A 72,089-nucleotide genomic window follows, 5' to 3' on the forward strand; every position below is an offset into this window, starting at 1 on the left:
TATTCCAGTCAAGGGCACATACCTCGGTTGCAGGCTCCTCCATGGCCTGGTTCCTGATCAGGGTGCATGCAGGAGGCAACCAATCCATATGTTTCTCTCACATCGATACTTCTCTCTGTCCTTTCCTCTCTCTTTCACTCTCTGAAAATCAATGGAAAAATATCCTTGGGTGAGGATTTAAAAAAAAAAAAAAACAACACTTCATTTTTATGATAAAAAGAAATAGAATGGATCACCGGCCATTTCAAAATGATATATTGTTGTGTAAAGTCACCAAGGGTGCACTCAGATAAAACAACACTAGATCAAAAGTTACACTAAGGAGCAGGTCCTTGGATGGCAGAGTCATACCTAGTTATTAAGAGATCATTTGGGAGACATCATCAGCCTTTCAAGATAATGTCAGGGTAATCCAAGCCCGGGTAATCCAAGCCCTTCCTGCCCTTTATAACTGTACTGCATTGGACAGTTAGTGTCTGAAGTTGCTCCTTTAAGAGACATTTTATAGACTGTCCAAAAATTACCATTTAGCAGACATTAATAGATATGCCATGAAAAAGAGGTTCTCTAGCCCTAGCCAATTTGTTTCAGGGTATACAGCAGTGGTTCTCAACCTTCCTAATGCCGTGACCCTTTAATACAGTTCCTCATGTTGTGGTGACCCCAACCACAAAATTATTTTCGTTGCTACTTCATAACTGTAATTTTCCTACTATAATGAATCGTAATGTAAATATCTGATATGCAGGATATATTTTCATTGTTACAAATTGAACATAATAAAAGCATAGTGATTAATCACAAAAGCAATATGTAATTATGTATGTGTTTTCCGATGGTCTTAGGTAACCCCTGTGAAAGGGTCGTTCAACCCCAAAGGGGTCGTGACCCACAGGTTGAGAACTGCTGGTATAGAGCATTGACCTGTGGATTCAAGGGCCCAGGGTTCGATTCTGGTCAAGGGCACATGCCTGGGTTGTGAGCTCAGTCCCCAGTAGGGGGCGTGCAGGAGGCAGCCAATCAATGATTCCCTCTTATCATTGATGTTTCTATCTCTCTCTTCCTCTCCTTTCCTCTCTGAAATCAATAAAAATATTTTTTAAAAAGAGGTTCTCTAGTCAAATAAGTATGGAAAATGCTGGGCTATATACAATTAAGCTGTATGCTTTTGAAACCTTTAATCTAGTAAATGGATACTATAATTATCCAAGAAAGAGATAAAGTTTGCAGTTTTCCCAGTCATTTAACCTGGAATAGCTAACTAGTGTTCCACAGACCACCATTTGGGAAACATTTTTCTAAGGCGTTATCTCTGTAAAGCCATTGTTATAATGCAAATAAAATACATGGTGAAAAGTAACATATTAATACCCACTTTTATATTTGATGGCTACATGTTCCTGGAAGGATAGAGTATCAGAAATATGCATTGCTCTTAGAGAACTCACAGTCTATTGGTGAAAGACATGAAAAAATGAAATATACAATAAGTATTATGGTAAGAAATTACATATGCTATAAGTGGTGTCTTGGACAAGAGTGGTGGCAGTGAAAATGCAAAGAAATGGACAGATTTTTCATATATTTTAGAAGTAAGTCCAAAAGGACTTAATAGTGGATTAGAAGATGTAGGATGAAGGAAATGAGAAAGTTAAAAATGACCCTAAGGTATCTGATTTCGCAACTACATGGATAGTAATGTCACTCATAGACAATGGAAAAAGGGAGTCTGTTGAGGGAAGACAATGACTTTAATCTATGGGATTTCTAAAGAGTTATTCTCAGATCATCCTACATGGTTGGTATTGGTCTCTCTGCTCTGTTACATGGTGAAATAAAGAACCAGTTCTCATGGGAGATGTCACATTAAAGATTCTGTCTAAATCATTTATGTGCTCACTTATTCCTATGGTAGCTTTATTGATTAACTGAAATACCAGACATAGCCTACAGCAGTTAAGACTTCACAGACAGAACAGAGCTATGCACAGAATAAGGTTGTTTCTCATCAAATAAGGAGATAACTACATTAATAGATTAAGATTATTAAGATCAATATGATTTTAATATTAAAGGTGTGAAAATATAGCAATTTATGTGTAGTCTAATTTTTTTTTATTTACTCAATCAACCAATATTTGTTGTGTCCAGTAACTGCCAGGTTCCATATTGAATTATACAAAGATAAACCTGTCAAAGTTCTTTATCCTGAGCTGTTCAGAGTCTTGGGGTAGGTGGATGTCACAGAAATGTAAAATTAAGTGAAATAACATTTTAAAAGTTTTATGATAGAAGGCCATAATTGGACTTAGTAAGGGAACAATGGTAGAAGTATTCCATTCTAGTGGAGGATGGGCAAAGAACTTGATACTTGAGCTTATTCTTACAAAATGGAAAAGATGTTTTCCAACTGCACAAAAGGGTGTGGTAGAATACAAAAAAGACATTTCAGAAAAATACATCTTTGCAAAAGCTTAGATGTTTGAAAAATATATTGCAGGTAATAAGATGCAATTTAAGGCTTTTAAGCAGATAAGTAATGTCAGATTTGTGATTTATAAGGATAATACTGGCAGTTACATGGAGGACAAATTAGTTAGAGCAACACTCTTTCTGAGGGCAATAAAGCCAGTCAAAATCTCTGAAAGAGTTCCAATAGAATATAATGAAGTAGTATCGATGGGGATGGAGAGGAGATAGATGTCAAAAAGATAGAATGTAATAACTTTCTGCATGTGCTATGGACATCAGAACAGAGTTAGGCTCTTACTTTTTTTCTACATCAACAACTTATTTGATGGTACTTCTTTCTGTAAAAGGGAAAGGTAAAGGGACGTTTGGGGTGGAAGATAATCATTTTAACTTAAACATGAATGTGAAGTATTTGAGAGATGTGAAGATCCTCAGTAGAAAATTAAATATATGAGCCTGGATCCAGGTAAAAGGTCTGGGCTGGAAATATATTTAGGAGTTGGTAATGTGTAGATGGTATTTCATTACAAAGAGTGGAGGGACTTCTGCTTCCTAGTGGGATTGACAAGCACTCCAGCCAAAAACACTGCAGAAAAAAATGGATAAAATACTAACATACACATTTGAATGAGTAAGGACAAAGAAAATAAGATCACCATAATGAAAGAGCATGACCTTATTTTCATACATATAACACTCCAACCAAAAATAGCAACATTCATTTTTTTAAATGTTTATAGAAAGTACTTAAAAAATTTGATCACACTCTTGGCAACACAGAAAGCCCCAACACATTTATAAATATTGAAATCATTCAGATCATTTTTTTTTACCGTAGTTGAAGTAACCTGGAAACCAACCACATAATAAATAGTCTACATTATACAACATATTACTACATAATCAGTGTATCAAAGATGAAATCATAAGTAAAAATAGTTCAAAAGGAAATATAATAAATACAATAAATATATCAATATTTGTGGTATACAGCTTTAACAGATATTAGTGTATATATTTATCACTATATATATATATATGTATATATATATATATATATATATATATATATCCTATCTAATAAAAGAGAAACATAGTAATTAGCATGCGTCCGCTACCCTTCCCATTGGCTAATCAGGGTTATATGCAAATTAACTGCCAGCCAAGATGGCAGCCGGCAGCCAGGCAGCTTGAAGCGAACATGAGGCTTGTTTGCTTCAGTGACGGAGGACTCCAACGTTCCCCACCTGCCTTGCCGGCCTCTGAGCTGGCAGTTTGAAACATTGTAACAAATATAGAAGCTAAACAAAGCCCCAGAAACCTGCTTTCAGCCAGCCAAGATCTCAGAGCTGGAGTTGATACAGTGTTTCGATTGTAGAGCCCAAACAAACCAGATACCTGTTTTCAGCAGCAGAGGCCTCAGAGCTGGAGCCAGAGCTAAAGCTGGCTCAGAATAAAAAAAGAAAAAAGAACAAAAGGAGCAGTTGGGAGCTTCAGTCACCTGCCAGCCTGAAAACAGCCCTCAGCCCCACACCCAGACTGGCCAGGCACCCCAGTGGGGACCCCCACCCTGAAGGGTGTGTGACCAGCTGCAAACAGCCATTATCCCCTCATCCAGGCTGGCCAGGCACCCCAATGGGGACCCCACCCTGATCCAGGACACCCTTCAGGGCAAACCAGCCGGCCCCCACCCATGAACCAGGCCTCTATCCAATATAGTAAAAGGGTAATATGCCTCCCAGCACCAGGATCAGTGGAGCCACGAGGCCTCCTGGCACCGGGATCAGCGTGACAGGGGGCAGAGCCACAACCCGCTGATCAGCCCTGGTCTGTGCCTGATAGGGGGGAGCTCCCCAACCCCCTGATCGCTCTGCGGCTCTGTGTGTTACAGGGGGTAGGGCAACAACCTCCCTATCCACCCTGCTCTGTTCGTGACAGGGGAAGGCGCCCCAACCCTCTGATCAGCCCTGCTCTGTGCCTGATAGGGGGGAGCTCCCCAACCCCCTGATCGCCCTGCGGCTCTGTGTGTGACAGCGTGCGGCGCCCCAATCCCCTGATCGGGCCTGCTCTGTGTGTGACAGGGTGAGGCACCCCAACCCCCACCCCACGGGCCCTGCTTTGTGTGTGACGGGGTAGAGCCATAACCTCCCCATCAGCCCTGCCCTGAGTGTGACAGTGGTGGCGCTCCAACCCCCTGATCCGCCCTGCTCTGTGTGTGACAGGGGGCAGTGCCCCAACTCCCCTATCGGCCCTACTCTGTGAGTGATGGGGGGAGCTCCCCATCCCCCTGATTGGCCCTGCTCTGTATGTGACACGGTACAGAGCCCCAATCCCCCTGATGGGCCCTGCTCCGTGCGTGACAGGGGGTGGCACCGCAACCTCCCCATTGACCCTGCCTTGAGTGTAACGGGGCGGTGCCCCAACCCCCCAATCGGCCCTACCCTGAGTGTGACTGAGGGTGGCATAGCAACCTCCTGATCCGCCATGCTCTGTGCATGACAGGGGACGGCGCCCCAACTCCCCAATCGGCCCTGCTCTGAACCCGACGAGGGGCTGCACCTAGGGATTGGGCCTGCCCTCTGCCACCCGGGAGCAGGCCTAAGCCAGCAGGTCGTTATCTCCTGAGGGGTCCCAGACTGCGAGAGGGCACAGGCCAGGCTGAGGGACCCTCCATCCCCCCCTAGTGCACAAATTTTTGTGCACCGGGCCTCTACTATATATATAATCACATTGGAATTGAGGAAGCACTGAAAATAATTTTTAAGTTTGCATATCAAGAAATTAGAAAAACAATAAATTTAACCTTAGAATTTTATAAGGAAGGAAATAACAAAAATTATAAATCAATTTAATAAAAAATAAATATAAAATAGAGAAAAACAAAAGGGGCAAAATTTGTTCTTTGAAAAGCTGAATAATATTAATACATATCTAGTAAGATTGATTAAGAAAAAAAGGAAGCAGGAATTGTTATCAGAAATAAAAAGGGGCATCATAAGTGATCCTTAAATTTTCTAAAAATAATGAGGTTATTATGAACATACTAGAGGCCTGGTGCATGAAATTCATGCACAGGTAGGGTCCCTAGGCCTGGCCAGCGATCAGGGCCGATCGGGGCCTTCTGGCTGCTGGCCAGGGCCTCCCTTCCCTGGCTGCTGGCTGCCAGCCGGGACCTTCCTTCATTCTGCACCACCCACTGGTGGTCAGTGCACATCATAGAGAGCCATTAAACTCCCAGTCTCCCAATGAAACTCCCAAGGGGACACTTTGCATATTAGCCTTTTATATACATAGATTTATGCAATTAAATTTAAAATTCAGACTAAAACATCAAATTTCTTGAAAAATATAATTTACCAAAGCTGAAATAATAATATATAGGTAATTTGAATAGTGTAATATATATAAAGAAATTTACTCCATTGTTTAAAACCTTCCCATGAAGAAATGCCAGACCAGTTTTTAAGAACATTAATATTACAAAATTCATACACAGACCTAAATAAGAAGAAAGATATCCCAACTTGCAGGAAGCCATCCATTGTCAACATTATCATGAAAGTGCAACAAGAAACTCGGTAGGCTGATGAACCTTGAGCTTTAGCAGGCTAAAGCTATGCACCGATTGTTCTGTGTTGAGATAACAATGGCTCAAAGCAATTCCCTGACCTAATAGCCTCAAAGTACATCTTTACTGATCTTTTACTGACCTTTGAGATAGTCTGTCTGCTATCAGTTTGCCATGCTTAACTGAGAGCAAAGATGTATATCTAAAATTGAATAAAACCTGACAGATCCAGGGTTTTGGAGAGCTTCTCCACTAGAGAGAGGTTTTTCATCTGGTCCCCCATGCCTTCTAAATTCATATTTCTTGTCTAGTGTTTTCATTTGTGCACGGTCCCTTCTTCAGATCCTGAACCCTTGCTGCAAATGGATGCGGAACCAACTCTTTTTAAGAAGCCAGCATAATTTTCCTTCAAAAGAAATCTGACAGGGATATTGAAAGAAAAAAAAATCTCTCTTGTTAATATAGATACAAAAAAAATCTTACTAAAAATGATATGGGGAAGCATGAAACTTGGTTGGAAAATTTGTAAGGAGGAGACATGAGCTTTAAAATGTATGGATTGTTGCTGAGACAAGCAACTTGCAGATAACCCATCACAAGGTAATAAGACATATAAACTAATCCCAAGGATGTTGCTAAGACAAAATTGTTTAAAAAGACCAATAGGAGCTAGCAAGGCTGTATCCACCCCCTAAATTAAAAACTGTGTGTGAACTTCCTCTCACTCTCTCTCTCTCTCTCTTCCCCTGGCACGCTAGATTCTTGGGTTGATGGCAGGTGACATGCTCCCCTGAGCCTACGTGGCTTATGGCCATGTGTGGATAATTTGTTTGGATGCTGAACTACACCCAGCTGCAACATGGAACCCCAGCTGCACTTTTTCCAGGACAGGCTTCTCTCAATAAACTTTGCCTGCATTAACCATTTTTGTTTGTGAATCAATTCTTCAGTTTTGTGAGGCAGTGAACTTGGATTCAAACCCCACATTCTGGTTCCAATATTACCAAAGTTAAAAAGAGAAAACTTAGGACCATCTTAAAAAAAGAAGAAATGTATTTGACAAAATTCTAAATCTGGTCATGATGAACACTTATAGTAAAATAAGAATGAAGAAAACTTATTCACTCTGAGACAATACATTCCCCCAAAACTTTAACAAAATCATATTTAATGGTTAAAATTAAATATTTTACCATGATTAGTAAAACAAAACCAAAAAAAAAATGAAAAACAAGGATGACCTCTGTTATCGTTTTTAATCAAATTTGAACGATGGGCCCAAATCAGCACAATAAAATAAGAAAAATAAATTAAAAGCATAAGGACTAGAAAGGTTGAAATAAAATTTTCATTACTTGCACACAAGATTGAATACCCTAAGAGCCCAGGGAACTTATGACAAAACTATTAAAATTAAGAAGTGAATTTAGCAAGTCAATATACAAGAATCAATTTTATTTATTTCAGCAACAATCATTTAAATTGAAAAAGAAATTTAATGATATTGACTGCAGTTCTGTGTCCACTTTGCTACATGCTAGTCTACATATTGCTGTGAATATATTTTGTAGATGTAATAAACATCTATAATCAGTTGACTTGAAGTAAAGGAGAGTCCCTTGAGAGGTCATAAGGGCAGAACTAAGGTATCTATGAAGAAGATGTTCCGCCTGTGGTTTGCAACTTGAGCGAGTGCTGAAGAATTACAGTCTGCCTGTCAGCAGCCTACCTATAGATTTTAGACTTGCCTAGTTCCCACATTCACATAAACTGTTCTCTACCTCTTCCTTTCCCTCTCCCTCCCCCCACTCTCTATATATTTTTTACTTGTTCCATTTTTCTATGAAACTCAACTGTTTACAATAACATAAGCAACCAAAGGACTTGTATGCATGCATATAAGCCTAACCAATGGACACAGACAACAAGGGGGTGAGGGCATGAGTTGGGGGTTAGGGGGTAATGGGGTGATAAGGACACATATGTAATACCTTAATCAATAAAGAAATTTTTAAAAAAGAAATCAAATGCTTAGAAATATATCTGGTGACAGATGTGAAAGACATTTATACTGAAAATTAAATTCTATTTTGAAAAAAAATTAAAACAAAAATTTAGAGATACACTATATTATTTATCAGGAGACAGAATATTGCTAAAAAACAAAATCTCCCCTAATTAACATTTAGATTCAACACAATCCCAATGAAAATTCCAGTATGTTTTTGCAGAATTTACTAGGTAATTCTAAAATTCATAAGGAAATGCAAAGGGCCAAGAATAATGGGGATTATGTAAAAGAGGTGCAAAGAGGAGGAATTCACCACCATTAAGAAGGCCTGGGAAGGGGGCAGGAGCTCAGAGGAGGGAGTCAATGGGGGGAAAGGGGACCCAAACAAATTCAATAAAAAAGAGGGTACAGTACAAGCAAAAGGATAGCCAAACTAATTAATGGAAGAAAATGTAGAGTCCAGAATCAGACACATACCTATATGCTGACCTGATTTATCATAATATACTATAGTACTTTGCAGAAAGAATAGTCTGTTTAATAAATTCCTCTGAATCAAGTGAATATCTATAGGGAAAAAATCAGTTTTGGATAGATTCCAGAATGGTAGTTTTTGAGAACAGTAGACTTTATCTATAGCACAACAACCATTTAACTATTGGAAATAGTTATTTTAAAATACATTTAGAGATTCTGGAAATGTTCTCAGGGCCCAAAGCAAATGATGAAATATTTAACAAAACAATCACCTAAAAGTCAGTGAGAACAATGAGAGTTAGTGGCATTGAGCCTTGAAATGTTTAACTCACCACCACTATCAGCTCTGTGATGGAAACTACTCCAGGCATCTGCAGTCAAGAAGATGGACTCCCTCCCCACCTAGCTCCTAGTCTAGGACCACAGTTTTAACCTGAGAAGCAATGACCACCAGCATCACTTATCATCCTAAGTTCCATATTCAGAAATTCTATTCTGGGCAGTCACAGTGACCCAGTATTTCTTCATCTACCCAGTCCCATAGGATGAATGCTCTCATTGTGGAGAACAGTATGGAATTTCCTCAAAAAACTAAAACATGGCAGGTAAAAAAAGGTTTTACTCTGAAATACAGCTGACCCAACTTTCCAGAAGGACAGAGATGTCACTCTATGAGAAGCATGCTGCTGTTCCTTGTATTGGTACATACATTCTTCCCAGGGAAAAAAGTAGACATGAGAAGAAAAAGCTCCATAGATCACACTAAGAAAACTGACTTATTTTTGAAAAGAGTGTGGGTTTGTAATACAGCTGTATTACAAAGCCACTGTTCTCAAAACTCTCTGGTACTGGCATAAGAACAGACATATAGACCAATGGAATAGAATAGAAAACCCAGAAATAAACCCAAACCACTATGCTCAATTAATATTTGACAAAGGAGGCAAGAGCATACAATGGAGTCAAGGCAGTCTCTTCAATAAATGGTGTTAGGAAAATTGGACAGATACATGCAAAAAAATGAAACTAGACCCCCAACTTATACCATACACAAAAATAAACTCAAAATGGATAAAGGACTTCAACATAAGACAGGAAACCATAAAAATACTAGAGGAATCCACAGCCAGCAAAATATCAGACATATGCCGAAGCAGTTTCTTCACCGATACAGCTTCTAGGGCAGCCGTGGGCAAACTACGGCCTGCTGGCCGGATCCGGCCCATTTGAAATGAATAAAACTAAAAAAAAAAAAAAAAAAAAAAAAGACCATACCCTTTTATGTAATGATGTTTACTTTGAATTTATATTAGATCACACAAACACTCCATCCATGCTTTTGTTCCAACCCTCCGGTCCAGTTTAAGAACCCATTGTGGCCAAAACCGGTTTGGCTCAGTGGATAGAGCGTCGGCCTGCGGACTGAAGGGTCCCAGGTTCGATTCCCGGTCAAGGGCATGTACCTGGGTTGCGGGCACTTCCCCAGTGGGGGATGTGCAGGAGGCAGCTGATCGATGTTTCTCTCTCATCGATGTTTCTAACTCTCTATCTCTCTCCCTTCCTCTCTGTAAAAAATCAATAAAATATATTAAAAAAAAAAAAAAAAAAAAAGAACCCATTGTGGCCCCCGAGTCAAAAAGTTTGCCCACCCCTGTTCTAGGGCAATGGAAACTAAAGAGAAAATAAACAAATGGGACTACATCAAAATAAAAAGCTTCTGTCAGCAAAAGAAACCATCAACAAAACAACAAGAAAGCCCACTGCATGGGAGAACATATTTGCCAAAGTTATCACTGATAAGGGTTTAATCTCCAACATTTACAGGGAACTCATACAACTTAACAAAAGAAAGATAAACAACCCAATCAAAAAAAATGGATACTTTTCAAAAGAGGACATAAGGAAGGACAAGAGATATATGAAAACATGCTCAAAGTCACTAATCATCTGAGAGATGCAAATCAAAATGACAATGCATTACCATCTCACACCTGTCAGAATGGCTATTATCAACAAATCAGCAAATGACAAGTGCTGGTGAGGATGCAGAGAAAAAGGAACCCTCATGCACTGCTAGTGGGAGTGCAGCCACTGTGGAGAACAGTATGGAGTTTCCTCAAAAAACTAAAAATGGAACTCCCATTTGACCCAGTGATCCCACTTCTAGGAATATATCCCAAGAAACTAGAAACACCAATCAGAAAGGCTATATGCATCCCTATGTTCATAGTGGCACAATTTACCATAGCTAAGATTTGGAAACAGCCTAAGTGCCCATCAGCAGATGAGTGGATTAAAAAACTGTGGTACATCTACACAATGGAATACTATGCTGCAGTAAAAAAGAAGGAATTCTTACCATTTGCAACAGCATGGATGGAACTGGAGAGCATAATGCTAAGTGAAATAAGCCAGTCAGAGAAAGATAAATATCACATGATCTCACTCATTTATGGAATATAATGAACAACATAAACTGATGAACAAAAACAGATCCAGAGACAGAGAAGCATCCGTCAGACCGTCAAACCTCAGGGAGAAGGTAGAGCAAGGTGGGGGTAAGGGGAAGAGATCAACCAAAGGACTTGTATGCATGCATATAAGCATAACCAATGGACACAGACACCAGGGAGGTGAGGGCATGAGTGGGGGCATGGGGAGGCAATGGGGGAATAAGGACACATATGTAATACCTTAATCAATAAAGAAAAAAAAAAGAAAGAAAAGAGTGTGGGGAAGTTTAAAGGCAAGGGCATTGTTGAAAACAATTTGATTTTTCAAATTAAGAGAAAACTTGTAGCTCCATGATACTTATAACAACAAACTAAAGGGTAGATCAACTAGAAATGTATTAAAGAGAGCCAAGGAAAAATACCCATAAGAAAAGTCCTCCTTAAGTTCTATGGCAAATGAGGTTAGCTGTGGGTTTTAATAAATGTTTTTTATCAGATTGAGGAATGTCCCTTTTATTCTTTGTTAAGTGTTTTTTTATGAACAGGTGTTGAATTTTGTCAGATGCAACTATCAATATGGTCATGTGGGTTTTTTTTTATTCAATGCATATGCTATATTAAATTGATTGATTTTCATATATTAAACAAACTTAGAATTCCTGGAATAAATCCCACTTGGTCATGATGTATAATCCTTTTTATATGTTACTGGATTCAGTTTGCTAGTATTTTGTTGTGGATTTTTTTATCTATATTCATAAAGAATATGGTCTGTAATTTTATTTTCTTACATTATCTTACTCTAGTTTTGATATCAAAGTAATATTGTCTTCAACAAATTACTTGGGAGTGTTTTCTATTTTTGAAAGAGTTTATAAAAAAATAATATTCAAAATGTACAGGTCTTGACAAAAAATTACAAGGCAGAAAAAGAAAAAATACTGTGGCCCATTCACAAGAGGAAAAAAGAAAGAACGATCCTCTAATGCCAGAGTTCTTGGTCCAGCATCTAGAAGGGCTTAGGAATCTGGAGAAGGCACTGTGTGTTCATCAATAAAGAGTCCAGAGACAAAACATAATTTTGAAAGGCATTATAGGGAGTCAGAGAAGACTTAGATAAAGGAACTAAGTTCTCCTTGTCTCAGGACCCCTTGCTATTTATTAACACAATTTGTCCTAAGGCAAGGTGGAGATATACACATCAAAGGGTAGGGTTTTGTATACACAGTCCATTGTCAGATTGGGGAATTGCCTACGGGCTGTTTAGGTGTTTGGCCAATAGGAGGCAATAACATGTAGATTGAAATGCCCTGAGCTGTCTGGCAGCAAGCAATCATTTAATGCATCCTTTCAGGTCTGGAAAGTGCCCTCAGCCATCTCCAGATGATTCAGCCCTGCTGACATGCTGGAATTGGCTTCCAGCAATCCTCGACATGGAACTTTCTAGAAACAGATTTTAAATCAAATGTCTTAAATATGCCACTTTCTTTTTTTTTCTGTGTAGTTGGGTTTTTTTTGCTTAATCCCTTAACTTTTTTCACCCAGCCACAACCCCCCTCACCTCTGACAGCTGTCAGTCTGTTCTCAGTATCTATGAGTCTGTTTGTACTTTGTTTTTTAGTTTATTTTGTTCATTAATTTCACATATAAGTGAAACCACATGGTATTTGTCTTTCTCTAACATTTGGTTGTTTTAAAATTTCCATTCTTACGTCATGATGTGTGCTGAGTCTCCCCGGGGATGACATTGGGAGTGGGCCTGCCATATTGTGGAGCACATGAAATTTCAACATTTTGTGGCAGGCTACATGATGCACAACTTCAATTTTATTCTCCAAAATGGTCGAAGCAGCATATCTTCCATCAATGGTATGTGCAATTATTATTTCTTCTCAGCCTTGCCAACACTTGGTGTTATGAATCTCAAATTTTTTCAATCTGATGTATGTGAAATGTTATCTCCTCATTGTTTCACTCTGAATCTTCTTGATTTCTAGCAGGTTTGAGAAGCTTTAATATTTCTAATGATCATTCAGGTTTTCACTTATGGGACTGGCTTTTTAATATCCTTTTCTTTGGACCAATCAGAGGGCCTCTTTCAGGTGCCATGGCCTTAGGTGGAGGAATACAGCCAACCTGCTCTAAACCCCTTAGCTCATTCTCCTCATGCCTCCCATTTTCCTGCCTCTATCTCCCTTGGCCAAACCCAACTGGGAATCAGAGGGTGTCCATTAACATGGACTATAGAGATCAGGGTGTAAGAATATCCATTGGCACAGCCCATAAAGGTTGTTCATATTTCAAAACATGTTGGGTAGAGCCTGGCAGGTGTGACTCAGTGGTTGAGCATTAATCTATGAATCAGGCCATGGTTCAATTCCTAGTTAGAGCAAGTGCTCCAGTTGAGGGCTTGATCCCCAGTAGGGAGCGTGCAGTAAGCAGCCGATCCATGATTTTCTCTCTCATCATTAAAATTTCTCTCTCTCTCTCCCTCTCCATTCCTCTCTGAAATCAATAAAAATATATATTTAAAAAGTGTTCAGTAGAGACAAGGAGTGTAGAACTGAAGAGACAAGAGGAGAAAATCCAGCCTAGGGGCAAGGGTTGATACAGCAAGATTAATATGAGTCTATTATGAGTTTATTGGAATAGATAAGATGAGAGATGATGTTGGTTAGGATGGTGAAAGTGCTCAGTTCTGGACATCTGTGAAAGGGTTGATCAGAATTTGCTGAAGGATTGGCCATGAAGTATGAGAGGAGGAAAGTCAAGGATGACTTTAAGGTTTGTAGGGTTTATAAGCAATTCACTCTCTTGATTTTCTCTTATGCTCTCATTCTGTATATCAAGTACTCGTCATTCAACAGACTTCCATCACCTGGCTCACATTCAGTTATCATTCGAGATTCCTCACTGTCTCTGCTTTTGCATGGGCTCTTTTTCTGTTTCATAGAGCTATGAGAGGTTTGAGTTTATCTGTTTTCGTTATTTTTTGAGCTTCAGAAAAGAGGGAAGAGTAAGTATATAGGCACCTTGAAAAAGAAATTTTAAAATTTTATATAATTTTAGTTATTGACCTGATTCATTTAATGTAGAAAATTTGGAAATTTTAAAAAATATTAAGTAGCTTAAAACTATAAGTATCCTTATGCAGGGGCCCATAGAGTTCCTCATGGGTTTGCGCAGGAGCTGGGTTTGCAAGGCTGGCTGGGAAAGAGCACACTGCCCACCCAGCTTTCATGTGGTGCTGCTGGGTGGTCCAGAGGCCCATGCTGCTCCCTGACCTGCAGCATCCTGCCGTGCTCAATGCATCTCCACATGTGGACTCCAGTGCCATGACTCAGGTGGAGGGGGCCAAATGGGGGTCAGGGGGCCCAGGTGCTGCCCAGGGCTCAGAGGTCAGCTGGGACCTGCCCTTCCACAATAGATGCTCACACTTCAATCTCCAGCCAGGCCTAGGGACCGCACCCATGCATGAATTTCATACACCAGGCCTCTAGTAACTATATAATCAGAAATGAAACTGGGATATTACTAATTATATTACAAAAATAAAATATTATAAGAGAATATTATGAACAAGTATAAACCAACAAATTAGATAACCTAGATTAAAAAGAAAGATTTCTACAAATACACAAACTACCAAAAATGACTTAAGAAGCAATAGAAATCTGAACAGACTTTTAAAAGGTAAAGAGCTTGAGTCAATAATCAAATCTCCCCTGCCCCCCCCAAAAAAGAAAACCCAAGACCAGGTAGTGTCATTGATAAATTCTACTAAACTTGTAAAGAATAATCAATACCAATCCTTATCAAACTTTTTCACAAAACAGAAGAGTAGGACACACTTCCAAACTTATTATTTGAGGCCAGCATTAGCTTGTTATCAAACCCAATCAAAGGCATCACTAGAAAATAAAGCTACACACCAATGCCCTTAATGAGTACAAATGCAAAACGCTTCAACAAAATACTAGTAAATCAATTCAGCCTCATATTAAAAGGATTATACACCATGCCAAGTGAGATTTATCTGTAATGCAAGGGTGGTTCAACATAGGAACAACAGTCAATGTATACACATTATTAGAATGAAGGAAGAACAAAACAGCACCTCAATTGATGCAGAAAGCATTTGACAAAATCCATCACCAGTTCATCATAAAACACTCAGCAGATCCTACATCTCAGATTGGAATGTATAAAATAACAAAAGACCATCATGTCCACCCTATGAATGAAAATGAGCTCAATTATATACAAAAGTATGATGTTTTTCCAATAGCATCAGAAACTTAAAGTGCTGCAAAGTAACAAAAATGAACTATTTTCCAGAAAATATTCAGCCAATCCTGGGAGACCCATGGTCATTTTATGCATAGAAGAGTGCCATGGATGGGGGTAAGGAGAAAGTTGCCAAACTTCTTCAAGAAGCAGTAAATGTCCCATGTTAACTGGTGTGACATTTTAGATTCCCAAGGAGTCTCATTTAATGAATTAATTTGTACCCATCAACCAAAGCCTTCATTAAGTGCGTGGGGTACTACACTAAAATCTGGTGACAAGGTAAAAGCTGACAGGGATAACTCACCCTAAATTGTGTGTGCAAAAGAACTGATAGAATCCAATATAAGTCACTGCAGGTCTTCTATGAGTACAAGGGAGCGGCTGATGAAAGTTAAGGGTGGGTCAGGATTATTGAAAGACATTTCTCCAGAATACTCTAAACATTTAACTAGTACAAGATAGCAGCCAAAGTAGTCCTCTAAAGACTAATGGCAGAGCATCAGTGTAAAGTGACATATCCTGAAGCACAGAAAAAAAAAAAGAAAAAGAAAGAAAGAAAAACAGAGGCAGGACTGGAGAGCTAAGAGAACTAATCGGAGAACCAAAAAGCTGACATCCAAGTTCTGAAGTGGAGAGAAATTTTACATAGTTCTTGAAGTGATCAGCAGTCTGTAGAACACAAAGAAATCTTCACGCTCCTATTTGTGCTCAGAACCTAATCTCTGTCACAGGGAAAACCTGCACACAAATGTTTATGGCAGCTTTTTTTCATAATTGCCAAAATGTGGAAGCAACCAAGATGCCCTTCAGTAGGAGAATGGATAAACAAACTGTTGCCCTAGCTGATTTGGCTCAATGGATAGAGCCTCAGCCTGTGGACTGAAGGGTCCCGGGTTTGATTCCGGCCAAGGGCGCATGACATTATTACTGCCAATCTCTCCATTAAAATAAAAAAGATTTTTAATATACTGATATGCTCCTATATTGGGTGCATATATGTTTACAAGGGTTATATTTTTTGTTGGATCAATCCTATTTGTATTATGCCATGACATTACTTGTCTCTTGTTATAGCCTTTGTTTTGAAGTCAATTTTTGTTAGATATGAGTATTGCTACCCCAGATTTTTTCTTTTCATTTTAATTTGCATGGAATATTTTGTTCCATCCCTTCACTTTCAGTCTATGTGAATCTTTTGTTCTGAGATGGGTCTCTTGTGGAGAGCATATATATAGGTCATGTTTTCTTAGCCCTTCAGCTACCCTTTGTCTTTTGATTTGAACTTTTAATCCACTTACATTTAAGTTTTATAATTGATAGGTGTTTATTTATTGACAATTTTTTTATTTTCTTTATACCTATGTTCCTCTCTCTATCTCTATTTCTTCTCCTTCTGACAGCCATCCCTTTAATATTTCCTGCAATGATAATTTTGTGGTAATGCAATCTTTTAACCATTTTTATGTCTGGGAACCTCTTTATTTTGCCTTCCATTTAAAATGATAGCCTTGCTGGATAGAGTAGTCTTGGATTTAGGTCCTTGCTTTTTTTTACTTTGAATCCCTCATGCCAATCCCTTCTGGCTCAAAGTACTTCAGTTGAGAAATCAGCTGGCAGTCTAATGGGAACTCCTTTGTAATTAACTTTCTTTTGCTACCTTTAAGATTCTTTCTTTGTCTTTAATGTTTGTCATTTTAATTATGGAGAGTCTTGATTTGGGTCCCTTTGGGTTCATCTTGATTGGGACTCTCTGTGCTTCCTGAAACTGTGGGACCTTTTCCTTCACCAGTCTAGGCAATTTCTTCTTACTACTTATTTAAACAAGTTATTTATTCCTTGCTTTCTTTCTTTTCCTTCTGGTTCCCTTATGATGTGGATGTTGTTACATTTCATGTTCTCCCAAAATTTCCTTAAAATATCCTGCTGCTTTTTAATTCTTTTTCTTTTTGCTCTTGTAATTGGATTTTTTTTTCTACCTTGTCTTCCAAATCACTTATTCTATACTCTGCTTTGTTCAATGCACTTTCAGTTCCCTCCAGTGTATTCTTAATGTCAGATATGCTATTCTTGATTTCCAACTTGTTCTTATTCATGGTTTTTATTTATTGTTCATGCCATTTTAGTTTCCACTAAGTTCCTTGTAATTCTCACTAAGTTCTTAGAGCATCCTTATAAGCATTACATTAATAAAAAGGAAGATAGAAATCATATGATGTTGACTATTGTATAGGGTGAATATACCATTTTGCATTAGTATTTTTTTATTTCTCTAGATAAATAACCAGAAGTGGAATTGCTTAGTTGTATGGTGGTTCTATTTTTAATTTTTTGAGAAATTTTGATACCATTTTCTAAGTAGCTGTACCAATTTATAATCCTACTAATAGTGCATGAAGCTTTCCTTTTATTCACATACCTGCCAACATATTATTGACTTTTGTTATTATAGACATCTGACAGAGGTAAGGTGGTATCTCATTGTGGTTTTGTATGTGTTTCCCTGCTCAAGAAAGAGCATCTTTTCATGTCTGTTAACCATCGCTGTGTATTCTTTGGAAAAATGTCTATTCAGGTCCTCTGCTCATATTTTTTGATCCTCACTCAAGAAAGAGGGAGGGAGAGAGAGAGAGAGAGAGAGAGAGAGAGAGAGAGAGAGAGAGAGAGAAGTGTTGATATGAGATATGAGAGAGAAATATTGATTGGTTCTCTTATGTATGTGTCCCAACTGGGAATCAAATCTGCAACCCAAATATGTGCACTGACTTGAAATCCAACTGTCAACCTTTTGGTGTACAGGATGATGTTCAACCAACTGAACCACTCTGGCCAGTCATCTCTGCTAATTTTAATAGAATTTTTTATGTTAAGTTGTATGAGTGCCTTACATGGTTTGAAAATTAACCTCCTATCAGATATATTATTTGGAAATATTTTCTCCTATTTGGTAGGTTGCCTTCTCATTTTGCTAATTATTTTTGTTGTATAGAAGTTTTTTTAGTCTTATATAATCCCACATGTTTACTTTTGCTGTCATATCCAAAAAAAAATTATCATCAAAACCTTTGTTGAGGACTTTTTTCCCTATGAGTTCTTCTAGTAGTTTCATGGAATATGACTCAGCCATTTAAAAAAGAATGAAATCTTGCTCTTGCAACAACATGGATGAACCTAGATGGTATTATGCTCAGTGAAATAAGTCAGACAAATAAATATAAATGCTTGATGATTTCACATATATGTGGAATTCCCCCAAAATAATAAACAAACGAGCATAACAGAAACAGACTCACAGATACACAGAACATTTTGATGGTTGCCAAATGGGAGGGAGCTGGGAAATGGGTGGAAAAGATGAAGTGATTAAGAAGTACAAACTGGTAGCTGCAGTATGGTCATGAGGATATAAAGTACAGCATAGGGATTATAGCTAATAATATTGTAATAAAATCCATATACTTTGTGACAGATATTTCCCTTTATGGAATAGAGTTCTCTCTTACAATATGTAATTCTTGAAACTCTTCAGTAAGTCTGATTACTGGAAAAATATATTGATATTTTATTATATAATAAAAAATGTAGAGATTAAAAAAAAACATAATTGTCAAATAAAGACAATTTTATTTCCTCTTTTTCTATCTTGATCCCTTTTACTTCTTGATATTGTCTGATTTCTCTAGCTAAGGCTCATCATTAGGTTGAATAAGAGTAGTGAGGGTGGGCATCTTAGTATTATTACTGATCTTAGAGGAAAATTTTAAATCTCTCACTATTAAATATAATATTAGATGTAGGTTTTTCATATATGGCCTTTATTATGTTGAGGTATGTTCTTTCTATACCCATTGGTTGGGGGTTTTATATAGAAGGGATGTTGAATTTTATCAAATGTTTTCTGCAATTCAGAAAGCATATATGCACCCCTATGTTCATAGCAGTACAATTTACAATAGCTAAGATTTGGAAACAGCCTAAGTGCCCATCAGCAGATGAGTGGATTGAAAAACTGTGGTACATCTACACAATGGAATACTGTGCCACTATTAAAAAGAAGGAACTTTTACCATTTGCAACAGCATGGATGGAACTGGAGAGCATTATGCTAAGCGAAATAAGTCAGTTGGAGAAAGATAACTATCACATGACCTCACTCATATGTGAATTATAATGATCAACATAATTTGATGAACAAGAATAGATCGAGCTAAAGACAAATGGTAGGGGAGAGGGAGTTAGAGAGCAGCCAAAGGACTTATATGCATGCATATTAGCATAACCAATGGACACAGACACTGGGGCAGTGAGGGTTTGCCTGGGCTGTGAAGGGATGGGGAGGGGGTCAATTGGGGGAAAAGGAGACATATGTAAAACTTTAGACAATAAAAAGTAAATAAAATAAAAATAAATGTTTTCTGCATTTATTCAGATGATCATATGAATATTTCATTCTTTTTTTTCAAGTGTAGTTGGCATACAGTATTAGTTGCAGGTGTACAACATAGTGATTTGACATTTATATACCTTACAATATTATCACCACAATAAGTCTAGTAACCATCTGTCACTGCAAAGTTATTACAATAGGATTGACGTATTCCCTGTGCTGTACACTACATCCCCATGTCTTATTTATTTTATAACTGGAAGTTTTAACCTCTTATTCCCCTTAACATTTTCACCCATCCCTCTACTCCCACCCCCTCTGGCAATGATCAGTTTGTTCTTTGTATCTACAAGTCTGTTTTTGTTTTGTTTGTTCATTGGGGTTTTTTTTTAGATTCCACATATAAGTGAAATAATGTTGTATTTGTCTTTTTCTTCTGACATTTCACTTAGCATAATGCCCTCAAGATCCATTCATCTTGACACAAATGGCAAGATTTCATTCTTTTTAATTGCTGAATAATATTCTATTGTATACACTTATACCACAACTTGTTTGTCCATTCCTTTATCGATGGACACCTAGGGTGTTTCCATACCTACTGAATGGTAGAGAATATTTGCCCATTCAAGTGAAAGAGACTATTATTTGAGGGGAATTATGTAGAAATGGAATATAAATGGGAGGAGAGCTAGAGAAGGAAATGCCGTGGGGCATGTGAAATGATTGCTGATTGGTCTGAGAGCCCAGCTGAGGCTGAAAATTCTATTAGATGCACCATTATCTGGAGTGCTACTACTTTCTTTTTTAAATTTTATTTTTTTATTTATTTTTTAATTCTTTATTAGTTAAGGTATTACAAATGTGTCCTCATCTCCCCCATTAAATCCCCATCCTCCCCCCGCACACTCATGCTCTCATCCCCCTGTTGTATGTGTCCATTGGTTTGGCTTATATGCATGCATACAAGTCCTTTGGTTGATTTCTTCCCCTTGCCCCCTCCCTCCCCTACTTTCCCTCTGGGGAATGACAATCTGATCGCTGTTTCTCTGTCTTTGGATCTGTCCCTATTCGTCAGTCTACTACTACTTTCTTTCATAGTGGTTATTATAAGATTGAAGAAATCAGACATTTGGAGGGACCCAAAACTGAGATGAAATAATGCAGATGATGTATTTGGAGATCACAGGGATAAAGATGCAGTGAGCTCTAAATCAAGTTGCCCTGAGATCCTGCCTGGATAAGGAAAGGGGTGAAGAGAAAAAGGGAGGACTTGGAGGCACTGAACACCTAAATGAAGTAAAAAAACAAATGACATGGGACCCAGTTGTTGTTAGGAGATTTGAGTGACAATGGGATATTGGAGTTGTCTTTTAGACGTGAATTCATGCTCAGTGATGCCAGGTGACTGAAGGTGGTCAGAGTGTTAAGAAGTTAAAGGGCAGGAAAGTGAGGCCAGCATGTACGGGATGGGTTTTTCATGTGTATATTGTTGAAGGCATCTAAGATAAGGGCAGGACTTGGAGTCTCATGCCTTTTGAGCTGGTCCTTAGAGTACGGATAATAGTGAAGATAATGCTCACATCTATTCATCACTCTCAGCCCCAACCCCTTGGTTAGTAGTCAGCACTGGAAAAAAATATAGGGGAATCAATAGGGTCAGGAGGAAAGCTGGTTTCAGGTAAGACCAGGAAGTCAAGGGAATATTTTGAAATAATCTAATTTCCTGTTTGTCATCTGATTTGTTTGTTGGCTTTTAAGCTGAGTGGAAAAAGCACAAAGACATATTTTACTATTTTGGTCCCATATAGTCCTGGAATGGCAATAAAAAAGCCTGCCTGGATCTTAATCCAGATCTCTGAACTCGGGTAAGTTATTATGGGCACTAGCGTGGCAATTCGTATAACAAGAAAGTTGGAATGGATGTGCTTTACATTTTTCATTGGCTTTAATATGTAGTGGTTCTAGATCAGGGGTGGGCAAACTTTTTGACTCGGGGGCCACAATGGGTTCTTAAACTGGACCGGAGGGCCAGAACAAAAGCATGGATGGAGTGTTTGTGTGAACTAATATAAATTCAAAGTAAACATCATTACATAAAAGGGTACGGTCTTTTTTTTTTAGTTTTATTCATTTCAAACGGGCTGGATACAGCCCGCGGGCCGTAGTTTGCCCACGGCTGTTCTAGATACAACTGCTAGGGCAGTGGTCGGCAAACTCATTAGTCAACAGAGCCAAATATCAACAGTCTGAGTGAAATTTCTTTTGAGAGCCAAATTTTATAAACTTAAACTATATAGGTAGGTACATTGTTATTAACTTAATTAGGGTACTCCTAAGGCTTAGGAAGAGCCACACTCAAGGGGCCAAAGAGCTTCATGTGGCTCGCGAGCCGCAGTTTGCCGAACACGGTGCTAGGGTATGCCAGAGATATTATAGTTATTCTCTTACAATTGGTCTTATCTGGAAAGAAAGGACCTATTAGGAAGAAACCTATAGCTTTCTTTGTAAAAGTTCAAATTCTATCCAAAAAATATTGATTGCAGATATCACAATGCATCTTTGTGTCAATGAAGAATCATAAAATTGGTGGGCTAGTATATCTAGTGGTTAAAGACCCAGCTTTGGATATTTATAGCTGTTTTCCATTAACCACATTTGAAATTTAGTCAGGTTATTTGGTGTCTCTGGATCTAATTTTCCTCAAGAAAAAAATAAGGATGACAGTAGCATGTATTTGGTAGAATTGTTGTAAATATTAAATAAAATGATGCATGTAAAGCTTTTAGCAGTGTCAGATACTTTTTAAAAACTCAGTATGTTAACTATCATTATAATTATTACAGGAGGGACCAAATATTATATTTCTAAATATCTATCCATAAGAAATATTCTAAAGAAAAGTGTGTAAAAATAAATAATACACATCATTCCCTTTTCTGGAGCCCTACCCCTAACAGGAAATTTCCAATCATGTTATGATGTCTCAAGCTTTCAAGAAAGGTTGGAGCTCCCATCAATCAAACAGCAGCACATTCTTCTCTTATCCTTAGAAATCATGTCTCCAGATGTTTAGATTTTTATTTTTCACCAACCCAAGGGGATTTTCTCAATTGAGGATACCTAGTAATCTCTCCATCCCCCCTCCTTTCTCTTTAGAGGCCTTCTTCTTTGTTATTTATCTTTATTGTTTGAAGTATTACAGATGCCCCTTTTTTTCTTTTTTTAAATTTCTTTACTAGTTAAGGTATTACAAATGTGTCCTCAACCTCCAACCTCCCCCCCACCCCACTCATGCTCTCATCCCCCTGTTGTCTGTGTCCATTGGTTTGGTTTATATGTATGCATACAAGTCCTTTGGTTGATTTTTTTTCCCATTGACCCCTTCCACCCCACACACCCCTCCCAGGCCTTCACCAAACTATTTGTGTGTCCATGGGCTATGCATATATACATATAAATTCCTGGGTTAATCTCCCCCAACCCCAACTTCTAAAGGCCTTCTTCTTAAGCTTTATTCCTTTCCCCTACTTCTTTCACCCTTCTTTAACCATTTATTCTACTTTAACCCTTCCATTTTCTTTATTCAGCTACAGCTTTTTCCTTTCTTCCATTTTACTCTTTTATTCCACATCACCCCTCTTTTTAATTCCCTATCACCTCTCCCCTTTATTCTAAATCAACTCCTCTTCTTTAGTCCACATCAACCCCCTTTATTCGATCTCTCCATCCCCTTGTTTCACATCACCCTTTCCTCTTTATTCTACTCACTCCACCCCTTAATACCCTGCCACTTTTCTCCCTTAGTAGACATCACCCTCTTATCCTTTATTCCTCTTCCCCACCTTTCCTTCCACTTCAGCTCTAGCCAGAGCTTTCCCAACAATGTTTTAAATTAAAAACACACACACAGTAAACCATGAATATGCTGCTGTCACAATACAGATGTTTATTAATGATTAAATGCCAGAGAAGTTTTAACAATCACAAATCATCGAGTTCTGCGGTTGTTGCCCAAAATGTGATCAATTTCTATCCCTCAATACAATACATTCTTCATTCTATAAACCTTAGCAGTTGTTATCCCTCAATATCAGGTTTAATTTTGGATGTCATACATAACCCATATCTGTGTTACCAAAGTATGTCCCCCAAATTTGTACCGTCCTGCATAGAGAAACTACAGAGACGATAGATAAGAATATTTGTAATCAGGTGACTTTAACTAGTTGGAACTATGTGTCCATATCTAACCGTTTTGCTGACAACAGGGTGTGAATGCCAGCTGTCTGTAAAACAAATCAAGGTAAAATCAAATTTTTCCTCTAACTTTTGACCAAAGAAAAGCTAGCTAGACTTATACTTGAGATTGCCCTGAGCAAAACTGCACATAATTTTGGGAGTGGCTGTTTGACGAGCCATTGGTCTAAATAATTTGGGAAAAAGAAATATCCTGAGGTGGTGGAGTTGCTGCGGGGACACGGCTATGAGTTGGTGTGACATGATTTAGCATTAATTGTTTGTCAGCTGTCAATAGGCTGACCTAACATCCTAGCATGCCTCTTGAGGGCCTTTCCTATTAAGCTCTTGAGAGGAGGGTAGGAAAGTCAGGAAAAACATGCAATCTCCTTTGGGGAAGGGAAAGCACCTCGAGATTTGTGAGCTTCTCTGAAACAGGCGTTTACCACAAATGTCACATCAATTAAAGGAAAGGTTGTAATGTTGGAAAGCCAGGATCAGGGGTAAAAGAGAAAGGCAAGGTAGCACCAGGGAGCCTGGGCATGACACAGAAATATCTCTGCTTTTACCAGTTGAAGGGACCAAGCATCCCCAGTGAAAGGGCTGGCAGTGTGTTTGGACTTCTCAGCCTGACCCGAGCATCAGGTGGAACTCCTTCTCACCCTCAGATCTTTACCTTCAAGATACACTCTTTAATGTTTCCTGTAACATCTCCCACCCTTTTCCCCTGTCCGGCACCTTATAGAAGGAAAAACATCTAAGGAAAGAAATAGCCGATGCCAGTTTTGGCCTCGTCCCGGGGCACACGGAGCAATGGGCGGTCTTGCTCCAGAATGGGGGGGTTACCCGCTCCTTCCTCATCGTCATGGGAACGGGCAGTGCCGGGAGGCACAGCTGGCTCCTCAGAGGAACCTGGAAAATAGTAACAATGTTAACTTCTTACTTTGCACAGCACCCAAGGGACTAAGACCTAATTTTGAGCTTCAAATACAATATGAGGCAAGAAGTTAGGGCAGGAATGGTTATTCCCATTAGAATTGTAAGAAAACTGCAGCCTAAGAGCAGAATATAGATTTCTAAATCTAGGCCCACTGTGGAAGCTGGGGGTGGGGGAAAAGAACTTGGTTAGAGAACAGAGTTAGACAGATACCCCATGCTTAGAGCAAATACACATTACCTCCTGGGAGGTGGGGAAGAATGTGGCCTCCAAACAACCACCACCACCCTACAAGCAGCCTAACTAATTTAACTAAGCAAATGAGTAATAAAGCTGGAGCCGGAAGCTTACAGCACTTCATGGAGGGGAGAAAGCAGGAGTCGATCTTCAATGACTCTGGGAAGGGCTTGTAATTCATTACTTGACCAGTCTGGGACTTGTTTTTAAGCAGGGTGGTATCTACAGGAAATGTAACATTGGCATCTTTATAGAACTGGATTGCCTTTGGATTCTGAACTTCATTAGAGTCAAGATAATTAGGCATTGGTACTGCTTCCATATTCATGATTTCTTCAAGATTGACAGCAGGGTCTGGCTGAGGGTCTGGAATTGTGCTTAAAATGGAGACATCTTCAGGCTCTGGAATCACATTGGTAACTTCGTCTTCTTCAAAAGTGTTGTCTGGGTATTTTTTAGAACCTGAAATTTCGTTGTGAATTTGAGCATCCCTGGGCTCTGGAACCACACCAAGAACTGAGTCTTCTTCAAAATTTGAATTTTCTTCTGAGTCTTGGATTCCACTGACATCAGAGGCTTCTTCATGTCCCGGGATTTCTTCAGCATCTGAAGCTTCTTCATTGTTTAGGACTCCACTCATCTTTGAGGATTCTTCCTCGTCTTGAATATCATCAAAATCAGAGACATCTTCAGGGCTGGTTACCACATGGAGAGCTGTAACCTCTTCAGGGTTGGATTCTTCTTCAGAAACTGCAACCCCATTGACCTCTGGAGTTTCTTTGTGACCTGGAATTTCTTCAGTACCTGAGGTTTCTTCATCATTTGGGACTCCATCAAGAGCTGGAACTTCTTCAGAGTCTGAGAGTCCATTAATTTCTGGGGATTCTTCATGATTTAGAATTTCATGACCATCAGAGGCTTCTTCAGGGCTTGGGACCACATGAAGAACTGGGACGTCTACAAAATCAAGGTCTTCATAAAAGTCTGAAATCCCATTGACTTCTAAGGTTTCTTCGTGGTCTGAAATATCTTCAGCATTTGAGGCTTCATCATTTGGGATTTCATCAAGAGCTGGAACTTCTTCAAGATTGGGGTTTTCTTCAGAATCTGGGTTTTCATCATTATCTGAGGCATCTGCATGGTCTGGGATTTCATCAGTATCTGAGGCTTCTTCATAATTTGGGATTACATGAAGATAGGGAACTTGTGCAAGGACAAGGTTTTGGTAGTCTTCAAAATTTGGTCCTTCTTCAAGGTCATGGTTTGGGATTTCTCCAGGGTTTGGGATTTCTTGCACATCTGGAACTCCTTCAGGGTCTGGGACCATATCAAAATATGGTATTTCTTCATAGTCTGGGATTTCAATGAGTTCTGGAATTTCATCATCTGGATCTAGAATATCCTCAAGAGGAGGAAGATCATCAAAATTCACAGTATCATCATCGTCATCATCCTCATTGTCATTATCATCTTCTTCATCAAGCTCTGGTATGTATTCAAGAATTGGACCTTGAATCTCGAAGTCATTTGGGATCTCGAGACCTTGGACTTCTCCAAAGACTTCTCCTTGATTGAGATATTCAAATACTAGTTCTTCATTAACTGTCACATCTTCCTGAGAGGACTCATTTTCCTCAAGGGGCTCATCTTCAGCAAATACCTGGCCTTCAGGAAGGGCCTGACCTTCACCAAGGGACTGACCTTCAGCAAGGGCCTGACCTTCAGCTAGGGTCTGATCTCCAGCAGGGAACTGACCTTCATCAAAGGGCTTGCTTTGAGCAAGGACAGCAGCCCGGGCTTCAGCAGAGTTTTCCACTGGATCAGAAAGTAAAGCATCCTCTTCCATCTTTATACGTGCACTCCTGAATGAGATTGAATTTGAAAAAGCAAGTCAGTTTGTGTACTTGGATGGATTAACAAAAAGTTTATCTGGATTGCAAACCCCCACAAAAGTTTCTTTTCTGGCTAAGCATAAACAAACCAAGAAAACACTCACTGGATCCTCCTCAAATTCCTGCGTCTGATAAAATCAAGGGCTTCAGGACTGGATTTCCACACACGCTTTGCAACCTGCCTCTGAATATGGGGAGGCACCTGGGGGTAAAATTATCAAGTTAATCTCTATTATACAACTTTTAAAATTTTATATTCAGTTCTATCAGTTACCCAGAATTGAAGGCACCATGACCATCTAATGTGGGAAGAACTTCTAGACTGGGAGATTTTGAGGTACCTTTGGTCACCCTCAGGAACATATGCACAACTTATCCCTGCCTTGTGAACAGGGGAGAGAGAGCCATGAAATAAGTGTGTCCAAAATTTCCAAATACCTGGAAGAGGACATCCCAGTTATCAATCATAGCACGAACCACATTGACAGAAGCAACATAGTGGTCAATCCCCAGATTTGTCTTCCTGGATTCCCTCTTGCCAAATCTCCCTTTCTTCAGGAGAGCAGATCCAAACACCAAGGCCAAGTTGGTGGAAGTCATACGGTTGCCAAAAACCTAGGTAAAACAAAGCCAAAAGTGGTTGATTCTAAGGTATTAATGAAAGTCATATAAATGAAAACATCTTTTTGTTCTTTTTTCCCTCTCCCTCTGTTTCTCTGGCTCTGTCTCTCTCATATACTCCCACACATGTCTCCACCCACAGCCCTCATTACCCTTTCCCAGAGCTTTTTACCAACTGTCCATCAACGCCAATGGAGTCCTCGCAGTTCTCAGTGATTTTATGCAGGGCCTTCAGCAGACGCTCCAGGGTGTCACTGTGGCAGGGTGGCATCAGGTAAACCAGCAATTGCAGGGCAGAAAGCTGGTCTTGTGGCTTCAGAGCTAGAGGAAGGAAAATAAGGGCTGGCTCAGGGGGCTAGACTTGGCAGAAGCCTGAAACCAAGAGAAATGTGATTCTGCTTAAAAATTACTGAAGGCTGTGGAGAAAGTCGAAGGGGCATCTTTTCTTTGCTCATTATCACAGCATTTGATCCCAGAAGCCCCCCAAAACAAGAAAGGTTTTCATCAAAATCAAATGCCTTCTGCAGAAAGTAGGTTCTTCTTTATCCTGAGAGGACACACACAGCTTCAAGAAACTCTGGAGAAATTTCCAAAGGCAGATTTATAATGGACTATTAAAAGATATAACGGAAGTAATCTGAAGAGGTGTTTTCATCTTTAGATGTTTATTCTGTCTTAGTTCCTAGGGTCTTGCAGCCTGAGCTCTGTCCCTACACCCCCACACTCCCTGTACTATTTCCTTTCCTTGCCAAACAAGGAAGAAGGGAGAGCAGAAGACTCACTTGCTGTCAGGAGGAAGGACATGTATAGATCATCTGGCAGCAGAGAGTCCTTCATGTCCCGGAAAAATTCCTTGAGAAGTGCGGCAACATCATGCACATTCTGAGTGTCATCAAACACTACATCCAGACCTTGATCAAATTCTTCACGGAGCTATAAAAGGGGAGAGAATACCATGGACTGCCTGCCCTGCCCACCGCAGGCTTCCTCCTGGTCATTTCTTCAATAAGTTTCAGGCTTCAGTGGAGGAAGCTGGCAATATGCTGTGCCTGCTACATGAAACTCCAGGAATTTGGGGAGCCCCCACCTCACCTGCTTTTTCTTATTCAAAAAACAATAGTGTAAACAAACCCAATTTACCTCACGCACTCTCTCCTCTGAGTATTCCAGGGTGAAAATCCCCACTGTGTTTAAGCCTGAAAGAAAAGAGCAGGTATGCTAAGAATCTCTGATCCCCTTCCCCAGGGCATTTCCCTTCCCCTCCCAGCTGAATCCTGAACCCAACTGGTGGCAGGGGAATGTTCTAAGCCTGTCATCCTGCAATCTCTTTTCTCTCCCTATTTCTAGAACATCATTTTTTCTCTTTAATTGCTTTCTACTTTAATTTAACCATCATTTTTTTGGTCCCCCTTACCATGTTTCTCAATGAAGCTGCAGCAAGCCTCAACAACCTGGGGGATTTGCTTAGCAATCGGATTGAGGCTCATTTTCCTTTTGGATCCCAGAAGTCGACGGCCAATTGGAAAGGAAATTTTGGAAAGTTGCAGGGCCTGCAGCAGCAGGGCCCCGTCCTCCAGTTCGGCCAGGCTATCCACAGATACTGCACCCTGTGGAGAATCCAGAGTGTCTCAAAATGGGGAAGCAGGGGGGTGGTTTCAAACCTTCCTGAGTATTGTATCACATTCATGATAGGAGACATTCTTTCTGTGCCAAGCCAAGTACATCCCCACAACATGTTTTGTTCAGCTCCCCCTCCCTCCAAGGACACAGGCCTTGACCCTCCTGCCCCACAACCTTGAACATCTCTGGAAGGGCCCCTGCCTGAAACCTGGAAGGTTTAACTCACTCGACGCCCACGGCGAGTGAACTCTCTGGGCAAAGAGGGCTCCTCCCGTCTTCGGTTGAAAAAGCGCCTGATGCGGCCAAACATCCTTTGCACCACGTTTCCCCGACGACGGCGGCGGCCTGCAGCCTGACTGATAGATTCTTCAATCTGCATCGCGGCTCTTAATTCAAGTTGCTTGCTGCGGGTAAACTCATTCACCAGCACCTCTTCCAGACGAATGCCAAATGTCTTGAGTGATGCAGCTGAGGAGCCTAGGAGAGAAAGAATGAGATGTGTAAACGCTTAGCAGCGCTCTAATCAGGAGGGACTGCAGAGGCTGTAACACTCCTCTAAGCAACCTCTCAAAGCCAACCCCCACGCCTCCAGACTCGTAGCGTTCTCCCTCACTCTCCCCCCTCCCTCCTCCCTCCTACCCCCCACTCCCCCCCGCCGTGAGTGAGCCCAAAGACCGTGCAGTGGTTTGGCTTCACTCAACTACCCTGATAGAGCTCAAGATCCCTTCCTTAAGTCCTGCCAGAGTATGACTACCTTGAAGCAATGAAGAAAATATCCTCAGGAAGATCAGCCTAGGGTGGGTCTTAAGAAGGAAGGCTTAGGCAGATCTAATGGGACCTCCCCTCGCACCCCTGCAGTTACTGCTCCATTTCCTGAAATCTTCCTTTATGCGATTTCTTGGCGGAGGGTGGGGGGTGGGGGGGTGGGGGAGGAGTCCCCAGGGGCAGTGAGCACCGCCCAGTCTACAGTACCCAGGGGCACAATACAGAAAGGATGCAGCATCCCATTTCTTTCCTAAGGAAAAGTACAAGCGCTTCTCACCCCTCTGTTGTCCTCTTAGAATCAGAAACCTGTTCTCCAAGGTGTTTGGACTGTCAACAGGGAGAGCTATGGGAAGAAAAAAGAAAACACACACACACACACACACACACACACACACACACACACACAAATGGGATTTTGTAAGTGACTAAAGCACCACAATGCATTGATCAGCAGGAATGGGGGGACGGGGGGGCGGGGGTTAAACAGCGCTATCCAGGCCGCTAAAAGTGTTTTTGCTTTCTCCCAGCCTCAGTTTCCCCGTTTAACAGTGGTTTAATCCTATGTACCCTGTAGGAGACTCCAAGAATTTAACCAAACCAAACAATTTTAGGCGCCGTGTGGCACCGTGCATGTTGTTATGCACCACTAGTACCTCAACACAACGCTTAAAACATAAATTCCAGGGCTCTGAACATTGGGACAGTGCAACAGGCGAAGCGAAGGGCTCAGCCTGTGGCGCCTCCACTGTAGGAGTTGCCAAGTTACTGTGGACACGCTCACGCTCGTGATGCTGGGATGCCGTCGGCTCCACGAGCTGCGGCGGGAGAAGCAGCAACCCACGCTGTCCCCACGCTCCAACCCCCTCCCCCCCCCCCACACACACAAACACACACACCACCACCACCACCACCACCACCACCACCAGCTGCGGCTGCCTGCGGGGTCTCCTCGCCCTTTGCTTCGCTCCTTTCCGGCTGCGTCCGCTTTCCGCGCCTGCCAAATCTGCTGCCCCTGCACTTTATATTACTGCAGGAGCGCCTCTTGGCCGGTGCGACCCCCTCCACTTCCCTCAACTGCTCATCTGAGCCCCTACCTCCTGAGAACCCAGGCACACTCGAACCCCGTCCACTGCAGGATCCCACTCGCTCCCTGCCAGCTGAGCTGGGCTGCGCTCTTAGCGCACCTCCCGCCTTTGCTTCTACGCAGGGATTGGTGCGTGTCTCTCTCTCAGTGTCTCGCCGTCTCCTTTACTCTCCATCTCTCAACCGCGCTGTCTCTGTCTCTCCCAGTCCTCTCTCGGAGTGTTTTTCTGCGCCTCGCGCCCACTCTGACTCCTTCTAGCACCGCACCTGGTGCGTCTGTCTCTTCACCTGTGCTCTATCAACTTGTCTGTCCCAGACATCTGCCGGTCCGACTTGTAGCCCCTCAAACTCCTAGCCTTTGACCCAACTCAAGTAATCTTATCTCTTCTGCAATTCAACAAACACCCTTCAACTCCCTCTTCCCCCGTTACAGATCTGAGACCAGGATCGTGCCCCCCCCCCACCCGTCTAGACCCCCAACTCGCCCCGTCCTGCCCCGGAGGGTCCACTCGCGGAAGAGCGAGGACGCCACACTCCGGGGTACTGCTTACCTCTCTCAGGTTTGAAGTCAGAGAGGAAATGTCTGGCCACGAGTTCGTGGTAAGCAGTCTCTTGCAGCTTCAGACGCTCCAGCTCTGACAGACTGTGTATTGATATCATCTTCGTCCTGCGGTCCGGGTTGTGTCCTGGGGCTCCTCCCAGGACATTCACTAAAAAAATGAAGGCGGATATCAACAGCAAAGGGGGCATGATTCTGGGGCACCTTGTCCTGGCTGCCTTCAGAAAAGGAGTGCAGCCACCCATTCTGGAATCGGATGATTATCAAGGCTGCATCATCCAATTGTCACTGGACCTAGTGGAGGGAACTGTGGGGGGGAGGTTGGGGGGGGGACTGGGAGGCGGCTTCACTCTGGAGCAGAGCTGCCTCTGGTTGCTTTAAAAAAAAAAAATCCAACTAAAAAAAAAAAAATCAGCCCTGAACCGACAGTCCAGAAAAGAGAAAACCTAATTTGGAAAGAGAGAGAGGAGAGAGAGAGAGAGAGAGAGAGAGAGAGAGAGAGAGAGAGAGAGAGAGACCTTACTCACAATTTTAAAATGCACATTGACACAAGAATAATGTAATATTTTTCCATTAATTCAAATGCTGATGCAATTTATTTTTTATTTTCTAATGGTAATACTCGATGTTGTCCAGGTTGGCTGAAAATGGCACTTTCATCTAGGTTAAGAGCCCTGTATGTTTGTACAATTCTTCCAGAAAGCAAACTGGATACATGAGTCTTGAGCCAAAAATTATCCCCAGGCCCTTTGACCAGTAATTCCCCTTCTAGGAATCTATCCTAATGAAATCTTCCTACAGACAAGAAAAACCATATTTACATGAGCCATAAGAGTAAAAAATTAAGGGTAAAAAAGTTCACCCAGCAATGAGGCTAATTATATAAATTAGGAAATTGTCACAGTATGGGTAATTATACAATCATCAAAACTATGTATTATTTGTTTGTTTTTTATTGAATTTATTGGGGTGACATTGGTTAATAAAATTATATAAGTTTCAAGCGTACAATTCTATAATACATCATCTGTATATTGTATTGTGTGTTCACCACCCCAAGTCAAGTCTCCTTCCATCTTCATTTATCCCCTCTATACCCTCTTCTACTTCCCCTTCCTCCTTCTTTCCCTCTGTTAATCACCAAAAAGATGTTTACAAAGAGCTCTTAAACCACAAATACAAAATACAGAGTTGTATTAATTATGATTACAACTACATGAAGAAAAACACACATGAAAATAAGACTGAAAGAATTGTACTCAAATATTAACATACAGTATCTATATTCAGTGGTGGGGATTTGTTTGCCTTTTATCTATTTACCAAAAATTGTGCAACTTGATGATATTATTTTTTATGAAAAAACATCCATTTGTACCAAAACAAACAAACATCATTTCCAGGACAATTCTAGTAAGACTCTCTATTCAGGATTGGTGATCAGAGTGAAGTTTGTCTTAGTGTACTGGAAAACCTGTCCCTTTTTCATGGTGCCCACTATCTCATACTGCACCCAAGCTGCTCAGGATCCCCCAGTAGGATCTGCCTGGACCCCACACAGCATCCTTTCTTACACATCCTCACCTCTATAACTCCTTTGCTATTTTATTTATCCATAAAAATAAACCTGCATTAAATGCCCACTTTGTACCAGGCACTGAAGATTCAAATATGAGCAAGATAATACTACTCCTTTCATAAAGAGTTTAACTGTGCAGTGAAAGAGATACACAGGTTAGCAACAATTTGCAAAACCTTGTGATAAGTCAATTGGCCAAGATATAAACAAAGTATTGTGAGAGCAGAAAGGAGGAAACATTGGATTGGAAACATCTAAACATCTAAGTCTGACTGGAGACGAGGGTGGAGGGATGGGGGGGGAGCGGGGGGGGGGAGCAGAAACAGCAGTGTGTAAAGGCAAGGAGATGGGAGAGAGGTTGTTATTTTTTAAAAGCTGTATAAAGGAGATGGAAGGAGATAAATCTAGATAGGCAGGGGTGAGATCATGAATGTCCCTGTTAGCCATGATAAAAATCTGGACTTTCTCCAGAAGGTAAAGGGGACTACTGCAGGGTTTTAAGTGGGGAGTGACAAAGTCCGAGCTGCAGCGTGGAAAAATCACACACAGTAGTGAAAATCCTGGTTTGGGTAGAGAGCCTGAAGTAGGTAGATCAGCCAAGAGGCAAGAGATGCTGACACAAGTCAAGTGTCACTAGAGCTAAAGCAGGGGATGGATTTTATAGGTAGAATTGATAGGACTTAGGGGAATTTTTTATTGTAATGAAAAGGAAAGGATTTAAGACAGCTCTGAAGTTTATGATTTGGGTGAGTGTGTGCATGCTGGTTCCTGACAGAGAAGATAATTTGGAATATGAGGAAATAAACCTTTTGACAAGAAGGGAAGTTGTCACATGCCATTTTTCTGAGATTATCTTTCCCATGGACTTTTATGATAATATTCTATATATTATTGGGGATGGGGCTTAGAGTCTAAAGACTAGATGATGTTGTTTTGCCAGAGAAAAGGAGGGTAGAAGTTTATCATTAAACAGTCTATATAAATTATCTCTATCCAAAAAAAAAAAAAAATTCCACCCTACTTTTGTTTCCAAAATTCTATTTGCCCATTTTTCTTAATGATCAAAGCAACACATGTTAGAAATATATGCTGGCTGGATAACTAAAGTGCAGTATGAGAAAGGATGAGAAGTCTTTCTATGGATTTTTAATTCTTACCCTAGGTTTTTTGAGAGGTCCTTCAACTGCAAAACACCATCCCCTCAACCCAAAAAGAATGCCTAAGCCCAATCAACAAACTGCATCTACAAAATGACCATTTTAACCCAGGGTACATGCACATAACCTAACCACAGACCCAGAGTAAGCCTCTAGCAATCCCCCATTCACAATAGCAGATCCAGGACCTGTTAGCCAAGGGTCTCATCCAGACACACACAACCCAGCTCTGGCTTCATTTTTCTAACATAGCCCCCTCCCTCCCCTTGCCCCAATTCAGACATTGTTGTACCTGTTCTGTAGTTGCAGCTATTTCTTCTTGCTGAGACTTGCCACATCTAGTATTCCAAAGAGTATAGCTGGTTCTTTCACCAGAAAAAATCAGATGAAAATCAATCCCTCTCCCCCCACTCAAATAAGGTAAGAAAAAACAAGAAAACCTCAAAACAACACCCGCCAAAAAGAGAGAGAGAAAAGCCTTTGAGAGATGAGTCAGCCTAGATGCTTACAATTCTGATGGAAATCAAAGGCCTTGAATAAACCGTTTGTCATTGCCTCCTGCTCAAAGATACAGAGTTAAACTTAAGAGCAATCATATGCTGCAGTTCTGCCAGCAAAATTGACACTGTCTTGCTTACCTTCAACCCTCTCAAAACACTAGAAGAATACACGACAGAAGCAGAGTTAGAAAGGCCAATGTGCCCAAAAAAGAAGCAGATGGGTAGGGTTGGGAGGGGGATGAGTAAACAGACTTAACACTATGAGAGAAGCGCATAACAGATTCTTGAGATCTGAATACTTGCACTGGAGCCTGACTTGCTAAACTGAACACAAACGGAGGTTCCTCACAGGGAATTAACTACCAAGAGACCCCTCTTGCTCCAAAGTGTCTTCCCCTTCCCCCTATAACATGGTGCTGGCCTAAAGTGACCAGGACATCAAAAAGATACTCAAGAAAAAAGATGAAAGCAAGCCCTGTCTTTCAAAAACAGTATCCTTAGACAAATATCTGTAGTGACCACTGGAGTTGGAGCTAAATGGAACTGGGTTCAAAGCCAAACTTTATGACTTCTTTGCTGTGTGACCTTAAGAAAATTAGTTGAATTCTCTGAGCCTCAGTAGCTTCCTCTAAAACATGAGGAAATGATGCAGTACCCATTTCAACAGTTGTGTGAGAATTAAATGAATAATGTATGTGTGATATTTAGCAGGGGTTTTTAATAAACATGTTGATAATGAAGGGTTTTTTTTGCAGAGGGCCTGACTTTATCAGAAAATATCAACTTTCAAAAGTAAACATATAAAATTAGAATTTTTATAAATACATCCAAGGACTTACTCTTATCTATCTCTACTAAATTTGAATTATATTGAAACAGGTAAAGACATCTTTAAAGGTTGTTGGGAATCGATTTTTCTGCATCAATCTCCAATGGCATCAGGGTCAAGTATAAAAAATAATCTTACAAAATTTAGAAAAAATAACTGCATAAGTCAATCTTTCAAATGCTATTATTCAGGTTAGTAAAATGTTTACATGTCTCAAAATATATTTCTTTCAACCCATCCAATTTTACATTGTCACTAGAAAAAGAATGTATAATTTCATTTGGATCAATAAAGGAACTAGGATATAAACAGATACAAGAGAAAGAATCTGAACAAAGAGCAGAGGCATAACCAGATCAAGTCCCCAGCAATTCAAAAAGAGGAAACACATGAGTGGCATCAAGTTTGTTCCTCACATCCTCCCAAAATGCATGGCACAATTGGAGAAACAAATTAAAGTCAGAAAGGTCACCTGCTTTGACATTGCCAGGACAGAAATGCTCTCAGCTAGGCATAAATCCACAGACTTCAGAATTTGGAAGACTAATTAACTCCATTGCCCCAATTCAATAGTTAGGGATGGTGCAGTGCTCACTAGTAAATCCCTGTGAGAAAAAAAGAGGGGACTGTATTGATGCCATTGTCTGAATTTTTATAAATTAGTCATTTTATGCCACATCAGGATTTTGCTCCAAGCCTCTGAGAGCTCCTCAGAGTTTAAGATATTGATAGTGGACAGGGCTGGGTGCCCAGAAGGCATTGCATCTATGTTATTCAAATGTCTATAGGCTGTGACAATAGATGCATTCCCCATTGATATATCACAATTTGAGAAAAAGATACAGGTTTCTAGATGAAAACATTTGAGCACCAATTTTGTCTACTGGAACATCATCTCATTCATCCCTGAGCATTAATGAGTTAGCCTTTAAGTTGTTATCCTATAACCTCCATTTCAGCAAGACAGCAGAATGAATGAAATGGCTCATTTTATCCTATGCAGTGATGATGCTAGAAGATAATTAAATTTGGGGATAGTGTTCTTAATTATGTGGAGTCAGGCCATCATGCCATAGCAGAAGCTCACAAACTAGAGGTATATTGTTAAAATATATTGAGAAAAACTCTGGCTTTAAAGAAAAGAATGCTTCATTAACTTCTTAGAATATTAGAATGGCTTAGAGATAAAAGGGACCTTGGCTAACACCTAGTCCAAAGCTTCCGTTCTACAATTCAGAAACCTGAATCTCAGACAGGAACAGGGGTTTGCACAAGGTCACATGGCAGTTTGACAACAGATTGTAGAAAAAACCCCAGTTCTTCTCAATTCTAAGGCTCTTTCCTCTGTCCTGTCCACCTTTGATCTTAATACCTGCAAAATATTGCATAGCTAGATAATTAAAATAAAAAGAATGGATACATAATCAAAACTGGATTACATAATCCAGGCCAGGTCATATCCAAAAGCAGACAGCCACCATAAATTACAACTTGTTTGTAAAATAAGTACTGTATTAATTCTATAGAATGTGGGATGCCCTTTTAAAACTATTTACTAAAGAAACAACTCAAATTCAGATTAGTGAAAGTCAGTCTTTATGTTATAAACATCCCAAAGGATAGTATAAACAAGGTGAATGTGACATCAACTACAACAAGATTTAGATATTCTCACTAATATCTGCAGTATGTGTCAGAGTGCATGATAGTGCTGGCATCACAAGCTGTGACACCATGTAATCTTTTTTTTTTTTTCCTTTTGGCTGCTGCTTCTATTATGTTGTGGCAGAAAAAGGAAAAAGTAAGATATTCCACCAATAAGAGGTAAAACAATTTTAAATGCCCTGTGCTTTTCATGTTCTCAAAAGCTTTCCATATGTCCATGATCTCCATACCCTAACACATAGCAGGTGTTCAACAAGATTTTGTTGGGTGAATCACATGATTATAAACTCTGAAGGTTTTGAGAGAATATAACGGTCTTATATTTAAGACAGCTATTCATGATTCATGAATAAATGAATCATGCCACTTTATTCTCATACCAACTCCTGGGAAGGACGTAGGTTGGGTGTTATGTTTCCCTATTTTACAGATAATAACAAACTAGGGCTCTGGAAAGGCTGTGACTTACCTTAAGTTGCACAAAAATGCCATGGAGGTATATGATCAGGGAACCAGCTGTCCCTACATATACTCAGGCTTGGCCTTGCCCCTCCCACTAAACTGTTATTTCTTGGTATGCATCACAGACTGCTGTCTGGAACTGGGACAGTCTGAATCAAGATTACCTTCTTTCCTAAGAAAGTGACTGGATTTTTGAGGTCTTGTTTACATACACTATTCTTGGGAAATAGAAATAAAAGTAGATGATTGGTAAATTAAATTGAATGATAAGGTAGATAAATTAGATAAATGATGATGTTAGAGAGGTAGATATACCAACACATAGGTATAAAGATACAGATATACGGTTTTGACAAAGACTATTATGAAAGATATAGGAGAGGACTAGAGGAGAAAGGCACCAAAAGTCCTATGTATTCCTCCCACAACATCTCTCACTCCAGTCCACACCCAAGCTTGACAGCACGACATCCTGTTAAAGGTCCTGAAGTATGGACTATAACTTGAGTTCAAATCCCAGCTTCACCACATGTAAGTTCACACTCACCAACCAAGTGACTTAGATAAATTAATTATCTCACTTTTCTGAGTCTCATTTCCACTACCTTACAAAATAAGAACCATGATACCTATTAGGTATGGCTGTGGTAAAGACTAAATAAAAGAGAGAGTGGAATTAAAGAATCCTACAAAGTGTAGCAAGGTGAGGAATTGCTCTCCAAAATACCTGAGAGTCAAATTTGAGAGGAAGACTGAGGAAAAGCGCTATTATCTGGAATGAAGCAGATAGTGCCTCCATTGAAAAATGCCCTTGCACCATCCTTTGGAGGCAAAAATGGGTACTTCTATCCTATTAGCAGGATGACTTGAACTGTTTCATAATCAGATATGCAAGTCACCTAACTGTGGGGGTGGGAGGATTAATATAGGCTGTGGAATGCAGAAAAAAGTTAACTGGCTTGAAAAAGAGATTTAGTCCTTTCCTTTGGCTTCTTCAGCACAGTGTGCAAGCCATCCATGAAAGCATGGTGGAGGAAAGAGGGAGCCATCTGGAGTGAAAAGCCCCACTTCCTGCCCTTGGGATTTTACAACCTACTTGAAGGTCCCATAAATATCAATAGTCTGAAAGACTGTCGAGAATGGCCCATGGGCATAACATCATCATTCCCAGAACTAATTTAAATACATTTCCTCTCCTTTGTTCCTTCAAGGAATATTAAGAATTGACTATTTCCTCAGGTCCACCAGCTCTGAGCAGACCCTTACTCAGTTGTAGGTTTTCAGTATATTCTCAGTAAACTCTCATTCATTTTCCCCATCCTTTCAACTCCTTTGGCCCCATAAGCCCCCCTCTTTAAGACACACTCTCTTTCAGACACACATATTCCCTCTGACAGATATTTATGCACACATGCGTCCTCATGCTCCCTCACATATGCATTTTTACAGAGAGGGAGAGAGAGAAAATAGATCTCTCTAATGCATTCACTGTAACAGAGAGAAAAAGGGAAATGAGACTCTGGATTAAAGGGAGGGTTATCAAGCATTTGCGCCACCACCACCACCACCACCACCGCCGCCGCCCTCCCCCGTCCCCACCCCCACCCCTAACCCCTGCCCCTGCCCCAAGACCACAGCTAGGGTTTCTACAACGTGGGAATGAGAGAGAAAAGACCAATGGGAACACTCCCATAAACCATCTGGACAAATGCCTATCAAGGAAACCTTCAGAATAAAGTTGTTCTCAGAATCTGTGCTGAGTGTTACTCCTCCTCTATCTTTGTTTCCATACCCCCACCTGCTTCTCTGTTCTCTGACGAATTGTATCTTCCCCAACAAGCATCCAATTTTCTGCCAGTTTTCTTTTTTCAAAATCCTATCTGAGTGATTGTCAGAGGGAATTGGGGCTGCGGGAAATGTCTTCCCAGTAGTTTTCATGATAGGAATGGTATTTTAAAACTACATTAAAATAACCATATTTTAAAAAACATGAAAACCTGCCTGTCTAACTACCTACCTATCCCTCTTAAAAATTAGACCACTGTCTTGACTAGGATGCCATGAAAAAAGCCCTAGACCAGGAGTCAGACTGGAGGTCTGCCTAGTTACTAAGCAGCTGAGTGGCCTTGGGCAAGTCAGTGACCATCTCCAAGCTCTGAACACAACCTGGGTAATTTATTATTATCCTGCTTATCTAAGAGCAAGGTAGAAACATGGCCCTCACATCTGCAGAGTCCTTGATTCTTCTACAGGATTTAGCCCACCCTAGGACACAGAGCCATGCTGACTCTGTCCACAGCTGGAAAGAAAGCACCCCCTCTGCTCCACAGGCTTCAGGGCTCCAGAGGGGGGAGATCCTTAAGCAAGTCTCCCTCTCCCTCTTTACTAGAGCCCCAGCCCAGCCCCACAGCTCTGCAGGGGTGGGCTCCCTGACTGGTGGCAGTGGGAAGGGGTTGGGAAGGGGGAGAGGGACAGGAACCCACTGGCAGATGACTTTGAGCCCTCAGTCTGGGAAGGTAGTCATGGGCCCCTGACTGCCTCTATGCTGCCAAGCTGGCCCGGCTCAGCCATGCATGTCTTGCCCCTAAGTGGCTCGAGAGCATAGAACCTAAAGTTAAATAAAGTCCCATTCAAGCCTACCCCCAGGGAGAATTTTAAAAATTAAATAATTTGCCTGCCCCAAAACCTGGTTAACTTGTTCAGCACTTTCAAGCTTCCTGTCTCACCCACCTCCTTCCTCAAGTCCACTTGGAGTGCCCTCACCTCCCACTCTAGCCCCTCAACAGGCTGTACTCAGGCGTCTAGAGCCCTGTCCCTACACTACCTCTTGGCGACTCTCCTAATCCTGCCAGGGAATAGCGGTGGCATTACCTGCTGGTCAGTCCTGCGGTGGTGCGGCCACAGCCTGTCCTGTGACTAGCTGCTGGTGCTGCTAGCGCTGCTAGCGCTTAGCTCTGCTGCTCAGATTTCCCCAATTCCCTGTAAAGCCTTCCTCGGAGGGGCAGGGGCTGATTCATTGCAATTTTCCACATGGCAGCCAGCTCATTGCCTTACGCATACCTGTTTGCTAAATTCCCTTGGCTACGCCCACTGTTTGTCATTGTACCCCCACAAGCTTCTCTCTCTTTATTCATAGCTGATCTTTCCTTCAATATTTAGCCCAAGAATCTCTTCCTCTCAGTGCTCTGACTTTCCTCTCCCCTGGCCATGCCATACAGTCTCACATTACAGGTAAAGGAAAGGCAGACCTGGAGGTGCAGATGGCTAAGAAACTTACAAAAGGACACAGACTTAATTAGTGGCAGAGCCAAAAGGAAGGCCCATCATTCCTGGATCCCAGCTGAACACATTTTTTGCTACCCCTCATTTCTTCCCTTGTTCCCTGACTTGTATGGCATTTGAGGGCAGGGAACATCCCTTGTTGGCCCTTTGCACACAAGGGACAACCCCTTTAGCCCTTGCCCTACTCTTCCTGCTCCTTGTTTCCCATCTTATCCAGGTACTCAGCTCTTCCAAACTCAGAGAGAAAAGTATCATTTTGTTCAAAGTTAAATGAGCAACAAGAGCAAACAGAAACTAATATCACAAAGTGCTCTATACATCTGGATGAGAATGGTCTCAGTAATCTCTCCCCTTCCCCCTCCCCCCACACACATAGCACACACACACACACACACAAAAACCTATAGTCTTCATGGTTCTTTTTCTATATTATTGTCATCTGGAGAAGTCAGAAAACCATCCACACCTGCCCCAACCATCTTACTTCCTAATACCTCTTCCAAAATTGCCTTCTAATCTGCAGCCCAATAATCATATGAACAGACTACTATTCAGCCAAACAAAAAATATTATTCGTAAGCACTAAATATTCTCATCTGACACAACAAAGGCAATACTGGGTTACAAATGCAAGATCTCAAGTGGGAAAAATTTCAAATACACAACTATACCCCTTCCCAATTGAAATTTCTCCTCTCCTATGTGAAGTAAATGGTGGGAAAAAAGGAGAGTGCTATTGACACAAAAGGACAGGAATAAGCATGAGCCTGGCAGAGGGAAGGAGAGGGAAGCAGAGCCTAGGCAAAAAAAGAGAGGGAAGGAATGGAAGGGGAAAGGTTAGAGATATACTGAGCTGCTGACTCCAGGCATACATAGGTATTGGGGCAGCCCAAAATGACATGAACTTATCCACCAAAGGCTCAGAAATGTAGCTTTCAGGGACCTGAATTGGAAGTAAGATCCAGAGCTCAATGGCAAGTCTCTCTTATCCCCTAACAAAGGGAGAGAACTTCTGGCTCTGGCAGCAGCATTGGTGGTGCTCTTTAAGTACCTATCACCATCACTACCAGGAAAATGATTGCTTTCTTTCCTCCTTTTTTCTACCCCCACCGCCAGTAATTAGATAAGTCTTACCCAGCACAGGAATGTAATTTGAATTGTCAGGGTGGGTTTCCCTTCCATTGAAGGAGAGGATCTCTCCCTCTCCTCCTACAGAAAATGGGCTGGTGCTGCCCCTTCATATATTTTAGAGCTCCAAATCATGGAAAGGGGAGAAAGGTAGGAAATGGCAGTTTGAAGCCAATCCAATTTGTCCCTGGCATTCATTCTCTCCCCCTCTCCCATTGGGTTTTTCTGAAACTCTTCCTTCTGGCCCTGGCAGCTCTGCTCCCCTTCCTCACTGTAGCATCCTGCAGCCAGTTCTCTCACCCTTGTGATAAGGCATTAATATTGGGGTGCATCTTTCTGGTGATGCTTGTTTTCTAATGTGGGATTTTTAGACTGATATACCAGTGAAAGATTTGAGTTGGGGATGGGTGGGTATCCTGGAAGATGAAAACAGAAACCCAACCAGGTATCTAGTTACCTTGCTGGAAAAGTGAGTTGGCTTTGGGGGCCGTTGGGAGACATGATTTAAACCTGAGTGCATAGGGAGCCAATAGACAGAGGACTGGCAGGTAGTTGGCTTGGGTTACAATGATTGCCTTGGTAACATAAATGCAAAAAGACTGCATGATATATTAGAGAAAAGGTGGATGACTGAATATCACTCAACCTCAGTTTTCTCAGCTGCAAAATAGGGGGATACATGCTCATCCCATAGCAGTATGAGGAAGAGTGTGTGGAATAGCATTGGTATTTATTTTATTTTATTTTTTTGTGTATATAAATTTAAATTTTTAAAAAATCTTTATTGTTGAAAGCATGGTAAAATAGTTAGCACAAGGCCTAGCATAGAGCCCCTTACTCCATTAGCTTCCCTTTGGTGTTGTGTACAGGAAGGAAAAGGACTTGCCAATGTCACATAGCAAGTAGCAGAATCAGCATTGGAACCCAGGTCTTCCAAACACCCCCCCCCCCCGGAAGGGTGCTTTCCACTCTACTTCCTCTGCTGAGAAGTCTGTCAGGGCTATCTTTCTAGACTTGGTGGGGGTGGAAGTTGGAGGAGTGTTTGGAGCTGACTCTATGCAGATTTCTATAGACACTCTATCACAGTCCCAGTCTCAAGGGCTCAGGCTTCTGCCTCATCCCCTTTCTCATCATCACTCAGGTAATCTCCCCATGCCATCTTGGACTGATTCATTGCCACTTTAGCGCAACCTCTGCTGCCCAGCTATGAGACAGTGACTCACCCTCTAGCTGGCCAGGGTCTCTGCCCTCCAGGAAAGAGGCTTTCTTCTTAATTGACTGCAGAAGCCTCAGCTGCAGTGAGACAACACCCTTCTAGGCAGGCTTAGAGTTTGAGAGCTTTGAGAAGCAATGGAATAGTTCCCTATCCAAAAACCACTACCCTTCATTCTCACAGTACCTAGGGGAGACCTCTGTATAGATTCCGTACAATAATAACTCCTTCTGGGCCCTCAGGTCTCAGTGTTTCCAAGGGATTGCACCCAGGGCATCCCTTTGCCTCATGTACACAGCCTGTGCTGTGTCGGGCACTGTGTTAGGCATTAGGGAGACATAAGTAAGAGGAGATATCCCTGACACCCAATTTGTGTTCACTACAAATATAAAAAAAATAACATGGGAAACTTGAAAAGGGAGAGAAGAATTCAGGGGGAGAGAATTAGAAAGTCCCTGAGAGGGGTGGAGGTGATGGGCAGAATGTCCTCACTGCAGTCCCAAGGACTAGGTTGTGACCTGGAATTTGTTGTGACTAGTGAATGCCATCGCTAAAATCACTGGTGCAGGCACTTCCCTTAAATACAGCAGGATATTGAATGCTAAATGAACCACTGTCCATCTGCTGCCTTTCTGGGCTGAGGGGCATCTCCATCTTAGCCTCTGATCCCTCCTTTTCCAAGATGCAATCTTTATCTTTGATGAAGGTGAAGGAGAGGAAAGGGGAATAAAAATCTTTGGGAACTTAACTGAGACGCACTTTATGTGTTTCCTCCTTTAAAGTTCACAACCACTCTGCGGACCTTCGCCAGTGACTTGCTAAGGTAGTCAGCCTGGGGATGGCACAGATGGGATTCAAACCTAAAATGACTGGAAGTCTGTGCCCTTTGCACTGCAAGACGACTAAGTGGACGGGGGTTCTCTTCCTCTACCTCTCCTTCACCCGCCGTGCCTCACAACAGAAAAGAGGCAAGAAGAGAAAAGGAACCAGATGGTCATCTGGCTGCGGAGAATTCTGGAGTGACCCTGTAGCCCGCTGCAGTGGGCGGGTACCTCAGAGTTTCCCTGAGGGCGCTACACTACCAAAAGTGCCAAACACCTTTGGTAACTTTACCGCCCCCTACCGCCGGTGGCTCCCCGACCAACACCTCTGTTCTGAGGGCTTGTGTGCTAAGGCAAAAAAGCTCACCTACTGTTCAAAAGCTGTCTGGGGCTGGTTCTGGGCTGCAGAAAACCCTGACGGATTTGGTGACATAAGCTGGAGGGAGGAACGTTTATAACTCCCTACTATGTGTCCAGCACGGTGTCAGTGATTTCTCACAGCCATTGCCTTTTAAGTAGAAAAGTAATTGCTTTGCAAGACAGTGAGCTCTCCATTGAGTCTTCGAGCTAGATTATAACAGGTTTCGAAAAAAAGCTTGTCTGCAGATCTAAACTCCTTGTTAAAACCAATAAAGTCCTCCACCCATAACAATTGCCCAATCTCTCGGGTAGGGGGCGGGGAAGAAACAACCCCCACCTCCCCACCCCCAAGAGTGGGGAGCAGAGGTCACAGCAGCAAAGGGTCTGGGGAGGGTGCAGGGAGGAGGAGCTTCTGGCGGGGTCTACTGTACGCTGAATCAGGGTCCCTGCCGAGCTTTCGCGCCAGTCGCCCACCGGCTGGTCCCAGTACTTCCCAGTTTTCCTGGGTTCCGACTGAACCCTGCCTGGACCCAACTCACCCCACTGGCTTGGGAATGGGGAGCAGGCAAACCCCAGGTCAAAGGGAAAAGAGCATCTCTGCCAGCACCTCCTCGCCCGCCCATCCCCCCACCTTCCTTCTCCTCCTCCCCTCCTCGCCCCCTTCTCTTCCGCCAGGAGGGAAGGAGGGGGCGGCTGAGTGTGTATGTATGTATGCATGTTAGCGTGTTTGCGCGCGCGCGAGTGCGGTACTTCTGTATGTTCATTCGGTGTGTGGCTGGGTGTGGGGTGTGTGTGCGGTGCATGTTTTAATCGGAGTACTTGATGTGGAGTGTATTTGGTTTATGCTTGGACATGGAGCATGTGCTAGTGTGGTGTTTGTGTTTGCATGCTTGCAGGTTGTGTTTCTGTCCCATTATAGTGTGATTATGTGGGTGTGGTCTGGATGTGGGTGTGTTTAATGTATGTTTCTGCAAAGGTTGGTGGTCGTACTGTGGTGAGTGTGCTTACCCTTAGAAGTGTTGTGTCAATGTAGATTTATGGGTGGTGTTTGCTGTGGTGTGTAGTGTGTGTGTGTGTTCATGGGTAAGGTGCTTTTATATGTTAGCCTACTTAAGGTGTGTGTGTTCAAAGGTTTATGTATTTGAGGGTGCAGTATGTATGTATCTTTGGGTGTGATGTGTTCATATGTGTGGTGGGGATGCATGTGGTCAGTGTATGTGCTGCATTGGAGAGCTGGAAACTGTGTGTCTTGTGGGGGAGGGTTGCCGCGTGAGTGTACGAGTGTGGTGTGTGAAAGCACCGGGGTCATCTAAAGAACCCAGGTGACCGTGTGCCTGGTGGATTTTTGGTGTGTTTTTTGTTTGTTTTTAATTTGGGTTGGGGGCATTGCGCCAGGATTGGCAGGAGGAAGGAAGTAGGGTCCGGAGAGCAGGGCAGGGTCGCCTGCCGCTGGATCTGCCCACTTGATCTACCCGCTCTGAGCCTGCCCCCAGACCCCGCCCACCCCATCGCGGAGTGCGTCCCGCTGTGGCAAGGTGTGTGCTTACCTGGCTGCTTGGAAGAAAGAAGAGGAGGGTGCTGCACGTGATTGGCCAGGTAGGGAGCCTAGGGCGCGGGGCAGGGGCTGGTGGGAGTAAACTGGAAAGATTCTTTGTCACTTCCCCCACCCCAGGAGATCCCATGTTGTGCCCAACAGAGCCCAACTATTTTTTTCTGGGCCCTGGCTGTTTCACACCTCCTTGGTTTGGTGTGGGCAGATCCAGTTGCCTGGAATCCCTCCCCACAACCCCTGGGCCTCCCGACCTAACTCAAGACTCACAAAACTTTCTCTACTTTACTATACTTCTCCCTCCCAGTTGAGGACTCTCTCCTTTGAGCCAACGTAGTTACACTCTTCATACTTCTCATAACATGATCATACATAACTGTAATTATTTGTCTCTCTTTTTAAACTCTGAGGTCCAGTAGAGAATGCGTGGTATACAGTAAGAAAAGTAATAGTGATCCTAATGATGTTACCATTGATTAAGCACTTATTGTGTACCAGGCACTGTGCTAAGTGCTCTTACATACATTATCACCTTGAGACCTCACAATGACCCTATGAGGTAGATAGAGCAGTGATTATCTCTATTTTACACATCACATATCAAACTCAGAGTAGTTAAGAAACTTCCTCAAGGTCACACAGCCAGCAGAAGGCAGAGCTAGTATTTGAAACCAGGTCTGCCATGCTCTCTAAAACTTTCTTCTGTACCAGGCAGCCTCACCAAGAGTCCCCTGATTCCTTCTAGGCATTGAAGTCTCTATGAAACAGTATCACTTCCCAACAAATATTTATTTTATGTTTACTGACAGCGCTAAAAGTGCTCAGCATAATTTCTTTCTTTGTCTCTCAGACAGCTGATACCTTTGCCACTTAATTACTTGCTTTGTTGACACCTCAAAATCTGTAATTATCCTCAGCTCATAAGCACCTCACCAGCTCCAGTTCTGGGAGCTCTTCTTAGGCTGGTGCTGAAAGAAAGCAGAGAATGAGCATTTTCTAGCCACAGGGTCAGGAGAACTGGGTATGGAGGGTAATGGGGGTGACAGGGTTAGGATAGAGTAAGGGAATGATTTCACAGCTCCCCCAGACCTTTCTTTATAGCATTACCACTAGAAATTGGTAAATTTCAAGCAGATCAGTTATCTCCAATTCAAACTTCACATAGGAAAAATAAGCAGAGACCTCTTAGGAAAAGAACCCTGAATGGGCCCCATTGTTTATTATTCATGACTGAGTGGAGTACTGAGCTTGGCTAATGGGGATCATGCTGCTCTAAAGCCTTCTAAGCAGCCTCATCTGAGAAATCCAAATTAAAACAATACATAGCATTTTGGGGGACCATATTTATTGGGGGGGGTTCGGACTCAGTCACAGCTATAGGGCCGCTGGAAACTCTGACTTCCAGCTCAGCTCCCAGGGAACAAACCTAGACTCCAGTGAAGAGGTCAGGGGGTGGATCAAGATAGACAATTCGACTGTGGTGAGTCATTTCACCACTTTTCATGGGGGAAGTGAGAAGCACGATTTAAATTGCTACTGTTATTATTGTGCCCTTTCAACTGGCACAAATGAGCCTGGTGTGCGGAGGAGAAGCAGCTGGAACATCCATAAAGCTTTCCCCCTAGCTGGGCCTAGGTCAGCATCTCATTCTGAGTGAGAAGGAAAAAACACTTTCTAAACTACTATGTAGCCAGCAAGTCTCCTTTTGAAAAATAAAAAAAAATAAATAAAAAGGCTAGAGAAGCCAGTCTAAGCCACCCAGGGCACAGACTAGCTGAAGCCCCTTGGTAAATTCCTGCAAAGAATTCATGCAAACTTTGGTGTCTCCCAGGATGTGGTCCCAGGAACTTGGCTTCCCTGCTGGTATGGAGCCAGCCTGACACCTTCTCACTCTCCTCTGAGTATACTAGCTTCACTTCCACTCCCTCACAGTCTCTATGAGACCTCCTCTCCCTCTTTGAAGGTTCTCTCTCTGCCTCCCACTCCTCAACCCCACACCACCTGACCACCTATCTAAATCCTGTTGTTTAGTCCCACCCATAAGTCCTACCTGGATTTATGATGATTCTGCTTTACTCCAGCTCAGTGTTCCTACCTGTAAAATGGGGAACAAACTTCAATTTTGAAGAAGCCAAAAGCTCGAGGGCTGTGGCTTCAAAGACGCAGTTCTGAACCAGAGGCTCTAAATTAGTATAATGGAAGGCCTCCCTCAAAACCCATATAAATGGTAGGATAGGAGGGGGCTACCAGGACCCCTGTCAACACTTACACACACACACACACACACACACACACACACACACACACTTTTCTCTGGAGTTTAAAATCTCCACTATAAGTATCTCTCTTTAAAGTCCATAACATGAGGATTATATGGGGAATTGTAAAGTGGAAAAAATGCTTTAGTAACCCACATTACTGCCAAATGTAAATAGAGATTTTCACCCTAAAAACAAGGACTTATAAGAGCAGGGCACCAAAGTGTGAATTTTATTAAAAGAGATCTTGGTTTCCCCAAGAGAGTAAAACCCTTTAAAGTTCAGGACCTTCATCTTTTGCATGGAGCAGAGGAGCTTTAGAGTGAGACAGTTTTGAGTTTTTATCCCAGCTCCATTATTTACTTGCTAGGTAATCTTGGGAAGGTTACATCATCTCTCTGAACCTCAGTTTTCTCATCTGTAAATTGGAGATGCTAACATCTGCCTTAGAAATGCTCAGACGACTGAAGGAGGTAAAATATGGAAAGCAGAAGCCTAATGGTTAATATGTATAGCAAATGCTCATGAAAAGGTTAGTTAATTCCCTCCCTCACTTTACTCTCCCTCACCCACCCCTTCTCCTACAGCCTAGATTTTCTCAACCAAGGTGTTCAGGGATTAAAGCCAACAAATTGAGTTGCCGATTTCCCTCATTACTGGTTTGTCTGACACTCTTGAAATAGCCCCTCTTCTTTTAGGATGATGTTTTGATCAGCCTAATTCAGCCTAATGCAGCCCCGGAAGAATTGGACCCTAAGTCCAATTCTCACTCTGCAGTTTCTCCTGGCAGTGTTAATGAGAGCCAGGTTTCAGATGTAATACTCCAGACGGGAAAGTTTCAAACTGCCTTCTAGACTTCTCCCGACCCCAATTCCCTCACTGCAAACCCGGCCCCAACCCTATCTCCTCAATATGTACCAATGTGTTCAAGAGAATGACGGCATGAATATTTCCTGGCTGAACTGCCCCACAACTCGTTTTGTTTTTCTCACCTTTACTCTAGGAATTAAGAAGTGTTCCCAAGGCAACCCTTTTGCTAGCAGTCACCAATTTTGGTGGGTAGATGGGACGATGAGGGAAAAGATGTTCTCTGAGATATACTTTGCAGCACCTTACATACAGCTCCAATTAGTTGTTATTCATCTGTTTGCAGTTAGAGGAAAATAAAACCTACTCTTTATAAAAATGGTAAAGTGAGAGAAGACCCTAATCTGTGCCCTTTCCTCCCGGATGCTGTTGCCTCAAATAAGTCACTACAAGCTAAAGCTAAAGCTGCATTTAAGAAGGGAGTGGGGGGGGGAAGGGGGAGTTTAAGAAGTTGAGGGTAGGGGTGGATATAATTCTAAGGAGGGATAAAAAGGTTACAGACTAATGCTCTCCAGTTCCATCCAGCATTATTCTAAGCGAAATAAGCCAGTCAGAGAAAGATAAATATCACATGATCTCACTCATATGTGGGATATAATGATCAACATAATTTGATGAACAAGAATAGATCCACAGACAAATGGCAGGGGAGGGGTGGATTAGAGAGCAACCATATTACTTGTATGCATGCATATTAACATAACCAATGGACACAGACACTCGGGTGGTGGGGGCTTGCCCAGAGTGGGAATGGCTGGGGGGGGGTGCGTGAGGCGGGGGGGGGGAGGAGAAATATGTAAAACTTTAGACAATAAATACATTTAAAAAGAAAAAAAAGAAAAGGTTACAGACTAGAGAAGTATTGAGCTTTGTGGCAGAAAAAGCTCTGAGAGAATGGGCTTCAGGTGTTTCAAGTGTATGGAAGATGCTTTCAACTCCTCCTTTCTCCTTCACCCCTCTTATTCATCCTGCATTCTACCCCTCACTGACAATCGACTCCACCATGCAAATTAATCTATTCTCAAGTCCTTCTGAGGATTTAGGAATTTAGAAAAACTTCTCCAGCTCCTACCCATGTCTGCTTCTGAGGAAATCCTGTAGCCTCCACTTTGAGGAGGGAAGAAGGAGGGGTATCAATTAAGGATCAGCTATACCACACAAAGAATAGTTGGAGTAGGGGTTAAGGATAGGCCCCTGCATTTAAGAAGCTTCCCTGAGCACAGGGACCTACCAGTTGCTGGGTGTTGGGTTCCCATCTTGAGGAAGCTGTATGGATTTCAAGAGGTGTCTCTGAGATGTGACAGTAGCTGCCAAGGCTCATTAAACATGCCATCTACCTACTTCTGCTGATACATGTGAGAACAAATGATACTGCCAGAAGGAAACAGAAATCGTTTCCTAGTGACTCAGAGCCCCAGTGATGAGGACACATGTGATATCTGCATTGTATCTTCCAGTTTAAATGTGCACCTTTTCATAGAAAGGCATCTAGAAGTAATCAAATAGTGCTAAAAACCAAAATTGGATTCTGGGCAAGGGAACACCATCAACATCAGATTGACCACCTACTAAATGTTTACTGCATATCAGCATAGTGCTAGGAGCTTTGCAAATGTTATCTATTTTGATCTCACTCAAGCTTTGAAATCAGAGCAAATAAGTTGTAATCCTTGCTCAGTCACTGTGTGGCAGTGAGCAAGTTACTAAACCTCTCAGCTTTGTCTATAAAATAAAGATAATAATACCAGAGAGTTGTTACAAAAGGTAAGGTAAATGAGATTTTTTATGTAAAGTGACTGATTCATAGTAAATACTTGGAGAAGGAATAAAATGTATCTTTTTATACCTGAGCCATAGAATGCACTTAATATAATGTTGCCAATAATAATAATAATAATAATAATGTTTATAGTCTGGAAATGTCAGCATTATTAAATCATTTGAAGAGAGGTTGAATAACTTGCTCATAGTAACACTATAAATTAAGGCCTGGTATTCAAACCCTTCTTCTTCTTCCTGCCTACTGTTAGGGAACACTTTATGATCATTAGGAAGATCACATATGGCTGACCTAATCTAGCCAATGCATTTAATCTACAATTAGAAGGAAAAAATTCTGTATATTAAATTGTACATAGTGGTATTCTAGATTATTGCATGTACTGTTTGCATATCAGAGGCCTTCAATTAGATTTTTTTAAAGCATGGATACTTATTAGAGTGATTTAAGAACAAACCTGATAGAGAATTTAAGAATCAGAAAAAAATCACTATTACTCCACCAACTTAACAGAATCTCTTACTTTATTTACCTTGTTGCTAAAATTTCAGAAATGCATATTTGACAGTTATAATCATACCATTTTCTATGTTGCTACCTAATTTTCATAAACATAGTCTTATAGTTGTAGACTAGTCTGACAAGTGGATATGTCATATAGTTTATTTATCTATTCCATTATTGTTGGACATTGAGGTTGTCTTAGTAGATAACTGTGAAAAAGGAATGATGTTGCTTTCACCATTGCCATAAACACCCTGCAGGACCCGGTGTCCTGCTCTATCAATTCCCAATATGCTTTCCATCATTTGATATTTAGTGTGATGAATATCAGCTCTAAATAGTACATTTGAAAGAATACTATTTTTTGTCAGTTTTCATCACCCAGATTCTGTATTTTATCCTCATGGTGGGTAAAGTGTGGGCTAACCTGTAAACTTAAACTCTACAGTGTCACTTTTTCCCCCCTATGGCAAAATGTTTTGTTGAGGTGCAAACGAGTGATTTACAAAGGAACTTTGGGAAGTCCTGCCATTGGTGAATGGGGGTGCTTATCTGATACCATAACAAGTGAGTGGAGTGTCTCATTGGCAAACTCACTTCAGCTCTAGAAAATAATCCTGTTGCAGCTCAACCAGACCTGGCCTCAGCAAATCCATTAGATCCCATCTCCAAGAAAAGATCAAATTTGTATGTAAAATGGGCTCAAGGGTCTCTTCAGCTTCAGAGTTTTGGCTGCTTTTCAGAAGTCCTTTTGTCTGAGGCTCAATCCAATGCCAAGAGTGAACTGGGGAGAGAATTTTCAAGTGGGTCAATCGTGCTATCCCTTTCCCTGAGAAAGACCATTTTGGGCCTCCATTCTTCCCAGGGTTCAATGATGCCTCTACCAAATGTTTTCATATGGTCATCCATTGCCCATTGTCACTCTCAAAAGATTGCTCTGACGTATGAACCATCTCCAAGGAAGGGGGGTGGGTCAGTAATAGAACATTTAGAATACCTCCTCCACTCTTCCTAGTCAGTGGCCAGCTACTTCTCCCCACCTCTGACTACTGAGGATTTCTGGAAGGCATTCGAAGAGAGGTACCAATGGCAATTATAGCCCTAAAGAATATCAATAATTTCTCACAAAGTTATTATTTCATGTTGCACAGCATTTATCAAGGGGAGTACAATGAATGTGTTCTTACCTGGTAAAAACAAAACAAAAAAACTGTATCAAAAGGCTAATTATTTCGAAATGATGTTCTGTGACTTAAGTGAGATCATACATGAGAAGGAATGAGCCTAAGGCCCAGAATCATATATTAGTTGCTACTGTATGAGCAAAAGAGCTGGTGTAGGCAGTGGTGTGCCGCTGGCATATGTGGGGGGATAGGTCTCATCAGACTGGAAATGAAATAGTAAATATAAGGTCTTGTGTTTGGGTCCAAACACCAACGAAATACAGAATGGCAACTGAAAAGAACTTGGGTTTACTTAAAAAAGAAAAGAAAGGAGTAGCTTCAGTTGAAAATACTTCCAATATAAATAAACTAGTTGTGTGAACTGTGTGGTATGTACATGGGATTTGTGTGTGGTGTATGCATGTGCCAAATGGGTATATTGTGTCGTGTGCTAAAAGTATGTGATACATATCAAGTGTGTGTGTACATGTGCTCATTTGTGACTTTGTATATGGGTATGTGTGGGTGTGGGAATGTGTGTATATGTGTGTATTAATGGCTCTGTATCTGTGTAACATGAGTGTGACGTGGGCTTCCAAAAGAGGGAAAGTCAGCCATCCAGGACTATATTTACAGGAGCACAGCTGGAAATCTTCTTTTGGCAAGGTCACTGGGTAGTCTCAACTTGGAACATGTTCAAAGAAGAGCAGCTAGATATGGATAGGAGCCTTGTAGCCATGTCACATGTTAACCAGATTAAGGAACTGGGGAGATTTGGCCTGGATAAGAACAAGGGTGAAGGAAGATTCTGGGGGAATGGGAAGAGCCGGCACTATTCCCTTGGGAAGATCATGAAGGCCAGGGCCAGGGCAAGAACATAGATTTGGGTTCAGTTTAAGGAAAAGTCTTCTAATCCTAATAGACATGGCTGTCTTTTGATGGGGAAAGACTTGCTGGTGTGATACTGAACCTTTCCCAGTGGGGTTATACATAAAAAATCCTTCATCTCCTTGAACTCACTGGAGTCACGCCACAGCCTACTAGGCCAGGCAGGGGTGTAATGGTTCCCCCTACTCCCTTTTCGAGGGTTGGATGTTTGAGCCATAAGGTCTTAAAAGGTATCTTATAACTCCTCCCCTTTTTTTCCACTCACCAGGATCACATTTAAAAAAGTATACAGAACAAAATTTAAACTGTGTGCATGTGGATCTTTTTCCTTCTCAGAGACCTTGGGGCCTGTCAGCAACTGTACTTGCTAAGCATGCTGCAGTTCCTTAGCAGTAGGTCAGGCTCCTGGGATGGTTCTCAGTAGGGTACTAGGGCTGAATTAAGTTGCTGAAGTCCCTCCTCTCCCTGCCTCCCCTCCCCGCCTATGAGGGGGGCAGAGGAAAGAGGAGACAACCCCAGGTTTGGTTTATGGCTGGTGACCAATGACGCACTATCACCAATATAGATTTGGGAGGTGGAGACTATGGAAAAACAGGTGGCAGTGGGGGCAGGTGGCAGCCTGGAAGGGGTGGGGCCTAGAAGGGGGAGTGAAGGACTGTGTGTGGGGGGGTCCTGGGAAATCTCAAAAAGAAAATATCAGTCTCCTGAAACTGTAAGGAGGAAAAACATAATCGGTTTCCAAAATATACTTTATAGAAGCAGTGCCAGGAAACGGGTGAAATGCCACCCACATATTCGTACTAGTGCTGTGATCTTTGCACATCTATATACTCAACTCCGCAGGGATAGGGGAACCAAGAATTAATCTCAAATACTCAAGAAAGGACCAGACTAAAGACCCTAAGCCTGCATCATTGGGCATTTTGGGGCAGTGGGCAATTGGCAGAACTTCAGCAGACCTGATTTGCTGACAACTCCTTGTATGACCTTGAGCGGGCCTTTCCCATCTCTGGGCTTCAATGTCACCATCTCTTGAAGGGATTGAATTCCACGACTCTAAGTGGCCCATGTTAATATTCTGTATTTAAGAATGGGACAAGGGGGACAAGCTTCAAGGCAAAAGCCCTCCCCTTCATCTTACGGTCCCCTGGGTCCTGTGTGCCCTGCTAGGGACGTTCATCCTTGGGCCTTTAGGCCCCTTGGGTTGCGGAGCCGCTTCTGCAGGTCTGGCCTCAAAGCTCTCTCCCTCGGTCCCAGAGGAAGGCTGAGCCAAAGGCTCCGCCCCCATGTTCGCCCCCTGTCCCGCTGAGCCATTAGCGCGATTGCTCGGTATTCCGGGCAAAGCTGGTGATTTATGCCCGGGCCTCGACGGGGCAGTCCCTTGAGCCAGGAACAATTAGCTAAAAGCCAGGGGGAAGGGAGGCAAGGGGGAGGCCAGCCAATCTCCAGGGCTCCCAGCTGGGGCTGCAGCCCCAAGCCGCCCCCGGCCAAGCACTCTAGCCCCCGCCCCCCGCCCCCTACTCGGTGGTCCCCACTCACCACGGCGGGGGCGGGGCTCAAAGGCCGACGCAAACAGGCAGTCCAGAATCCACGCCATGACCCTTGCTGAGTGCCTGGCAGCCTGGAAACTAGCTTCCGCGCTGTCCCGCGCACTGGCAGCCCTAAGTAGCCCCCGCTGACCACGCCCTGAGCCGCACCCTGCACCCTGCTAAGAGTGTCTTGGTCACCGGACACCTCGGGCATGTCACGAAGGGGGCAGGGCCTCAGGGAACCCACCCCCACCCTCGCCAGAGGGGAAGCCGCTGGTCCCACAGCCCCTTCCCCCATGCGGAGGGAGGCCACGACACAGCTCCTGTCCGGGGAAGCTCTGACTGAAGGCAGGACCCTTCCCCTACCCCAGAGGTCCCAGAGTCTGAGGGGAGACGCCATCTCAGTCCTGGTGAGCCCCGAATCTGAGAGGGAGGGGAGGTCCCTGCCCCCAGGAACCCTTAGTCGGGCGCTTAAGAGCGGGCCTGTCCCCAGAAGCTGGAATTTGAGGGCGAGATGGCGCACCTGTCCCAGGGAGCCTCAGATCTGAGGGTGAGGCTGTATCCCAGACCTAAGAAACCCTATGCTTTAGCGGAGACATCATCTCAGCCCTCAGGAGGCCCAATCCAAGCTGGAAACGGTGTCTACTTTGGGAGCCCTGAACCGGAAGGGGAGGCACCTTCTAACCCTTTGGAAACTCCCTGTCCTGGGGGAGGCATCACCTGAGCCCTAGCCTAGTAGCTCCAGGTGTGATTTTACAAAACTGCCCCGTTCTAGAAAAACCAAGAATGCGAGTAGGAGAAAAGAGTTTTGTCCCCCAAGGGACCCCAAAGCTGAGAGTAATTTTACTGTCCCGGTCCTGTTGATCCCTCAGGAAGCAGGAGATGCTTTCTTGTCTGAGAACTTTTGTTTTGAGGGGATTGATTCCCAAATAAAAGAACTCAGTGTAAAGTATGTATAAATATGGGGTGCACACCAGTATCTGCTGATGTATGGACTCCATCATCTATGCTTTTGCTCAGGGCACTGGCATAGGAGGGGCACCAACATTTATTTTTAGGAATAATTTGATATTTGATATTTCAATGGGGAGTGGTACTGTTTGGATTTCATTACATTTGTTTTTATGGCTTTGTATTTTTAAATTTTAAGTACACATGGGGGCACATACCATAATGGGTTCCGTGTTTGGGGCATTTGATGGTGTTAAATTAGGCATACCTCCAAATCCTGGGGTGGAAGCCGCTACCAGAGTTGGAACATATTGAGCAAGAAGGGCTTATAAACAAAAATTCCTTTTCTGTTTAAGTTCAGGGGCCCAAATTAATTTCTCCCTTCAATTCTCCATTGGCAGTTGTACAGACATGACTCTGTGCCTTGTTTTGCTCCACTGGGAAAATGGGACACTGTCTATCAAAATGCTAGTGAGGATGTAGAAAGAAATATGAAAATCCCTCTTCCAGGCCTGAGGAGTGGAGGCTGCAATCACAGGTCCTTCAGGGAGAGCAGTTATTACATTTGCTTTGCTAACCACTGATATTTGCATTAATGTGGCAAAAGGGGTGCATAAAATGGAAAAATCACCTGCATTTTGCCATGTAATTCTTAGCAAAGTAGAGCTATAGTCATAGTTTAAAGGGCTTTGACTCATTTTTCTTCCTATCTGGGAAACATGCTATTTCTCTGCCTTTGCATCAATTTCTAAATCATTTCCAATTTTCTGTTTTCTAAAGGCAATCAAAGACAACAAATATTCACCAGGCCTTCTCTTTTACCAATTTTTGTGGTACAAATACCTAGTCTTCCAAGCCAGACAAGGCTAACATCTAGAAATGTCCCGTTTCAGGCTCTGGATATTTAAATTTCAGCCTTGACCTTACCTCTTCCCATGAGCTTATTCATCACCATTTTTCATAATGGCCTCAGTGCCCCCCTCACCCCCCCCCCCGCCCACCCAGCTGAAAGTGTCGTTGTTGTTGTTGCTGTTGTTGTTTTGGTTCCTGAAAGCCTAAAGGCTATCTGCCCATTCCAATCCAATCTGTCCTCTCTGTGCAAGATATTGAGCTATGTATATAATGTCCATTCTCTCTATGAATTATTGCACAATTATTTTATATGTATAATTAAATAAAAAATAATCAGCCCTGGCCAGGTTGCTCAGTTACCTCTCAAAGTTTCTCTGATTCCAGAGTAGTTCGTACAAACTCATGACAGCTATTCTTTTTCATTGGCCTTTTCTGCAAGGAGTGTGATGTAGCAAAGAAACAAAGCTAAGGATGCTCACAGACCTAGATTGGAAGCCCAGTTCTGCTATGTACTAGCTATGTAATTTTAAGAAGATTATTTAACCTCTCTGAGGCTTGGTTTTCCTGAACTGTAAAATGGGAATATTAACAGTGTGAATGAGCCCCAGGCAAGCCAAAGTACATTCTTTTGGGGGGAAAAAAGGGAAAAGGGGAAATAGAGTACAGAATTCTCAAAAAAAAAAACTATTTAGCAGTCAAGTTAGCAGTTTTCCCTCCTCCCTATTCTTTGACCCATCTCTTCTACCACTTAATTACATAGTGCTAAGTTTTCTTTGAAAATATTTGCCCTTAAGTAAATGTCACATAATAAGGGAATGCATTCATTCATCAATCCATCCATTCATTCAACAAATATTTGTTCAATGTCCTCTCTGTTGAAGATATTGAGCTCTGTATATAATGTCCATTCTCTCGATGAATTATTGCACAATTATTTTTAAATGCATAGTTAAATTTAAAAAAATCAACCCTGGCCAGGATTGCTCAGTTGGTTGGAGCCTCCTCCTATACACAGAAAGTTTGCAGGTTTGATTCTCTATCAGGGCACATACCTAGGTTTTGAGTTTGATTCTCCATTGGAGATCGTATGGGAGGCAACCAATCTCTCTCTCTCTCTCTCTCTCTCTCTCTCTCATCAATTTAAAAGAACACATCCTCATGTGAAGATTAAAAAGTAATAATCAAAATGCAAAATGTATGTACACTATTATATAAACAGTGGAAATAAATAATAAGCCTATGCATAGAAAGAAAAGCTAACAGGAAACATACCAGAATCTTAATAGTGATTGTATTTGAGCATTGCAATTATGGGCAATTTTTAACTGTTTTATTATTTTCATATTTCAGTATTTTTCAAATTTTCTTTACTAAACATTTTCTGGAGTTAAAAAAACACTACCTATAGAAAAATTATAACCTTGACTTTTCTGAAAAAATGACTAGGGTTTTTAAGCTGGAGTTGTGCTACTGTTACAGGGCACTGGGGCTGGCTTTGGTGACCAAGAAAAAGCTAAAAGTTGGTCTGTGGGTATGGTGCAGGACTCCCTTCTTGTGCAGGAACATATAATCAGTTATGGCACCTCCTCTCCAAGAATGCAGAGGTCCCTAGCACTCCAACTGAGCAGCCAGGAGCCTGCTAGCCTGGACTTGCAACCCCTCACCCCAAGGTCGGTGTTCACAAAGGGCATATTGGTTATATCTGCCCTCACCCTGAAAGCTCAAGGCCTAGAGCTCAACAGCTTGCTGCTTCTTAAGGGTCTCTCATTGCAATCCAGTTAATAGCTAAACACCCTGCTCCTTATTTGAGTCATAGTTTGCAATGAGGTCTTTAGCAGGAAGAAAACATGTTCTCACTTGGAAGAAGGCACAATAATGAAGACAAGCTGGAGGCTTATTGACTGTGAGAAGGAAGGCTTCAAACCTTCCTATCTTTTTTTCTAAAACTCAAAAGTACTTCGTTAATAAAATTATATAGGTTTCAAGTTTCTTAAAAAAAGTTTTTGGCCCCCAGGTAAACAGTTTCTAATTAAAGGGGATTCCAATAACCAAAGGCACATAAACTTTGTTAGAGATCAGGATTTTGTAAGGTATGAACCTTTGGGCCAGATACATCAGAATCACTTGGGATGTGCTGTAACAATGCTCCCACTCCAGACTTACTGAACAACAATTTTTGGGCATAGGACCAGAAAACAGCATTTTAGCAAGCTCCCTATGGAAGCTCTAATACAAAATAAAGTTAAAGAAATTCTAATACAGAGAAAATACATCTTTCCCTGAAAACCCTCCACCGCTGTCTCTTCCCATTGTACTCTAGCTACAAGTAATACTGGGGAAGACATCAGGAAAATTTGATTTCTTTAAACCCACTCTATTTTTTGGGGTATGTGGGTAAATACATAGCATGAGAACTTGAGCAAACCTGGAAACTTGATTCCTAATAGGGTCTAGTAGTATTCAAAATAAGCATATTCCATTTGGATTTTTTAAGAATCCTTGTGTATGTCAGATTATCTTGTTTGAACTTCTTACCTGTTGGGTTCCATGCATCAGGCAAGAAACAGCTAAAGCACAGTGGAAAGACAATGGCATTTAAAGTTAAAATATTAGGAGTGAGAATGGGCATGCTGACTGATAGGCTGGATGAATGCAAGTATGTCTGCTTTCCAACCTGAGCCCCAGGCTCCTCCTCTATGAAATGGGGATCCCTGTCCTCATGCCCACCTCCCTCCACAGGTTGTTATGAAGCTCTCCACAATTTCAGAAGATAACAAAGAACTCTATTCCCAGGCACATGGGGAAAAAAATGGTAGATTAGCAACCATGCCTCCTAACCCCCTCTTGAGGAGTCCTATCAAAAGGTACACGTGATATGTACAGGGATTATATGTGCTCTCTAAAAGGGGCTACAAGCCTTAAGACCTTAAGACTTCCTCCCTGCTTTTCTGTTTGGGAAAGATTTATCTGGGTTCATAGTGAACATATAGTAAAATTATGCATGATCTCTCTGAACTTCAGAAGGTCCTCGGTTACATCCCTTCTCAAATGGGGTTATACAAGGAAAACCTGAAGTTCCTTTCCAGCTACTTAGCATTCCTAGGATACATTCCCCACCCTGCGGTTGTAGCTCTATTACTTCCAAACATTTTCATATCACAGAATCCTGACAAGGTCCTGGCACCATCTTTGTGAGGTAGAAATGGGAAGTAATTATTCCTATTTTTTAAGTTATGAAAAGCTGAGGTAAAAGACAATAAGTGACTAGCCCAAAGTCACCCAAGGGAGGAAAGAAGAACTGAGACCAGCTTCCAGATCTCTCAAATCACCCTCCCCGGCCTGTTCTTTTCCAGTACCCCTCACTAGATCCCAGGAGTTGTCTGTCAATGCGCTGACACCACTCAGGAAATGCAAGTTTCATTCTGACACCAGGAAGACAGAACTACGATTATGCTTCAGTCCCCAAGGAGGCAGAAAAATTGCTTTTAGTTGACAAGTGCATCACCCACACACATACCCCTCTGGTTGAATGAAATGATAAAATCAAGTTAAAAATCTCAAATGCTCTCTTAATTTTGTAAAGCAGTTTGCTCTTTGAGCTAGGGGTAGGCAGGATGTGAGAATTTTCCAACTCTAGAAGCTTCAACCAGGTTGGGTGGGGTAATAGTAGAAATTAAGGGGGAACACAAAAAATGTCAGAAAGAAGAAAAACTAACTAACTCTGAAAGTCGTCTCTGCAAATTATTTGTTCTAATATGTTTAAGTGTGGCAGCTACCAGTGTGCTCTCATATCTCCTTCCACATCTGAACCCCATACAGCTTTGGGAGGTTGGTAGGACAGAGATTAGCATAGCACCCATTTTATAGATGAAGAAACTAAAGCTTGGGGAAGTGAAGTGACCCCCAATCATTGCCCGGAATCATTATTATTCTTCCTTCTCCTCTTCCTCTTCCTTCTCTCCTCCTCCTCCCCCTCGTCATTCTTTTGATTTTAAACATATATTTGAACCAGGGTCTGTGCCTCTTTCTTTCTAATTGGCTCCTTTTCACACTACTCATATCCAAGCTGAATTTGGTCTTCAGACCGTATATACTTCCTGACCCACTTTGGACTGTAGACTTTACCCTAGCTGAGAATTCTAGAGCCCTTACAAAGCTTCCCCAAACTCCTATTCTTAGATATATATGCTGAAGTATTTCAGAGTGAAGTATCATGATGTCAGCAAAATACTTTCAAAGTGAGAGAGGGCGTTTACAGCAGAAGGAGAGGGTGCCAGTATGGCACATTGTTAAGGAGAGCATGTACAAGCATTTATTGTACCATTTTTTCAAATTTACTGTATGTTAAAAAGTTTGAAAATACAAACTTCGGAGAAATTTTCCTACCTAAGTAGCCACCCCACCTGCCTATACTAAAATCTAGGTGTCAATGGTACATCCCCTTCCACAGGGTTCCACCTCAGGACTCCATCAGAATGTCACAGCCCCAAGCACAGAACTAGCACTTCTCTTAGCTGTACCTCTCAGGTCTCATCTCTGACTTCTGCCTGTTCAATAACCCTTTCATCTGCTTATTCTTCCTTTCTTTCCCTATGGGCTTATTCTTCCCCATAGCCTACAAAAATGTTCAAAATCCTATACGAAAACAGTCCTTCTCTGACCCTTATAACTATCAGCCAATCTTCTTTTTCTCAGTCTCCTTAATAGGAACTCCTTAATACCTTCACAGAGTTGTGTAGACTTGCTCGCCTCACTTCTTTTCATACACTCATTTATCAAGCCACATCAAGATGGTGTCTTCTTCCCTCCACACACACATGCACACACACACACACACACACACACACACACACACACACTCCATTGAAATTCCTTTTACTGCAGCTACCAGTGTTCTTTTGGAGCCATAATCCAAAGGGACACATCTATATCTTAATTTCATTTGCCTTCTCTGCAAAATGCTACATTATGAATTGCTTCCCACTTATTGAAACTCTCCCCTTGGCTCTGAGGATGAAATGCTATACTAGTGTTGTCATCAGTGTTCTCCTTCTGGGTTTGCATTCTCCTCTGGTATCCTACATGGGAGCATCCCTCAAGGTCCTGTCCTTAATACTGTTTTTGCATGAAGGAAATCATCCACTAACAACCTTTACAGAACATTTGTTGTGCAATTAACAAATGTTAATTAATTATGTAAATATTTATTAAGTCTCTCCTATATGAAGTAATTGCACAACAAATGTTCTGTAAAGGTTGTTATTGGGGTTTACAAACATTTCCTGTATATTTACTTGACTTCATCCTGGTAATACCCCAGTGAGGTTGATTATTATTCCCATTTCTACAGAAGAAAGAAGGGGAATGAAGCTATTCTGTACGAAGTGTTTTATACACATTTTAATTTAATTTTCACAACAACCCTGCAAAGTAGGTGTTCTTGGCCACATTCTACAAATAAGAAAACTGAAGCTCAGAGAGGTACCCAAGATCACAAGGAGTATATAATTTACCTCCCCTGCTATTTCATTGTTCTGTAAATCTGATCATACCAAATTTAGTGAGTAATACTGGAGAGACATATAAAACATATCACAGAGTGATAGTATAATTATTATTTACATATAAGTATTTTTGAGTTTGCATTCCTCTAAAATGTAATGTCAGGCATATAAAGAGCTAAAGAAAAATTAAAACCCTTCTATTTCTAAGCATTCCCTACCTTTCCCTCTCCCTGCATATTATAATAATAGGAACTATTTATTGAGTGCTTACCATGTGTTAGGCATTATGCTTAGTGCTTTACAAGTGTACTTTCATTTAATCCTCACTACCACCCTATGTGGTAGGGGCTACTATTCTACCCCAATTTATACATAAGATAATTCTGCATCATAGTAGTTAAGTAACTTGTTCAAGGACCCTTAGTTTGTGAGGTGATTGAAATTTTAAGTCAGGTTGGTCTGACTCTAAACCGAATGTTCTCTCAATGCCACTACGCTGCTTTTCCAAAAGGATAGGGAAACCAAGGCTCAGAGAGATTGTGACGTCAATTCTCCTGACTCTGTATCTTATATTTTTCCACTTTGCTCCTGCTGCTTGCATTTCTTTGTTGAAGGGACTGCTTTATATTGTCAATAATCTTTATGTATGTGGTCTATCTCCTCAACCACATTGTCAGCTCAGCCAAACCTTTGTAGGTCCCACCCAGAGGGTTCTCACTAAATACTTGTCAATTGATAAGCACGGTGCTCTCTTCGGTTGAGAGAATTATTAATAAACCATCAGGCTTTGACAAAGCCCTTCTCATTTCCAAAGGAATCAAGCCCTTGGTGCTTGGAAGACATATCAATTTCTCCCCTTCTCGCAGCTTGAAGTCAGTAGCGCACACTACCCGCCTCCGCACAGCATCCAATCTCTAGGGAGCCTGAATAACGTCAGAATCATTTCACTGAAGGCTGAATTATGTGCGTGATTCTGAGAGATGCAGTCCCAGTAAAGGGGGAGAAGAATGTGGGCTGTGATTCTGCATGCAGGTGGACCTTGGGGATGTGTCTTGCCATCTGAGATGATGTGTCAACCTCTAACAGCCACACTCCGTAGAACAAGCTCTAAAGATTGATTGCTACTGTTATTATCAGGGATATTAATAATTATTCTTACATGTGTATAGTGAACTTTCCATTTACACAAAATGCTCCTGCACAAGATTTCATCAGTTTTATTTTTTGCTGGCCTTCTGCAAATCCTTTTAGCTTCAACATTCCCCAAAGGTGTGTGTGTTGGGGGGCGGTCCTCTATCCAGCTTCTATGGAAGAGAACTGACACAGGGGAGCTGACAACTGAGACCCTGAGAAGGAGAACATTAGGCAGCTGGAATTGACAGCCAACAATTGATCCTGGTGAGCAACATGCTGTTGAGACATGTTTAGGACCTGATCACAGATCCCCAATCTCTTCCATTCTATATGCCTGTTTCCAGAACCCCAGAAGCCACCCAGTCCTCCAAGCCCAAGGAGAATCCTTAGCTCCTCCCATCATTAGAATTCACCCTTCCAGGTCCCTTCCCCCATAGAAGCCTCTGGGACACCTCTGTGGAAGCTGGCTCATCAATTATCTCTTCACCTCCCCCAGACCAATTTTCTCATGCATTTGTATGAGTTAGCTCAACACCCTTCAAAGAGACAGGCAGTAGTAATAATCTCAGCTAGCACTCATGGAGCTTTTACTATGAGCCAGGCACTATATTAAGCACTTTACATGCATAATCTATCTTCATCCTCATAACAGTCCTATGAGGGCATTTTATTAGGATCCCTGTTTTATAGAGGAAGAAAGTGAGGTTCTGAGTGAGTAACTAGCTAGCCCCAAACCACACAGCTAGCTAAATCACAGCTAGGATTCAAACCCAGGTCTGTCTGACAATGAGCCTCTACATTTTACCGTCTCTCAGTATTGGCTTCCATTTCACAGACAGAACAGAGATCAGAAGGCCACCTAGCATTCAGAGGAGAGTCTCGGGAAGCCATAAAAATAGAGTTTTCCTCCCATTTTAGCCAGTAAAAGGCTAAATTACTTGGTGAGTCACTTAAAAGCCCCTGCTTCTGAATTTGCAAACAGGGTCCACGGTGTGTGAGATTCTAAAGTGATGAGCCAAGGAAGGTTAATCTCCTCTAAATTTATAAAGTTTAAAAGCATCATGCAAATGCAAAGTGTTCCTTATCATAATCCTTAATATTATTATTCCAGCCTATTCATCTACCAATAAAGCTGGGATAGAGTCCTGGCTCTGCCCCTGGATTCTGGTGCCATTTAAATGCCAAGAAAAATGGTCTCAGGGAGTCGGGGTGATCCATTATTCGGATATGGATTATTTCTCAGGAGCAAATTGTTAGCCCTGTCGGGTGGCTGATGAATTCTCCCACCTCACCTGGGGGCTCATTGCTCTGCATGGGACGTGCAGGGAATGCTAGTGGCGCTCTGGAGTCGCAGTGTGACTGCAGACAGGGTCCTGGGGGCAGGGAGTGAGGATGTTTTGGTTAGGTTCCAAGGAACAGCAACAACCCCACCCACCATTAAATGAGATGACAGACAATGAACCCCACCCACCCATAGCCCAGCTTAGGTTAAAAAAGGAAAACTCTTGATGCTTGAAACATCTTTGGGGAAGACAAAGTACCAAAAGAGGCTGACAGAGAGATGAAAAGAATGGGCAACAGGAAGAGAAACAGGAAAAAAAAGAAAAAGAAATGGAGACAGGGATAAAAAAGGGACAGGGAAAGATGGAGAGGAAAATGAATAATGGACCGCAAAAAACATACAAGTGGAATAAGAGAAAAAGAGGAAAAATAAATCCAGAATGAGGAGCTAAGAGGAAAGGAAAAAATAAAAACAGATTAAGAAAGAAGCAAAAAAGAAAAATAAAAGATAAAGGGAAAAACCCAAAAGTTTTTTTAAAAGGAAAATATATGGTGAAAGATAAATCTAGAGAGAAAACAAATAAAAACAGAAGAAGAGAAAGGGGGAGAAATAAAATAGAGAAATAATAAAAAGATATAAAAAATAGAAAAATCAGAGATAAAGAGACAGAGTGAAAGCAAAAGGGGTGGGGAAGGGAGGTTGGGTGGGGAAAAGCAGATGAAGAAATTAGAGAAACATCTCCCATTTGGTTGGTTGCTTTTTTGTTTTGTTGGCAGTTTCTTTTGCTGTGCAGAAGCTTTTTAGTTTGATATAGTCCCATTCATTTACTTTTGCCTTTCAGAGTACCAGAAATGGCTTCTTGTTTGTTTTTGTTCTTCCTGTTTTGTCTTTTCTCTTTGGCTGTGAGACACATGATTTCAATGTGTTGCTGTAGGCCTGGTCTTAAGCCTGGTCAGAATCTCTAGGTTTCCCTCCTAGTTAAAAAGCTCCCTTCCTCCCATTCCCACCATTAACCATTCTTGTGGGGTAAAGCATTGAAAACAGAAACAGAAAGGCAGAGACAACCACCTACTGAAATAAAAGCCACAGACATAGAGTGCTGAACACATAGACGAACACATGCACACACATGCATGTACAAAATCAGGCAGACACAGACACATTCTGAAGCAAAGAGGCACACAGGTCTGAAAGACTTGACACATAGGCAGGGACAGATTCACATCAGACAGGTATCAGCATAGCCAACCTGAACACAAGGATGAGAATGCACAGAAACTGACAGGGAACTAGATACATTGCTGTGGAAGATGACACAGAGGCACAGAAAAAGACAGATGCACAATCAGAGAGGTGCAGAGGTGGATTCCAACTAAGATAAGAGGAGGAGTTTCACCTTATCTCTGCTTTTCTTCGCTTTATTTTGCCTCCACAATGTACACTAAAAAGGGCATTTATGCCCTGGCCAGTGTGGCTCAATAGGTTAGAATATTGTCCCATACACCAAAACGTTGCTGTGGGCTTGATTCCTGGTCTGCGTACATACTCAAATTGGGGGTTTGATCCCAGTCAGGTGCATGCAGAAGGCAACCCATCCTTGTTTCCCTCTCACATAGATACTTTTCTCTCTCTCTCTCTCCCTCCCTCCCTCCCTCCCTCCTTTTTTTCCTCTCTCTGAGTTGAATTTTTTTAAAAAAGAGCATTTACTTCCCTCTGTCTCTTGACCTCAGGCTTTTCCTCTGGACTTCTTGACAGTTGGTAGCAATGTGGTTTTTCTTAAATCTTTGTTGTTGAAAGTATTACAGATGTCCCCCCACACACACTTTTTTCCCCATTGACCACTCCTCCCCACTCTTGCCCTCTCCCCAGGCCTTCATCAAACTTTTATCTGTGTCCATGGGTTATGCATATATGAATATAAATTCTCTAGTTTATCTCTTCCCACCTCCGCCCCTTCCCTGTGAGTCTTCAGTCTGTAGCATGCTTCCATGTCTCTGGATCTACTTTGTCAGTTTAGGTAGCAATGAGTTTTATTTAAATAAACTCACTCCTGCTAATGAGCCTGCTAGTTATTGTGTCATCCTTCCCAGGAAACAGATGTCCCTAACCAGTTTAAATGACCATAGCTAAAAGGCCCCTTCAGGCATGAATTTAAATGGTGGATTATCAGATCCTGTGGCTGAGGCAGATTTGGAGTCTGTTTTGACTCCTACTCCAAGATAATGACTCTACACTCCCCTTCCCCCAATCCACTATTCCATGATCCTTTTATTTTGTTATTATTATTTTAAAATATGTTTTTATTGTGTTTTGTTTTTTTAGAGAGAGAGGAAGGGAGAGAGAGATAGAAACATTGATGAGAAATATCAATATCTGTCAGCTGCCTCCTGCACTCCCCCCACTGGGGATCAAGTCTGCAGCCCAAGCCTGTTCTCTGATCAGGAATCGAACCAGTGACTTCTTGGTGGATGGTCCGGCCCTCAACCATTGAGACACACTGGCTGGGCATCCATGATCCTTTTTAACTTCATTGGACTTTCCTGTTCTCCTCTGCAGTTGGATGCAGATGAGAGGGGGAGGCCAAGCAGCAAGATCTAATACCTACACCACCACATGAATGAGAAAAGCACCACAAGATCTCACCAGATTAATAAAGTGTTTCTTGCAAAAGAAAAGTTTGAAAAAATCAGGGTTACACAGGGCCAGATGCATTCTAAGGGTCCTCCTAGTGTTGACATTCTAGGATTCTATAACTAAGAGCTAATTCATTCAAATCTAAGCCCAAAATAATTGGACAAACCTTGATTGAATTTTCCAAGCCAACATGGCATCACTGTCTGCCCCAACAAATATTTAGCCATGGCCCCAGTTTATTGATTTTGTGCAGTATCAATACTTCTTGGCACAGTTTCTGACACTGACTGGTAGACCCATGATGATTTGAAACATGTAAGCACAATATGGCCTCCCAGGAAAGCCACAGATGGTTGTTGATGTGTTCATCTGGCTTAGATCAGACTGCACACAAACTTTATCATCCCTTCTGGCTTGTGTTGGGAACATGGAAGGGTAAGACAACTGCCTTTGAATGGGGCATAGTACTTTAATGGATGGATAAAGTTAGTTTACAAGTTTTGGGACAGTGTAGCCAACTGATCACAAACCTCTACTTTTCTTGCCTTTATTTTTTAAATTAAATTTATTGGAGTGACATTGTTTAATAAGATCACATAGGTTTCAAGTGTACATTTCTATGATACATGATCTGTATATTGCATTGTGTCCCCACCACCAAAACCAAATCATCTTCTGTCACCATATGTTTGCCCCCCTTTAACCTTTACTACCCCCCAACCAATTTCCCTCTGGTAACACCATGCTGTTGTCTGAATCTATGTTTCAGTTTTACATTCCACATATGAATGAAATCATATGATTCTTAGCCTTTTCTGACTGGCTTATTTCATTTAGCATAATATTCTCAAGACCCATCCATGTTGTTGCAAATGGCAGTATGTCATCTTATGACTGAGTAGTATTCTATTGTATATATGTACCAGATCTTCTTTATCCAATCCTCTATCGAAGGACACTGGTTGTCTTCATGCCTTGGCCACTGTGAATGAGGTTGCAATGAACATAGGGGTGCATGTATTTTTGTGACTACATGTTTTTTAGTTTTGGGGGTAGATACCCAGAAGCGGGATTGCTGAGTCCTGTGGTAACTCTATTCATAATTCTTTGATGAACTACCAGACTGTTTTCAATAGTGGCTGCACCAGTTTATATTCTTACCAGCAGTGAATGAGGGTTCTTTTTTCCCACAATCTCTCCAACACTTACAATGATCTGTCTTGTTGATAATAGCCATTCTAACAGATATGAGGTGGTACCTCATTGTACTTTTGATTTGCATTTCCCTAATATCTAGTGAAGTTGAGCATCTTTTCATATACCTGTTGGCCATTTGTATGTCTTCTTAGGAGATGTGTCTGTTCAGGTCCTCTTCTCATTTTTAATTGGATTGTTTGTGTTGTGTTACGTTCTATGAGTTCTTTATATTTTTTATATTAACCCCTTGTTGGAGCTGTTGTTTGCAAATATAATTTCCCATTTGGTTGGTTGCTTTTTTGTTTTGTTGGCAGTTTCTTTTGCTGTGCAGAAGCTTTTTAGTTTGATATAGTCCCATCATTTATTTTTGCCTTTATTTCCCTTGCCTTTAGGATCAAACTCATAAAATCTTCTCTAAGACTAAGGTCTATAAGTTTAGTACCTATATTTTCTTCTATGTAATTTATTGTTTCAGGTCTTTTAATTAGGTCTTTAATCCATTTTGAATTGATTTTTATGCATGGGGACAAATTATAATCTAATTGTATTCTTTTGCATGTGGCTTTCCAATTTTCCCGGCACCATTTACTGAAGAGCCTTTCTTTTCTCCTTTGTTTGTTTTTGGCTCTTTTGTAAAAAATATTGGACCACATAAATGAGTTTTTTTTCTGGGCTCTCAATTCTGTTCCATTGGACTGTGTCATTTTTCTGCAAATACCATGCTGTTTTGATTACTGTAGCTCTGTAGTATTATTTGAAACATGTAGTGTGATACCTCCAGTTTCATTCTTTTTTCTCAGGATTGCTTTGGCTATTTGGGGTCTTTTGTGGTTCCATACAAATCTGATGATTTTTTTTGTTCTATTTCTTTACAAACTGCTATTTGGATTTTGCTGGTAATTGAATTAAATCTGTATATTGCTTTGAGTAACAGACATTTTAACTATGTTGATTCTTCCAACCCATAAACATGGAATATCTTTAAATTTCTTTGTGTTTTTTTTCCAATGTCTTTTAATAGTGCTTTGTTGTTTTCAGTATATAGGTCCTTGTAAAGCTCTACTTTGATGAAACATCCCTTAGAGCTACTGTCTCACTTATTATCCATTCATTCATTCTTCAGCGAGAGATTTCTCTGTACCAAGCTCAGTGCTACAGCTAGGGATAGAGACATGAACAAGATACAGTTAAATAACTCTCAAATATCTCATCTGTAAATCAGCATTATGGTACAGTCAGGGGTGCAGTATCTGAGCTAAAGTCAGAAATATTGATGGTGCTTAGAGTCAACAAACTTAGGCTATGGATAAATATTTATAAAAAGAATAATTTCATAGGAATTTTACTGTATAGGCACACTTTTAATTATTCCCACTGGCAAAACTAATGAATTAGAGACTTTTCTTTGTATGCAATATTCAAGATGCATAAATGCCTTGTAATTACTTCAGGTAAAATAATGATTGTTATCTAAGTAGAACTCTAAAAACTATAAGTTAATGTAATACTTTTTGTTAATTTTTAGTGGCACATTCTTGGTGACAAGGTTTCATTTGTTGGTGATAGTTTGAGAGCATTGTGGTTTGGGGGGAAGAGAATTAGGGCATTTACTGGGAGAGAAAGGAAGATTCATTTCTTTCTTTAATACTGCCATGACATTAACCCTGTAGTTCCCTAAAAGAGATACAGTTGTGTAAGTTTGTTCTCTTATTCATTCATTCTTTAGCTTATTTAGTTTTTCATCCATCCATCAATTGTACATCAAGCACCTTGTCTGAAGTATGTACTGGGTAAGATGTGGGGACACTGGAGAGATTCAGACTTAGACCTTGCTCTCTTGAGGCACATACATTCCAGGAGAGGAACCAAAAAATAACTTGAGAACTTTATGATGAATTCTGTAGCAGAGGTGTGGGCAAAAGGAAGCTGTGAAGAACAAGGACTAAGAGATGATGGTAGTTGGAGAAGCTTTGAGAGATGAGGTGACCCATGGGTGGGAGAAGGTCTGAATGTCAGTCCTATTCAGCACTGTGGGGCTACATGGAGCCATCCCCATTCCCAAAGCTCTGTTTTAAAATAAGTAGCATATATATGTAATAGCCACAGAGCTACACAACAAGCAGATCAGTTTGTGGCTGGGGTTAGCCTAGAAGCCAGTATCAGTTTAACTATTTCAATTTAAGATGGAATTTAGCCACTCCTTTAAAAAATACAATGAAAGTGTTGGTCAGAGACTGTTTCTCTAACTCTAGTGTCTTGAAATCAGACTTTCCTTGTCCATCTAACACCCCTTTCTAGCAGAATTCCACTTTCATGGGGGCAAAGGGAGTTGAATAGTATTGGGTACTGTGATGGCTTTCAAATTATTCACATTCCAAAGGAGTTTTAATGATTTCCAAGATAATTGGTGGTAGAAATAAGTCCTTCTAAAAACCCAACAATAGAATGTTCGTGACGCCACAGGATGATTCAGAGCATTTGGCCTTAATTACTTTGATTGTCCGCCAGGATTTAATATATGAATATTACATTGCGATCTTCAATTTAATTTCTTGTGTAAATGGATTGTGGCAGAATCCTGTAGTCCTGGAACTGGCACATAATTCAGCGTGGGAGACACTATCTTAACTCATCTCATTACTCAAGCCATTTATTGTCCTTCAGACTTTGACAGCCAAGAGATGGAAAAGTAGCAGTGGTGATGTGATCTTTCAACCTAGGTCCAGACAGGCATGAGCCATAGTCTCTACCGATTATGCTGTTACACAGACACAGACAGCACTTATTTTCAGAAATAAACACACACGCACACACACTTGTCAGTGTGCAGGTATGTGTGCCTTGGTCTTTCTTAACATAATGGAGTGGAAAATTCTCAGGCATGCATGCAAGGGTCCTGGGTTCTAGTCTTAGTTTGTCCATGAACTTGCAGTGTGACCTTGGGCAAGTCCCTTAATTTTTCTGAACTTTCAATTTCTCATCATTAAAGAGAGAACTGCATGATATCCAAGTGCTTTTCAGAGTGAAGATTTCCTAACCTATGAGTAGCACATGGCAAATCTGACAGTGTTAGCACAATTGCTGAAATAAGGTTGTTTTCATCCATCCCGTGAATAATAAGCAGCCCTTTTGGCAGGCAAAAATGGAAGGAAAAAGGGAAGGAAGGAAAGAAGGAAGGAAGGAAGGAAAGAAGGAAGGAAGGAAGGAAGGAAGGAAGGAAGGAAGGAAGGAAGGAAGGAAGGAAGGAGGAAAGGAGGAGGGAAGGAAGGAATGAAGAAAAAAGAAGGAAGGAAGGAGACAAGGAAGATAAGTGGGGGTGATAGACAGAAAAAAAGGAAGGGAAGGTGAAGGAAATAGCCCTGCAGCATCAGGGAGGTGTACCCTAGGACATAT

At 41.6% G+C, this 72,089-nt stretch overlaps 1 protein-coding gene across 2 annotated transcripts; it reads right to left on the bottom strand.

Annotated features, from left to right (window-relative positions):
- Positions 1-23,579: 23,579 nt before the first annotated feature.
- On the bottom strand, positions 23,580-55,225 carry ARHGAP36 (Rho GTPase activating protein 36). Of its 2 annotated transcripts, XM_036305040.1 has the most exons (12): positions 55,153-55,225; positions 31,601-31,759; positions 30,244-30,309; positions 29,428-29,678; positions 28,996-29,188; positions 28,722-28,777; positions 28,364-28,514; positions 27,754-27,902; positions 27,399-27,575; positions 27,065-27,162; positions 26,824-26,930; positions 23,580-24,806 (listed from the first exon to the last, which is right to left on the bottom strand). In XM_036305040.1, exons 1-12 carry the CDS (start codon positions 55,208-55,210, stop codon positions 24,652-24,654), a joined length of 1,620 nt encoding a protein of 539 aa, XP_036160933.1. In that variant the 5' UTR covers positions 55,211-55,225; the 3' UTR covers positions 23,580-24,651. The 2 variants fall into 2 exon arrangements, with proteins under 2 accessions (XP_036160933.1, XP_036160932.1); XM_036305039.1 differs by lacking the exon at positions 55,153-55,225 and having other exon boundaries at positions 31,601-31,853.
- Positions 55,226-72,089: the final 16,864 nt, after the last annotated feature.

Source organism: Myotis myotis, unplaced genomic scaffold (assembly GCF_014108235.1).
Source record: "Myotis myotis isolate mMyoMyo1 unplaced genomic scaffold, mMyoMyo1.p scaffold_m19_p_4, whole genome shotgun sequence".
NCBI lineage: Eukaryota > Metazoa > Chordata > Mammalia > Chiroptera > Vespertilionidae > Myotis > Myotis myotis.

Excerpts from the sequence above, each read along its gene's own strand:
- ARHGAP36 (XM_036305039.1), bottom strand. The coding sequence starts at position 31,853 with ATGGGTGGCTGCACTCCTTTTCTGAAGGCAGCCAGGACAAGGTGCCCC. Across the intron at positions 28,515-28,721 it reads CAGAGGAGAGAGTGCGTGAG|CTCCGTGAAGAATTTGATCA; the intron begins GTAAATTGGGTT and ends CCCCTTTTATAG. Across the intron at positions 24,807-26,823 it reads AAGCAAGCCCTTTGATGAAG|GTTCCTCTGAGGAGCCAGCT; the intron begins GTCAGTTCCCTG and ends ACTATTTTCCAG.